We start from the raw sequence: 68,738 nt of genomic DNA, 5'->3' as shown, positions 1-68,738 counted from the left end.
GTGCGTGACCCCTAGTTTTTGTTGGGGTCCTACCACAGGCCTGGGGGTGGAATCAAGAAGGACACCCCACCCTTCACACATGGCACATGGGCATCTGTCCCCGTGCTTCATCCCCCTTCCTCTCCAAAGTCAGAGGCCAGCAGGAGGGCGTCTGGGAGAAGCTGGGTCAGGACGGAGCAGGAGAGGCAGGCAGAGGGGAGATGAAGGAAGGAGGCAGCATCTCCTCCCCAGGCTCCTGGTCCACCCTGCCTGCCACAGGGTGGTGGTCCCTCCTTCCCGAGGGTGTCTGGAGGAAGAGGCTGGGCCAGGGCAAGGGGGTGGGCGGCCCTGAGCTTCCTAGCTAATGAGAGGGGAATCAGCCAAAGGGGCCCCTGGACAGGGAGAGGGCAGCGGCTGAGTGGGGCAGGTGGTAGTCATGCCCAGCTGGCCCCAAGATGGCCCCCATTCCTCTGTCTGGGACCTGCGTCTCGCTCTGAGACCCCCTGGCAGCTGGAGGGTCTGGGGAAGCAGAGGGGTACCTTAATGGCCTTGGAAAGGATTCCAGGGTCACGATTAATCCTCAAGTGGCAGAGAGCCTTCCTTACCCACAACAATGTTTCAGGGAGGGGAACTGGAGTCTCCATTGCACAGATGAGGAAACTGAGGCTCAGAGAGGCTGACTGAACTGTCCAAGGTCACAGAGTCACCTTTGGCTGGCCTAGAATCAGTTCTCTGACTCCTGGTCCAGATGGATCTCCACAGTGGTGGGGTGGAGACAGTGTCAGTGACAAGGTAGAGCGGTTCACAGGTGACCTGCTCTCCTGTGCGGCCCGGGGTGCGGGGGGCAGGGGGGAGGGTGCCTCTGGGATGGAGGTGGGAAGCTGGGTCGGGTTGAGGAGGACTTCACCTTTCTTCAGGGTCCAGAACTCAGACCTTCTCCCTTCCCAGAGCCCCGTGCTTGCTTTGCTGCCTCTGCCCACGGCCATGATGGTGTGTGTTCCCTCCCTGGGACCTTCCCAGCTCCCAGCCTTCCTTGGGCAAAGCCCTCTGCTCTCCTCTCTGCCCCGGCTGCCTGCCTGGCAGGGGTCTCCAGACACCCCTCTCTATCCACCCTCCGCCCCTGTGAGACAAGAAAGATTGTTCCTTCGGCCGCTTGAAATGCAGGTGGTCTCCTTTTTGGCTCGGGCGTCTCTGCTGCTCTGGCCTCAGGCCCCCAGCTGGGTCAGCACAAGCCTGGGGTAAGGGAACCCTGAGACCCGGCTCCACCTCTCTCTCACCAGGCCCCACCCCTGCCGGCTGTCCTGTTCCAGAGCCGAGAGGCCCTTTGAGGACTCCTGGGGCAGGTCTGCCTTCCACGCCACCTGTCTGTCTGCGGAGGCCTTTGTCCTGGCCGTCAGACACCGCTGAGCAGCCACACGGCTGCACAAACAACCAAGACCCGTGCACAGCCAGACACAGATGCAAACACGCTCCGATTCACAGATACCCCGGGACCCAGACACAGGAACGCACCGCACACTCAGGCCAAGACACCCGCCTCTAACTCTGACCAGTACCGCAAGTGGAGAGACCTGCCATCCAGACGCTGGGTGCACACAGAGGGGGAGGGTGTTTTCAGGAAGAAGAGGCTCCTCCAAAGCCCTCATGGGGCTGATAACGGCCTCCATTACCTCCTCCAGGGCACGCACATGACGCACACCCAGGAAAGAGCACAAGGAAGCCCCACACCCTTAGAAGTGAACCTGGCAGATAGGCCCATGCACCCACCCACACCCAGGCTGCCCTGGGTGCACACACGCATGCATTACATCAGCTTCCTGTGCGGGGGACACGAACTCAGCACCACCCCGGCAGGGGGTGGCGGAGGCCCCTCTGGCCACCCCCAGCAAAGCCTCACCCTCACCTTCTTCCCTCTTTTTTGGTTCACATGAACCCAGGTTGGCTGACCCTGAGAATCCTGGGAGACTACCTGTGGTTCCCCCTCAGTGGACCTTCCTCTCCTGCCCACCTTCCCCCCAGACATATACCTGCCAGGTGGCCAGAGAAGCCTCTCCCTGGGCCACCCCTTTGCTGCCCCTGGAGGTGCTGTTCCTCAGGCCCCTCCCAAAACAGGACACCCCTCAAGCCCAGGCTCCAAGCAGCCCTGGGGTTCCCTTTCCTTTGCCACTTTTCCGGGAGACCTTGCCAAGTCCTGGTTTCTGCTTTGCCCTCCCAGCGAGGCTGGGGGCCAGCTGGTGTGAAGGGAGGGGAAACCTCGGAGTTCTCCTCTACCCACCTCCTCACTCGGCAGAACCTCTGCCTGCCTGGGCCCTGGCACCCTGGCTCTGCCTCTGAGAGCCTGGCATCGCTGGGAGGTGGCTGCTGAGAGGTGCTTCTGGGGGCTCAGATATCTTCTGCAGGGCAGACTGGTGCTAGGTGGAGGGCAGCGAGGGGCTCCGGGCTTTGCCGTTCTCACTTGGATGCTCACCCTGGGCTTGCCAGGGCGCTAGTTCTGAGTCTAGGTCTGGCCCTGCCTCTTGCTGGCTGTGTGGCCCGGGGAAGTCATCTCCCCTCTGGGCCCATCTCCAGCTCTGGGAGGCAGCTCGGCCTGGCTAGGGAGTGTGAGGTGTGAGGTGGCAGCTCTGTGCCAACGAGGAAAGGAAGTTTGGCTCTGCTGGGCAGTGTGGGGCAAGAGGGGGCCCCTGGCTAAGGACTTCTGGCAGATGGAAAACTCTGGGTCCACACTAGGCCAAGCAGCGGTTGCCAGTCCAGGGATTTCCTGGGGCGACCACCCTGGGGTCAACAGAGGGGGACCTGAGGGCAGGGGGGCTGCTGCTGTAGTTTACATCTGTGAGTATTTTTATGCCCCCATATGTGCTCTATTTTTAGGACTGCAGACTTGTACTTGCAGGCAGTGACTCAGAGAGGAAGGAAGAAGAAGCAGAGGGGTGCTGGTGGGGAGACACCCCAAAACGGGGAGGTTCCGCTGGGATACCAGCCTTCCCCACTGGAAGAAAGGAGTCAAATCTGTGGTGCCCCCACTGTGTGCTGGCACAATGGTAGGACCCTCCTTTGCACACTCAGGAAGCATTTATTGAGTGTGTAGTGTGTCCCAGGGACAGTAATAGACACCGGGGAAACAGACATGAGCTGGGTGTGGCATCCTTCGGTCCCTGCCACAGCCCAGTGTGGTGCTACTGTGGCCATGTCTCAGATGAGGAGGTAAGGCTCAAAGAAGTCAAATGACTTGCCCACTCCTCTAGTAAATGCCTCTGCCAGCATGGCGCCACCCTCCCTGGGGTCCCCTTTTGGAAGAAAACCTGAGTTAAAAATCTGACTTTGCCACTAACTAACTGCACAACTTGGAACCCATTACTCCATCTCTCTGAGCCTCTGTTTCTTTATCTGTAAAGTGGGGATCACCCACTCTATGTACCTGATGGGGTTGTTTTGAGGGTTAAGAAGATTAATGTAGGCAAATACCCAGGGCAGTTTCCAGCTTATTGTGGCCATTTGTTGGGGACTCAGAGGAGATGGGGTGGGAGTTGTCAGGAATCCAAGTCCAGTTTCTGCTGTGTGACTTTGGATAAGTCACTCACTCTCTCTGTGCCTCATTTCCTTCTCCATGGAACAGGGATGATAAGCCCTTGTTTGCCTGCCTACCTGGGAGTGTTTTTTTGTGCAGATCAGATATGATGGCTGGGAGCTGCTTTGAAAAACATAGAGCTGTACTCAGAGATATGAATGCACAGAAGAAAAAACAAACACCAGAAAAATATGAAGAAAAATCTTAAAAAAGAAACTTCAAATATTTTATTACAGCAAGAAAAAATAAGCCTTTTATTCAATGTTTTAGGGGCAGTGGGAATTGTTTCCATAACCTCACATTTCCAAGGCAGTTGGCATTACTCTTGTCACATGAGATGGGTAGTTTTTCCCCTTGGGGAGTCAGTGCCTGGCACATAGTAGGTGGTCGATAAATGGTCATGGTGGCTATGAGTGGAGTCACTACGAGTGGAAGGAGGAGTGAAGATATTTCTGGTGGCATGACCACTACAGCATGAAAAGGTGGCAATCAGGACACTGGTTTGGCTTCACTGGAAGGTGTGTGTAGGGGTGAGTTGGAGCCAGTTTATTAAGGACCTTGACTGCCAGGCTGAGGAATTTTCCCTGCAAGCCAATGGGAAAACCACTGGAGAGAGTGGCTGAGTCTTCTGTGGGCAGGCCTTGGGTAGGAATTAGCCTGGCCCAATTCTCTGCCCTGCTCCTGCTGTGTAAGTGTGGCTCCATTGCCCATTTCCCTGGGTCTCATTTTCCCCCTGTATGCAAAGGAGAGAGCTCCAGCATCTTCCATCCCAGGGACAGGAAAGAGGACCAAGGCACCAACCAGTCAGGAAAGAAGGGGGCTATCATCTGTGCCGGAAATCAGGAGACACATGTCCCCCCTCTGACCTCATCCCACTAGCTGTGTGATCTTGGGCAAGTCGCCAGCCCCTTTGAGCCTCCCTTTCCATCTGTGCAATGGGTGGGTGCAGTTTCTGCCTTTGCAATGTGGCTCCAGTGAGGTGGAGCTGGTGACCGTGCTGTATGACCCTCAGGTGTGTCGTATCTCTGGGGGAATCGTGCTGTTTCTTGTAACTACATGTTCCCCAGCCTCCCTTGAGAATCTGGGGCTGCTGCAATTTATAGGGGACAGTGGGTGAAAACAGACTCCTGAGCGGCCAGAGAGGCCGTGACCTTCTCAAGGCCACAGGAGCCACATGCCTGCCACAGCCAGGCTGTTGGGGGAGTGGACAGGTGAGGCGTGTGGGTCCAGCCCTCTGCTCTGCTCCTGAGTTCTCCACCCCAAGTCTGCAAGAGAAAGACACCCCCATCCCAGCTCAGAGGATAGCCCTTTCCAAGACCCCATTCCTCTGAGTTGGAACTTTTGGGGGTGGGTGGAGGGTGACCTTGGGAATTTCTCTCTGCTTGCAAGCTCAGGGCCAGAACTGTTGGGGCAGCCCTAATTCCTCCATTTCAAAAGTGGGACCCCTCATTGACCTGTGAGGGATTGCCAGGACGAGGCCCAGGCTGATGGCAGGCACGCCTCCCACCCTGGTGCCGCGTCCCGACCTTGAGGGTCCAGAGAGAGGCCATGGGGCTGAAGCTCTGGGTAGGTGGGCTCCAGCCTGGCCCCATTTACCACCTGCCTCCACCTGAGATGTGGGAGCTTTTCCAGGTGCATAGGCGTGCCCTTACGGTCCCTCTCCCAGGGCTTCAAGCCTCCGGAAACAGGACTGCACAGAGCCCCTGGGACAAAGCCCTCACCTGTCCCAGTCACCGGGCAGGGCCCCAGACCGCCCTAGCTGGAGAGGTGTGGCCCTCCGTGGTCCTCTGAGGGGCAGAGAAACCTGGACCTGTCCCCTGCCCTTGCTCCCAGCTGCACCATTGGGGTCTGCCCTGTGTTAGCCAGGGTGGGAGCTGGCTGGCTGGCTTAGCAATGCAGGAGCGTTCCTGGCAGGGGAGAAGCAGAATGGAGGCTGAGTGATGGGGTGCAGGTGGGGGGCATTAATTGAGTACTTACAGTATGCTGGGCCCTGTGCTAAGCACTTTTCATGGATCTGTCTTATTTAATCCTCAGAACAACTGTCATTAGGCCCACTGAGGCTCAGAGAGGGTAAGCAGTCCGCCCAAGGTCACCCAGCTGGTGTGTGGCTGGAGCTGAGATTTGAATTAAGGGCTGTCTGACTCCATTTTTAACCACTTTGGTGTACTGCATGCAGAATGAGATGGGGAGTAGGAGGGGGAGGGGAGGGGCCTAGTTCTGGGCAGGGGTGGGGCTGGGGCTCAAACCCTGGGGCTGCCGCACACCTGCAGGATCTGGCCCTGAACCTCCCAGCTCCCCCTCCCTCCCTTTTCCCTTCCCCATGACCCGTCCGTGGGGCTCTGCACCCCGGGCTGAGTTGGGGGAAGAGGAGAGAATGGGGAGATTTGTTTGCAGAGGTTCCCAGGGACGTGAAATCCCACAGACCCTGGATTCTCCTGGCCCCCTCTGGCTGCATGAACTCCCAGCTCATGAAATCCTCAGCATCAGAGCTGGAGAGGAGCCCATGGAGATCAGCTGGTCCAACCCCCTCATTTTATAGATAATAATTATGATGATTACACCCGATGGCAGCAATTCACAAAGGGCTTTCACATCTGGGTTGCCTCCGACGTGCGCCAGAACCCTCAGGGCTGGCAGGACTCGTTTTGCCGTTGTTATTCTCCTCACTTTGTGGCCGAGGAAACTGAGGTTCACAGAGGTGAAGGGATGGGCCTTGGGGCACAAGCTGGACTCCAAACCCAGATCTTGCTTCGCCTGAGCCCACTGCACCATCCCATGTCCCCTGAGACTTAGAGCCCACGTGGTGTGACTCCAGGACTGCATCCTGCCTTAGGGACAGTGTGGGGGGTGTCTCTGGGGGGGGGGCTGCTTCTGAGAGGTCTGTGTGGGCACGAGGCAGGTGTCAGGTGAAGCTCCGGGACTCCCAGTGATGCCTGCCTTCCTCCCCTGTCATGGGAATACACCACCCGCTCCCTGCCGAGAGTGTAGACTGAGGGGCAGAGCTGTTTCCTAGGGGCCTCTCCACCTGCCATGCCCATGGGGCCCAGGCTGCCCCCCAAATCAGACTGAGAAGGCACCTTGGAGAGCCTTCATTTTACAGAGAAGGAAACTGGGTGCCAGAGGGGAAAGGACCTGCCCACAGTCACACTGAGCCAGTGGCAGAGCTGGGCCTAGGACCTGGGTCTCCTGACTCAGTGTATGGCTGTGCTGGCACAAGTCCAGTAACAGTACTAAGGACAGCCCCCACTTATTGGGCCCCTCTCGTGTGCCAGGGCTGAGCACTTTACACTGAATCCTAAGAACAACCCTATAAGGTAAGTACTGTTATTCTCATTACCATCCCCTTTTACAGATGAAGAAACTGAGGCTTTGAGAGGTTATGAAAATGGCCCAAAGTCATAAACCAGGAAGTGACAGACAGAGGCGAGAATTCAAACACAGGTCCACCTGACTCCGAACCCATGCTGATGTCAACCCCTGTATGTATTATGATAGGAATAAAATTTCTTTTGTCCTTCTTTTTGCTCATAGCCAACCTAGGACATCATACATTCATTCACTGACATTTATGGAGTGCCTTCTGTGCTGAGGAGACCAGGGAGCTGATCTGGAGTCAGAGGCCAGGGGTTGAGGGTCAGAGATTAGACAGTGAGGTAGGGCATCTCCAAACACTCCTAGACTCTCTGGCCCCGCCAAGGATGGCTGCCCTCCCCCCTTCTGTCCCCAGCCTGGCCACAGACTGTGTGTTTGCAACCTCTCTCTCTGCCCTTCCTCTTGCCCACGGTGTCTGTTGTAGCCTGATTTACCCTTGTGAGAAACGTGGGCATGACTCAGCAGGGGCTTCTGGATTTTGTACACCACAAGGAAGACTGTGTGGACAATAGCAGTAGCAGCCGCCACCATGCAAGCTCTTCGTGGGCACAAGGCACCGTGCTAAGTCCTCTCTCTGTGTGCATCACCTTGTTCGATGCTCACCATCACCTTGTGAGCCAAGAGCTGGTATACCTCCATTTTCCAGACGTGGGAACTGAGGCTTAGAGCCCCACAGCTCAGGACTGGGCTGGAGCCCAGCTCTGCCCAGCTCTGAGGCCTGTGCCCTTACCCCTGACTCACACTGCCCTGCTCTGTGTCCAGGCTCTGTGCCCAGGCTGCGTGTTTGTGCATTTAGAAGCCTGGTTCCTGGAAGGCAGGCTTCAGCCAAGCAGCAAATATTTGTTGAGCACCTACTGTGTGCCTTGGGGAAGTGCTTTGTGAGACTAAAGCTTGTGAGGATGGGGAGATGGGGGTGTTTCTGTGAGGGATGTGGGTCCCCATGCAACCACCCCACCCAAGTCTTGAGGCAGAGGAGGCTCTCAGGCTTCCAGGGGTGTCAGGGCAGGGCAGCGTGTGCTGTTTGAAGGGCTTTCTTTTTGCAGGAGTGTCCCTGAGAGTGACTCAGAGCTGAGTTACCTTAGGGGGTCTTCCCTGGCCCTTGGGCAAGCCACTTAGTCTCTCAAAAGGCCTCTGTTTCCTGGTCTGTGAATGGGGATGATAATAGCACGTAGTTTACAGGGTGGTCATGAGCACTGAACCAACGAGAGTGCTTGGTACAGGGCCTCGGGGACTCGTAGCTGCTCTTACTGAGCTGGGGTGCGTGTATGATGGAGGATGAGGTCTTGAGGGGGCGGAAGGAGAGCTGGATCTGCTCTATTTGCAGGCCTCAGTTTCTCCATCCATCACGGCTGACACACAACTCTTGTGTAATCTGCCTCAGGGGGCTGTTGTGGAGATCAGAGAGGTCCCAGGGCACTTAGGTGCGCCTCCATGATCTGCACACCGAGGGATCGGTTCCCGGGGGAGAGGGGACGGCGGGAACACGGTGGGCGGTGGCACAGGTGCCACCATTGTGGCGCGCAGGTGTGTCATTGTGGGCCGGAGAGGCGCGGCAGTTCGCTCCGGGGATTAGGGAAAAGGCACGTTCGGGAGGCCGCCTTCGCTCAAGGTGGGGGAGTGAGGAGTGCGGGGGGCGGGGGTAACCAGAGCGCGGCCGGGAATGCAGGGCGCTTCCTAGGGGCGCCCTCGGGTCCCAGCCCTCCCCAGAAGAGACGCCCGGGGCGCTGTCCCTGGTCCTGGAGCCCTCCCGGCCCTAGCCCTGCAGTTCCCGTGGTGACCAGTTGAGGGCGCCCGGGACCGCGGCGGACTCCTCAGGCCCATTTCAGAACACATTTTTAAAGAGCGTTCTTTATTCTCATGTAATGGTATTCCCGGATAATAAGCCTACCCACACACACAATTTAAAAAACCAAACGACACACTGCCCTAAGAGAAGTAAAAGCCCTCACTTCCACAGATAAAGTCTGGCATGATCACCCCACAGGACCTAATGAAGTAACCAATGCTTGCCCCTGTTTGTATATTAAAAAAAATTTAGATTTAAGGATAGAAAAATCTTATCGTGGTACCTGACTTCTAGTTCAGAATGGCTCCAGTAGTTACATCTTTTGAAGACTCAGTTTGTATAAAGCCACACTAAAAAATACTCATATGTAAACCAGAGTTAAGTTGTAGGATGGGATAAACGGGCCTTTCCCCCACGTGAATATCTGGGGGGATATTTGATGCACAGCAGGTCTCCTTGGGTGGGATTCTCCCCCTGGCATAGCTTTCCTGGCCTCCACCCACTGAGTGACAGCGGTGACCCCCAGTAACTGCGGAGGACCAAAACCACCCACGCGTAATTCCCTAATGCCCTTCAGGGGGCAGAGCCATCCCCATTGAGAACCATTGCCAAGGTGGGGGACTTGGCTGGGTGAAGAGGGGTTCACAGCATCCCTGACTGGCTGAGTGGGAGCATGGCACCTTAAGGAACTGTCGGGGCATCCCATCCCCCATCTTACAGATGGACCAGTAGAGGCCCAAAGCAGGAAGAGATTGTGCTAGGAAACACAATGAGTGACCAGCTGAGCCGGGAGCCGCAACCCAGATCTCCTGCCCCCAGTACAGGGCTCAGTCCACCCAGCTGCCCTGGGTGGAGCTCTGGGTGTAACTAGTCTCCCTTCTAGTTCAACTTACCTGCTTCTGAAAATGGGCAGGGAGTGCCATGCCCTTAGCAGGGGGGCTGGCTGGATTCCAGCATATAATGTGTGAGAGGGTCTTGGCTTCCCCTCTCCTTGGGGATGTAGCAGTTGCACACCACTGGACCCCTACCTTTATTTCTTCCCAATAGTTGGCTGAGCGCTGTGTGTGTGTGTGATGTGTGTGTGCACGTGTGTCTATGTGTATATTTTGTGTGAACATAATGTGATCTGTGTGGGCCTGTGATTTCTGTGTATGAATCTGTTGTCATTGGTGTGTATTCACATGTGTGTACAAACCCAGCCACAGTCAGTAGGTGAGCACTCACAGATTTGGGACCTGTGGGTGTGAGTTTGATGTGACCTTTGCATGCGTGTGTGCATGTGGATTTGTAAGTGTGGGGCTGGTGTTCATGTGAGCATGTCTGCATGCATTTGACCTTGATATGATCGCTGTAGGCATTAGATGTCTCTGCGCACAGTACAAGGACAAGTGCACATGTGACCTGGTGAAGTTTCTGCGCAGGTGCGCACACAGGTCCACTACAGACGGTCTTATTCATCCTCTACCCCTAGTTCCTGAAGAGTGTCAGACACACAGTAGGTTTCTGAATAGGCAGAGGTCTCAGGAACTCGTTGGATGGGATGGCAGTCTCAGAGTCAGGATGGCTGGTTCATTAACTTCACTGGGCAGCCACTTGGGGAGAGGGTGTGAGCCAAGCCACACCCACTCCTCCCTCCTTCCCCAGGGCCTGGGGACCCTCCAGGAGGCTCCTTTTCCAGGAGCTCAGGGTTTGCGGCATCTTGGGATTGGGTGGGTGTGGCTTGGCTAGAAAGGCCATGAGCTAAGGACAGTGATGCTTCGAACCTATGAAATTCTCATTTTTCCATGATTCAGTCTCTAACCCAGCAAAGTAAAAGTGGGTGTTTTAACAGATGAGCAAGCTGAGGCCCAGAGAGGAAAACTGGTTAACACAGGAGGCTGCCTGGCCAGGCAGGAAGCCCGGGATTGCCCTGCCTCCTGCCCAGGATGCCCCCAGCAGATATCATGGTTGGGAATGACAGGGGGGAGGGAGAACAGGGGAGGTTGCTGGGGACCGTAGCAAGAATTGACCCCACCAGCCCCATCTGGAGCCCAGGCCTGAGATCTTCCCAGGAGCCTGCCCCTCCCTGTGCCCTTACATTTCCGTGCTGAGGGCTGGGAAGTGGGAGCTGGAGGCAGCTGGGTGGAACTCGCAGAGTTCAACCCAGGGTGAACTTGGAAAGGGAGCTCTGCAACCCTCCACCCCTGCACCCTTCCCTCCTCCTTCACACAGTCTGGCACCTGTTTGAACAACTCAGGTGCAAATCTAGGAGGCCCAGAAGGGAGACTTCCTCCTAGAGGGAGGGCCTGGACCCTGGAGGACAGCCTGGCTCTGGTTTCTAGGGGAGAGGCTGCAGGGAAAGGAAGAAGGGAGCTCTGTCCCATCCCAAAGACGGCAGTGGCTTCGCAGTGCCAGTCGGCAAGCACCGGTTCTGTGCTGCCTGGAGAGTACTGAGCTCCCTGTCACTGTGGCCAGTGGAGGCTGGACGTCTGGGGACTGTTAAACACGATACAGCGAGGAAATGTCAGAGCCTGGCCTGGCACCTCCGCCCTTGCTGCCCCACCTCTGTGTGTGTCTGTGTGTCTGTCTTGGAGGTTGTTTCATGTGCCCACACATAGAGCTGCCCCCTTCTTTCCAACAGCTGCATATACTGCATGGTGCACATGGACTTTGATCTATTTATCTGGACGGCTGTTAGTTTGTTTTGGAACTCTTACTAATAAATCTTTGCTAACTCAAAAAAAAAAAAATGGTGATTTCATGTAGTTCGGCCTAATACAAATGATGCTGCAGCAAGTGTTTTATTTAACAAACTCATGCGATTCAAATACTATTCTCAATGCTTTGTAAGTATTAAATTAGTTAATCCTTGGCAAAACCCTTTGAAGTAGGTACTTTTATATTCATCATCAACCCTATTTTGCAGATGAAGAAACTGAGGCACAGAAAGATTAAGTGACTTGCCTAAGGTCACACAGCCGACAAGTGGGAGAGCTGGGATTTGAACCCTGAGAGGGTTCACAAGAATGAGCATATAAGCACTTGCCTTCCTGTCTCTTGTCCTTGGCCATTCATCTTGAGACTCACCTGTGGTGACGTAGAGGGTAAATTCTCAGAAGTGGTTTTGCAGGTTCAGAAGGTGCATTTGAATTCTGCTATTGCTGGCGGGACCGGGAGCTGGCCTGGGAGTGTCCTGTGCGTCGCCGGCTGAGGGACTGTGACACCCACCCCCACCCCACCCCCAGCTCTTGCCAATGAGGCAGCTGCAGCTGGTCAGAGCCCAGGAGTCCGGAGCCCACACTGGGCTCTTTGTCTTCGGTGGGAACCCTGCAGCCCCCATGGCCCCTCTCAAGGGCCCACTGTCCCAGCACCAGCAGGGCCTCCCGGGGGCCAGGCCCGGCTGGGGAACTTGGCACATCAGAGGCCTCTTGGCCACCCTGCCAAGTGGATATGCAGAGCCCACTCAGGAATCATTCCCACTGAAAAGAGAGTGGTGAGGCCGAGGGAAACGTCCAGGTGTGTGCATCACCCTGGATGGGGCTGGAGTCCTGGGCCCCAGCCCTGACACTGTGCACACCCCTTATGACCCAGGCCCAGCTCCTGGTCCTTCCCTCCACCCCAGCTCTCTGGGCGCCCCTGTTGCTGCTGCCACTTAGGAAGGAAAGACTTCCTCCCTCTTTGGGCCAATCTCAGTGCTCCTAGGGTTTGCCCCTCGGGAGCCCTACCAGACTGCCCTGTGAGGAGTGGGCTTCCCACACTGCCCCGGAATCTGCCGCCCTGCCCGGAGCAGAAGGGGCCCAGCCCTGGCTCCAGAGCACCCTGCCAAGAGAGAGCCAGACCCTCCTCTGAGAACCAAACCAAGGGAGTGGTTCTAGGGCCGAGGAAATCATGCTGGCCCTGCCCAGGCTCTGAACTCTGCAAGGGGCTCTTGAGGGCTCCTCCACCCACCAGAATGTGTGGAGAGGAGAAGGGGTCCAGGCTGGGGCAGAGAGAGGGGCTGGCGGGGGGTGGAAATCCACCAAGATAGGAATATTTGCTGTGAGCCAAGGTCTCAGTTTCTTCACGTCTGAAATTAGGAGACTGCTGTGCCCCCCATCCCCCACCTGGGTGAGGCAAACTGTGGAGCCCGGTACCCAGACCAGCCACTTCCCAGGGGAAGATGGAGCTCACTGAGCCCTGGCTCAGGGCCCAGGCAGAACAGCTCCTGAGAGGCTTCTGAAGAATCCCTGCCACCCTATCGTTGTGCCCTTGGGTGTCCCTTCTCCCTCGTCCCCCCACTGCATCTGTTCCCTGAAGTCCCTTTAAACAGAAAACCCCATAGAAAACCTCAGGTTTCTATGAGGGCCTCCCTGGGTGCAGGGCGTGGGGGCAGAGTGGGTGTTCTGGGAGGGGTGGGTGAGTCCTGGGGACAGGGGCAGTGTCCCCTGTCTCCTGACACACCTTTACTTGGGGCAGGAGAGACAGCTTCCTGTGGGGTGGAGCACTGGGCTGTGAGCTCTGGGTGAGTTGGGTGCAGAGGAGGGGCTCAGGGTGTTTGTTGAGTGAATGTATGAACAGCTCTAGAACTTCGAGCCCCGTTTCCCTCCGAAGGGAAGGTTGCTGAGGAACCCAGGATGGATGATTTTCAAGAAGAGGGTGGGGCATCTCCATTCTCGCCCTCTTCCTCCTCACCTGGGCAAAGAAGGGCTCCTGGGAGTGGGGGATGAGAGTGGGCAATTCCTTCCTTCACTCTTTCAAGAGCAGAGCTTCTGACCCACAGTGCGGGACTCCCCTAGCTGGCACTTATTTAGCATTGACTGTGTCAGGCCTGGGCAGAGCGCTCCACACACATTAACTCACCACAAGGGCCCTGAGGGATTCGTCCTATTTTACAGATGAGAAATTCGAGGTGCAGTGCAGACCATTTTGACCCTGGATTCCAAATTCTGGACCCGGCTCGCTATGAGCTTCCCCTTCGTGATGACAGGGGGACAAATCCGCCGACAGAACCGGAAAGCTCTAGGGGGGGGATGGAAGAGGGTGTCGCCTCCAGAAGAGGGTCTGCAGCTCGGTACGCCCTGGTCTGGAGGTGGAGGGTTGGCCTCGTCCTAACCTCTCCCAGCCCCCCCGCCGCTACCGCCGAGGCCCCGCCCGGCCCTCCCGCCTCCCCGCCCCGAGGTCCCAGCTCGGAAAGTCCAGCGAATCCCCTGCTCCCGGCCCGAGGGCGGCGCGAACAAGCGGCCCTTTCTGAGCGCGGCTGCCCCCGACAGCTGGACCACAGCCCGCGGGGGCGCGGACAATCCCGGGGCTTGTGGCCGGGGGCGGGGCGGCTCGGGTTGCCAAGGTGACCCGCGCGCGGGGAGGCGGCTCCGGCTCGGCGCGGGCCGGGCGGGTGGCGCGGGCGGCGGCGGCACCATGAGCGGCCGGAAGCGCAGCTTCACCTTCGGGGCCTACGGAGGGTAGGTGCGCCGGGCGGGGGCGCTCGTGCGCGCGCGGGGGTGCGCGGGGAAGCGCGGGGGGTGGACGCGCGCGCCCGCGGGTGTCTGCCTTGGTTTCTGTAGTTGTGAATTTGTGCTTAGGTGTGAGGTGAGCGTTTGATGTCAGTACGTAACTCGTAGGGTTGGGAAGTCTGCGTGTGCGTGTGTGTGTGTGTGTGTGTTCCGATTGGGTGCCCATGTGCACGCGTGGGGACGCGAGTGGCCGCGGGCATTTCTGTGTTTGTGTCTAAGTGTGTGACAGTGTTTATGTGTATGACTGTGTGTGGACCGGCAGGTGGGCCTGTGTGTGTGCACTCCTGGGTGCACGTATAGGTCGTGGGGGTGGGAAAAGGCAGGTCAAGGGGAGGCCCTGCAGGGGCCCTGACTTGGTCCCTGAAGCTGCTGGGCCCCAGCAGTGAGGCTTTGGAGGAAGGGAACCTAGAAGCCATTAGCAGACCTCTGCCCACCTCCACCCCTGGGCACCTCGCTGCCTGGCTCTCAGGACCCCCCTCCTCCCAGGGCTGCTGGCTGCCTAGACCTGGAGACCTGTGGAGGCGGGGGGAGTCAGAGTGGTGTCTGGTCCATCTTGGGGTCACTGTTCCTCCTGACCCCAAGTGCCCACCCCAGAGGAGTGCAGAGGTGGGCTGGGAGGATCCTTGCCTTAGGCAGAGGTTTGGTAAATTGGAAGGAAGACTGGGTAGACAGACTGGCCAGAACCCCTTCCCTGGCTGGCCAAGTAGTTGCATAACCTTCACCAGGCCCTGCCTCCCTGTGGTCAGAGGGACACACGGGGCCACCTTTTGGGTGCAGAGCACTTGGGGCTCACACATGTAACGCTGCAGAATATGTGCTCTTTGAGCTGAGGGGATTGTGTCCAAGGTACGTCCCCTCTCTGGACACCCAACCTCCAAGGGGACCCCGCAGAGGGGCTGGGTGGGGTGGGAGACGAGTGCTGCCCTCCCTGCCTGGGGCCCTGCTAGCCATCAGGTGATGGGCCTGGGTTGAGCCCTAAGCCTCCCGGTCAGCTGACACCGAGAGGCAGCCGGGCAGTGGGGCTACATTCTGTTGTGTGACCTTGGGCGAGTCCTGGCCTCTCTGGCCCCACTTTCCCCATCTGCAGAGTCCGCATTAGCTGATCCCTGGGAGACCCCAGCCCTGCCTCCCCAGAAGATGTCTCCTTAGCTGGCGGAGTCCGGTTTGGGGCCCCTTTCCCATTCTCCTCTGGCCTCTGACCAGGAGGCAGGAGTTGTTTGTTGTCCCAACAGCTGCTGAGCCCCTCGGCCCCCAGCTGGGCTGGAGGGTGGAGCCCTCCCCTATCCCAAGGTGCCCTCAGAGGGCAATGGGGGGAGCCTCTGGGAGGGGGCACTGCCTATACACTCTCTCTAATGCCGGACCTGGAGGGAGTGGGGGAGACGAGGCCAGGGGGTGGCCCCTGAGCTCCGGGTGCTTGAGGTCTTCCTCTGGCTCTGCTCTGGGTTGGGGGTGGGTTAGGAGAGGAAGCCCCTCATGGGTCTCCTGCTCCCAGATTCCCAGGCGTTTGTCCCCTGCGTGGATGTGAGTGAGCTCCAGCTCCGGGATCGAGGCAGGCCACTGGGGAAGTAGAGGGGGGTGTTCTTCCCGCCCACCTTTACGAACACCCACACCCTTCAGTGCCGTCTGGAAACCCTCTCAGTTGGCTCCAGCCGCGCCCCTGCATCCTTGCTCTGATCCCAAACTGCCGTGGCCACTGTCCCACTCCGCCCGTTCCAGGACGTCCCATGCGGAACCCCACCCCTGCTGCCACCCCAGAGCCTGGTCCTGGGCCCCTGCTCACCTGTCCCCAATCCTGTCTCTCTTCCTTTCTTCTTCACCCCACAACTTCACATGTCCCTAAACTGACATTAGGGCCCCTGGAGCCTATGGGGGATGGTGACAGTGCATCAGTCACCTTAGAAGCAATACCTCCTCTAGGCCCCTCTGCAAGGGCGGGGGTGAGTTAGGATTGGCCTGATGTGCTGGGCGAGGCCTGGTAAGAAGGGTCTGCCCCCCTCACCTGCTGTCCCTCTTGCTGTGTTTCAGGGTGGACAAGTCCTTCACCCCTCACCGGAGTGCGTGGTGAGTACTGAGGGGCTCTCGGGAGGGGCTGGGCTGCTTGGCTGAACTTTAGAGACACTCCCAAACCATTACTGCCCCCTGTAATGCCAGACCAGACCCCACCAATCCTCCACCCATCCTCTGCAGGCCTTGGAGTGGGCAGACCCTCTTACCAGCTCTGTCCTATCACCACAGTTCTTTCTAGAGCTCTGCCTTGGAGTCAGGCAAATCAGGTTAAATCTCAGCTCTGCCATTGCCTGTGTGACCTTCAACAATTCACTCACCTCTCTGAACTTCAGTGCTCTCACCTGTGAAATGGGGATTAAAATGCTTATTTAACAGAGCAAAAGTTGTACCAAAAAAAAAAAGCAAAACAGGGCCTGGCATATTGTAGGCCCTCAGTGAAAGGGTTTCCTTCCTTTTCTCTGTTCTTTCCCATCTCATGGTGGCTCCTGGCCACTGACCCCCACACCCTCTACTTCCACTCCATACACAGCCTTCAGAACGCCCTCCTGCAGCCCATTTCCGGTGTCTGAGGCTGCCTCTCTCTGGAGGAGGAAGTGTCTGCAGCTTCCCCAACACTGTGCGCAGTGGGTGGAGGTGCAGCCTCACCTCGGGATTCACACCCCCCAGCCCGATGCCCCAGCAGGCGGGTGCCTCCCGGCTTCCCTGGCACCGGCATCACTTGGGTCCGGCTGGCTGCTCCTGCTGCCACTTTAACTCCAGCAGGAGAGCCCCCAGCTGCTCTGGCTTCTGCTTTCTGCCCCTGCTGAGGGCTTCCTGGGGTCCCCAGGCCCTGCAGTGCCCCCCAGCTTCTGGATGACTCCTATCTGACACCATTGCCTTACCTGCTGCCAAAGCTCCCTAGGAAGCCACACCTGGGGCGGGAGGCAAACGGGGTGCCCAGGCTGAGCTCCAGGGCCTGCCCTTTTATTTTCCTTTGACACTCTCTGTGCCACCTGGAGCCAGTTACTCTCCCTCTCTGGGTTTGGTCTCCTGCGCTGTGCCTCTACTACGTGCAAAGCCAGTTTGAGTCTCTACCATGTGCAAGGTCATATGCCAAGCCCAGAGCAGGGGTAGGGCGAGGAGAGATACAGATGGAGGTGAGAAAAATGCCTTTTCTTTCAAGGAGTTCAATAATAGTATCCCAACAACTGCCCTTTGTCAAGAACCTGCTGTGCACCGGGTACTGTTAGGTGCTTGAATTGCATCATCTCACATAATCTTTACCACATCTCTGAGTCAGGGACCATTAGCCTTAACTACAGATGAGAAGAATGGTGCATGGAGGGGGCAAGTGACTTGCCCAGGTTCACACAGCTAGTCAGTGGCAGAGCTGGGATTTGAATATCGATCTTCCAGGCTCTGTGCAGAACCCAGAGTCTCACTCACTCTGTCCCAGGGCCTCCAGGCCACAGGGCAGATCTGACAGATGCACCTGAGGGAAGACTTGAAGATGGAGGAGGAGTCAGAAAGATGGAGGAGTGACTCAGAAAGCCCACTCTAGGGAGCCTTGAATGAAGAGTCAAGAAACGAGGGTCTAGGACTAATAGTAACTAACCACTGTGTGACTTTGGGCAAGTCCCTTCCCCTCTCTGGGCCTCAGTTGACACACTTACAAAATAAGATTCTGGGATGACCAGGACTTGCCCATCACCCACAATGCCTTGCCCCACGCCCTCCTTGCTGGAGCTGCTGTCCTTGGTGCTAGCCCCTAGGCCCTCTCTTCCCCCATCCCCAAGCCAATTGCTTAGCCCCCAGCCTGTGCCTGGCATCTAGTTAGTGCCCTGTAAGTGGGTGGTCACTTTGACTGTCAGTTATGATTTTCTGGCGTTCAAGGCCTGTCTCCACCGCACCTTCCAGGCTGGGACTCACTTCTCCCACGCCCTGCATTTCCGATCAATGGGAATATGGTCGCCATGAGCACCACCTCCAGGCTTTTGCTCACGTTGTCGCCTCCCCTTGACCTGCCCTTCCCTCCCATTTCCACAATCCCTCGCCACACCTGCAGCCCGTCTTTATCACCATTTGTTGAGTGTTTCCTTTCCTGATCCCCACACCTCCTCTTTTTCTCCTTGAATGCTGTTTCTGCTGCTTATCATGCTTGTAGAGCACACAGTAGAGCTTACTCCTAGTGCAGTGGAAAGACCATGGCCTTTGGAGTCTGACAGACATTGATTTGAATCTGCCTCTGTCACATACTAGTGGTGTGACCTTGGGCAGGTCACTTCCCCTCTCTGAGCCCCATTTGGTGCTCAATAGTATTTAATGAATTGGATCTTTCAGCGAGTTGACCTCAGTTGAGTTGAATGTATCCACATAAGACTGTGGCGTGAGGCAGGGTCTGAGGTCCTTGAAAGCAGGGGTTGCTTGAGTTACTTTTGACTTAGGCCCACTTTCCAGCATGAGTCCCATAAGAACTGGGCTGTACTCTTTTCATCTCTCCATCCTCCACACAGTCTTGCCCAGCTACCCAAACCCAGTAAATGCTTAATGAATGTTTGTGGGAGTGAATTGAATGTGTCCAGAGAGTGGAAGAGGTGAAACCTTGTCAGGTAGACTGAGAGGAGGTGTGGTTTTCACCTCATATTTTTAAAAAGGATTAAGAGGTAGGGGCTTGGATCAAGGGAGCAGTGAGGCCTGGTAGAGGCCAGATGTGATCATGGCTGTATTCCCCTACCCCCTGCCCCTCATCAGCAGATTATCTACAGTGGAGGAACACAGAACAAGTGTGCAAATGCCGAGGAATGAGGCCCAGTGGGAGGATTAGGAGCCAGTGGGATAGTGGGTGACTCTGGTTCTGCAGCCCTAATGGACATTTAAGGTGGATTCAAATGGTGGGGGGAGGAGGGAGGTGGAACTGTGTCAGGGTGGGGGAATGGCTAGGTGGAGTTGTGCAGGGAAGGAGGGTTCTGGAAATACCCTGGGAAGAGGAGATTCAGCTTTGACCTTAAAGCTGGGACCCTGGGGGGAGGAGCAGGACCTGGCAAGGATTCAGTGCCAGTGAGTGCTGGGCATTTTTCTGTGGTGGTCTCATTAAGTCATGATGACAGTCCTGAAAGTTGGCATTAGTGTCCCCTTTTTAGAGGCCGAAACCAAGACTGAGAACGTTGAAGACTCTGGCCCAAAGTCGCACAGCTGGCGAAGGCTGGATTTGAATCCAGCTTTTCCTCCTGCCAGGGAAGGGTCCTTGGCCAGAGACAAGCCACAGGAATGAGAAAAATCCTGGTTATGGGGTGAGAGAGGAGGAGGAGGAGAGTGAGATAATCCCGGGATACCTCCAAAACAGAGGGCACTGCCCAACCCCCTGTGTCCCACCGGGAGGGCCTATCTGGTCACTGAGATATTTCCCCGTGACAGTAATGGTACCAGTTGCTCCCATATATGAAACATTTCCCAGGTCTCAGGCCCTGGGCTGAGAACTTCATTTAAATTATTTCATTCCATCGTCATACCAGCTTTACAAAGTAGAGACTATTACTATCCGTCTCCCATTTTACAGATGAGGAAACTGAGGCTCAGAGAGGGGACCTGGCTGGCCCAGGGGAACACAGTCAGTGAGTGGTGAACAAGACTGGCAGCAGGGTCAGCCTGAGCCTGTACCTTTAGCCCCAGCTCTCCTGGAGGCTGCCTGTGCCGAGTGGGGGTCTTGGGTGGGCAGCCCCTGTCCTCAGGTGACTCCTTTCTGTAATCACTGAGCCAGAGGCCCTGGGGGGCAGAGAGAGGCTGTGTGCTGCTGCAGGAAGCACGAGGCTGGCCTCATTAGTGGTTCTGAAATGCCAGGCGGGCACAGCCTGCTGGGCCTCCTCATCTATTATGCATCTGGTGGACAGGACCCCGGTGGGCAGCTGGCAGAGCACAGGACAGGGGAGCTAGCTACCACTTCTTGAGCCCACACCTGCCACCACACCTCTGAGCAGGGATCCCTCAAGGCGAATGCCAGGGCAGCTCCTGCCTCATCCCCCTGGCCCAGCCTGGGTGAGGGGGTTCCACGGGGGACAGGAGCATGGATGCTGGTCCCCAGCTCATTAGTCTGCCTGTCTCAGCAGCTACTTCTGAGAGAGGCTGGGACCTTGATTCAGCTGAGAGTCATTTGGGACTAGGGTGGGCAGAGGCAGGCTGATATAGAGTCTTAGGAGCACAGGCTCCGGGCTGCACAGCACCTCAGAGTGATGGTAGTCTTGGTCATTTATTCATCATTCATTCAGCCATAAGGAACTACTGAACACCTACTGTAAGCCAGACACAGTTCTAGGGACTGCAGATTCAGCAGAAAATGAGACAGGCCCAGTCCCTATCTTCAGAGAGATTGATTTGGCCAGTTCTTCACCTCTTTGAACCTCAATTTCCTCATGTGTAAAATAGGGAGTAGAGGAGACAGTCTATAAATAGATGCCCCCCAAAAAAACCAAAAATACAAACTATGATGGTTGTGCTGAATTTTAAAGCAAGAGTACATGCTAACAAGAGCTGATCCTTACTTGGAACTTAGCCGGCATGCTGGGCTGTGTTCCAAAGCCCTTTCCATATATTGATGGATTTAATCCTTACAACCCCATGAGGCAGGTACTGTCATTACTCCTGGTTTAGGACTGAGGAAACTGAGGCATAGAGAGGCCAAGTAACTTATTCAAGGTCTCTTGGCCAGGCTGAGATTTGAACACAAGCAGCTGGGCTCCAGTTTGTACATCACCCTGTACTGTGAAGCTGTGGGGTGATGGATGGAGTCATGGAAGGCTTTTCCGAGGAGGCGGCATTTGAACCAAAATCTGAAGAATGAGAAGAGCCACTTGAGAAAGCAGCAGATGCAAAGGCCCTGAGGCAGGAGTGAGTTTGGTGTGTCCTCAGAACAGGAAGGAGGCTGGTGTGGCTGAACAGATGTGGGAGAGTGAAGCCAGGGGTGGATTTAGAAAGGGGGAAGGGGCCAGACTGAGAGTCTCACAGGCAGAGTAGGAGTTTGGCTACAACATCAGTGACTGACATGCAGAACCGCTGAGTCTCAGACTCTTGGCTTTGTGAAATCTTAGAATCAGAGAATTTGGGCCTCCTAGAATCTTTGGAGATGGAAGAAATGTTTGAGGCACCCTCCTATGGCCTCCCACTACGCAAGGAACCCTCCCTTGGTTCACAACCCCTTTGAATATTGGAAGAAGACTTTGGGGGCCCTCTGAGGAAATCGTACCTTTATTTTCAGTAGCTTTATAGACCTCTTGAAGCTCATCGTCCCTGGTTGAGACCATCATGACCTCTTGGCAGCTCCTTGACTAGCCTTTGTTGCTCACTCCTAGTGATAGAAAGCTCATTACCCTTGAAGTATCCCATTCCATTCCTGAGCAACTCAGATGGATTTCAAAATTCTTCCTTACTTCAAACCAGCTGCCTGAGCCTAGATGCACCCTCTGGGTGTCCCATCCCTGACAGTGGCCCTTTAATGAGACAAGGATGGGGATTTTGTATTCCCAGGTCCACTCTTTCTTGTCTAAACAGTCACTCATCCTAGCCCACCCTCGTTTACATCCTCTATTTAGCTCAGCTTGTGCAGGCCTTGAAACCCCCTTAGTTGTCCCTCTCTGCCTTCCTATGGGGCCAGACAATGCCCACTCCTGGGGAAGGCCACTTCTTGGGCAGGGGGGATGCCTAGGAGAGACTCCAGGCCAGACAGACCCCCTCTTCCAGGACAGAGCCCTCTCTAACTTAAGGAGATAAGAGAACGTCTCCTTCAGATGGGTTTTGGTCCTGGGTCTGCCGCTATGTTTCTGTGTGACCTTGGGAAGTGAATCCCCATCTTTGGGCAGTTTCCCCACGCCCACCTTCGCCACAATCAAGAGGCAGAGATGGGAGGCTTCCTTGGCAGTCCAGTGGTTAAGACTTCGTGCTTCCACTTCAGGGAGCATGGGTTCGATCCCTGGTCAGGGCACTAAGATCCCGCATGCTGCGAGGTGTGGTCAAAAAAAAAAAAAAAGGCAGAGATGGTCCTGGAGGGCACTTGCAGCTCTAAGTTTCCCAGTCTGGTTGGCCCTGCTTGCCTCTACATTCCAGCAATGCTCAGGCTTAGGTCCCTTTGTTTGGGAGGTGCATAGAAAGACGGGAGTTCTGTTTTCAGGCAGATCTGAGTCCAAATACCAACTTCAACGTTTCTTACTTGCTGTGTGGCCTTGCTCAAGCTACTTTTGCCTCTCTGAACCTCAGATTGTTCATGACAATAAGAACCAGGCTGCTTACCCCACGGGAGACTTAGAATGAAATAAGTTCATTGTGTGCACTCAGTGGATGTTTTCCCTCTCTCTGAGCATTTGCATTTTGAGAGAAAAGACACATTAAACCAGAGAGACTCATTAAAATTTTAGTGCTAGAATTTTAGGCCTTGTGGAGGTGGCTTATTTGAGGAGAAGTGATTAAGGAGGGGACCTTTCTGATATCCCCAAATCCCATAAAGGCTTTCCTCTGCTCAGGGTCTCTCCCAAGACAGTCATTCCTTCATTTAGCAAATTAATTCAACAAATATTTAATGTGGGAATGCCCTCTAAGGGCCAACCAAGCCCCATGCTGGACACTGGGGACATGGCGATGGAGATGACAGACAAGGCCACTCCCCTCGTGGAGTTCAAGGGCAGGGGGGAGAATAAGGAAAGAGAGGGTTCTAAGGTGGGGTGATACGTGTTGATGGGGCAGATGTGGGGAGCTCTGAGAGCTCAGAGAAGGACTCCTCCCCCCTACATGGGAATCAGGGGAGGCTTCTTGGAGGAGGTGACCCAGAAGCTGAAACTCAAAAAACAAGTTGAAATGGGCCAGTTGGCAGCATGTCTGTGTGTGTGTGGTGTGGGAGGGAGGGCCAGTGCCAAGAGAGTGTTCCAAGAAGAGGAGGTGGCAGGTCAGCAATGTGGAGGAGAAGAGCGTTTGGTGGCACGTGCTGGGCACAGGATGGAACTGGACCTGGCAACAGAAAGTGGGAGAGGCAGCCACCAGCTCTTGTCCCTGCTAGCCCCACTGGGACTTCCTGTGGGTGCCCTAGAGGGTCTGAACCCCCAAGCCACGATGGGGCAGAGGCCTGCCAGGGCTGCCCGTCACCCACTGTAAGATGGGCACTCCCCACTGTAAGAACTGCCCTGCGCTGTGCTGTCAGTCTGGGGCTGTGTACAGTGGAGGATAACTTCTCTGGGTCTTGTAAATTAAAGACCATAAAAGCACCTACCCTGAAGATTGTTGTGGGGATTAAGTGAGATAATGTATGCCAAGGTCCAAAACCAAAGTGATGCCAGCAATCGTGGTCACTGCCGTGTCATCCTTACAAGCTGGTCCTTGCAGTGGGGGCAGAATCGCTCAGCGTGTGGACTCTGCCCTCTGGAAGTTCACTGCCTGCCGGGAGGCAAGACCTGCCCACACGTGAGCATGCTCCCAGCCATGGGCACTGACCTTGACACTGGAACTGAGAATGCTGGCTTTGCAGCCAGCCAGGTCTGCACTGAGTCCTGGCTGGGTGACCTTGGGCAGTGCCTCCCTGGCTGAGCCATGGTTTCTTCCTTTGTGCAGTGGGGTTATTAGTTGTCACCACCTCAGGGTGAGTGAGAGGAGAGGAGGAGGTGCTTTTAAAGGGCTAGCGCAGCCTAACAGTGCAGCTCTTTCAGACCACGGGAAGGCCCCGGTAACCTGCAGAAACTGCACTGTCTCTCTCTGAGGCTCATTTTCCTATCTATAAAATGGGAAGGTTAGCTAAAAAACACTGACGTGCTGGGGTTCTAGTGGAGTCTGATAGTCCCTAATCTTGACCTGGTCTGACTGTTTGCTGTGTGACCCTGGGCTAGAGACTTAATCTCTCTGAACCTCAGTTTCCACACCTGTAAACAGGGACAATATTCACCTCACAGGATCCTTTCAAGGATTCGTTAGCTATTCGCTTGTTTTTTTTTTTAAATAAATTTGTTTATTTTATTTATTTATTTTTGGCTGCATTGGGTCTTTGTTGCTGCCCGCGGGCTTTCTCTAGTTGCGGCAAGCGGGGGCTACTCTTCATTGCGGTGCGCAGGCTTCTCGTTGCGGTGGCTTCTCTTGTTGCGGAGCACGGGCTCTAGGAACGCAGGCTTCAGTAGTTGTGACATGCAGGCTCAGTAGTTGTGGCGCATGGGCTTAGTTGCTCCGTGGCATGTGGGATCTTTCCGGACCAGGGCTCGAACCCGTGTCCCCTGCATTGGCAGGTGGATTCTTAACCACTGCGCCACCAGGGAAGTCCCTTGTTAGCCATTTGTTCATTCAACAAATACTTATCAAGTCCCTGCCACGTGTCAGGTAACATCTAAGAATTGGGGATACAGCGGTGAACCTGAGGGACCTGGTGTGTGGCCTCATGCAGGTCACCTTCCAATGCAGGAGACAGATGCAAAATGAGCTAACAGGCGAATAAGGTGAATTCACATGGGTAGTGGGTAGTGAGAGACAGGGTGGTTGGGGAGGGGATACCCTTTGCTAAGGGTATCGGGGAGGGCCTCTCAAGGCCTGAATGGGAAGGAACTGACTGTGGGAAGGGTGATCCAAGCAGAGGGCAGAGTATATGTAAAGGCCTTGGGGCAGGAACAAGATTCCTTCCCTTCCCCAAATCTGGAACATTCCAGATCATCTCCTGGCAGCAGGTGGAAGGTGGCTGAGTAGGCAGGGGGGTTGGAGGCCCATCCTCTCTCAGAAGAGCTGCTGCTCACGAGGCAGGCCTGGGGGAGGGGAGTGGGCACCGTGGGCAGGCATGCAAGACCAGGCTTGGGTTGGGCCTCCGGTGAGAGGGGGTGTGTGGCAGAAGGCAGAGCCTCTGAGCCCACAGGGGTGGGGCCGACTGCAGGGCACAGGCAGGAGGCCAGCCTGGCGACCGCCTGGCTGACCCCCCTGCCCAGAAGTATTCTGGGGTCTGGTATAGAGACCCGGGGCCTATTTCAGGAGGGGTTTGGGGGAGGGGAGCAAAGGAACTTAGGCTGGCTTTCTCTCTCACTGCAGCCAACCTGGGCCTGAGTACCAGTCATAGAGTGCCCCGGCCTTTCCCAGATCTGGCCCACCCACGGGCCAGAGGTTCTTTGAGACGCCCCCTATACACACGCACATTTTCCCTATGCACACTCCTAGACTTGACTCTTGTCCAGGCAGCTTCGTCACGAGCATACAGCTATATACACATTCACTCATGTAGCACATCATAATCGGGCATCGACTGTGTGCCAGGCCCCCAAACAGATCGGGTCCGCAGCTGAGGAAGCTCCGTGATCTGATAATCACACTGGGACAAGTGCAAACCCAAGACAGGCTTCTGGGAAAGCTGGTCAGGGTAGGGGCAACCTGACCCAGTCTGGGGAGGGGGCTCCAGAAAGACCGGATAAGAGTGTAGCATGTAGGTGTGATGGGGGATGACGGGGGAGGGTGGAACAGGTGGAGGGTACGGTGTGTGCAAAGGCTGGGAGGTGGGACAGACGCTCAGGGCCTCGTGGGCCACGTGAGGCAGCCGAGTCTCCATCCTGCACGTGGCGGGAAGCCACGGGGGGCTTTTAGGCAGGTGGATGACGTGATAGACACAAACATGTTCGCCTACAAACCCACGCACGCCCCAGACACGAGCGCGTTCTCTCCCACCCACATTTCACGTTCCTGCCAGGCCTCCCACCTACATCCTCACCCACGGAGTTGCACACACCCTGTCGCACCAGCGGGCAGCACTGCAGAAAACCCTGTGCTGGCTCCCAGCAAAAGTGTCAGACATTCGCCCCAGCTGCTTGCTGATTTTGTGGAGCAGCGCCCTCTGATCCAGCCCTTTGCACACTCCACATTTGCACAGATGTGCACGTGCCCCCTCCCAACCACCCCCACAGTGTGCAGGGTCATAACACTCCCCTGCACATGGAAGGTGGCTCCTAGCTTGGGCAGTACTTTCATAGACGTTATCTCACTGAATTCTCCCAGCAGCCCTGCGTGGAGGAATTATCAACACCATTTTACAGCTGAGGAAACTGAGGCTCAGAGAGGTGAAGTGACTCTCCCCAGGCCACACAGCTAGAGCTTGACCAAGTCACGATTTGAACTCAAGTCCATCTGGCTTCTAGATCTGTCCATTGGTCCGGCCAGACTCAGGAGCACGCATCTGTGCTCCTCTCCTCTCCAGGCTCTCACTGAGAAGGTGGCAAGGAACTTAAAACGCCAGTTTCTTCCAGAAACACGTTGATCAACTTGGAAAGTTATTTAGAGCCCCAGTGCATGCCCATCCGCCTGGTGACCTTGAGGCCTTGGGGGGTGGTTCCAGGGGTGGGGCTGGGCACCTGCTAGTCTGCTAGCCTGGGGCAGCTCTGGGCTGGGACCTGACGCCAGGAGCAGAGACTTCATTTATTTGCATTTGCAAATGAGGCAGACAGCCTTGTCCCCGCACAGGCTGACCCTGGCTGGCCTGGCTCCCAGGACTTGACAGCTGAGGTCCCAGGGTATAGCCCCGAGCCCAGCAGCCTGGGTTGCTTCTCTCCTGCCTTCTCTCCTCCCTGCCCCTCAGAGCAGAGTGCCTTGTGTAGGAGAAAGAGCGTGGGCTTCAGAGTCAGCCAGAACGAGAGTTACAGCCCAGCTCTGTCACTCCTGCCTGGGGGACCTTGGCCGTGGTGTTTAACCTCCCTCTGTGTCAGCTTCTCCTTGGAATAAGAAGTGAAGAGTATCTCTTTCTGAAGATGATTGAGGAAGGTAAAGGAGTCAGGTACTCAGAAAGCTGACTCATAGGACTCAGTTCTTTTAATCTTTCTTTTTTTTTTCTAATGACAAAAATCATCAGTGCGCATTGTAAAAATCCAAACAATGCAGAGAAATATATCCTGTAGAAGGCAGAAGTTCCTAGGGGTCCTGTTTCCCAGAGATAACCCATGTGAACTTTTACATGTAATTTAAAATTTTTACAAGTGAGATTTTTTTGGTGCAACCTGTTTTTTTCACTTAACAGTATACCTCAAATTCCCTTTTCCGTCAGGACTAGAAACCTCCTTTGTCACCACTGCATGGTCTTCCGTGGTTTGCACATGCCTTGTGTATTTAACCAGCTTCCAGGTTTCAGCTATGGCAAACCCTGCTGCAGTGAATGTCCTCTGTTCATATATTTTTGTGCTTTTTTGTAAGTATTTCTGGGGGATAAATGCCTAGAAGTGGAGTTGCTGGGCCAAAGAGCGTGCACATTTTCATCCTTAATGGGAGTGGCAAGCAAACCGGCAGAGAAGTAGCAGCAATCCATGTGCCGCGGGAGACCCAGGAAAGTCCATCTCCTCGAAAGAATGGGAATTTATCCACTGCCTCTGCCCTTGACCACAGACCCAGGAGTCAAGAGGAATCGATTCCACATGTGGGAGGTGCCTGGCAGGTCATCTAGTGAAACCCCATGCTCCCATTATTCTTCCTGTTCCCATACTTTGGCATCTCCCCCTTCATCCCTTCCTGCCTTTGCTTGACGGGGAGCTCAGTACCTTACACGGCTCTATTCATCACATTATTTCTCATGTTGGACTCTGGTCTACCTTCTCACAACTTTCACCCAGGAGCCCTGCCTCAGTCCTCAGCAGCCTACAGAGGAAGGAAAAAAGGAAGAGAGAAGGGAAGGCCAGGAAATGCTCATGGTTAATATTTACATACTTTACATGTATGAACTCATTTAATCCTCGTGACAACGCTTGGAGGCAGACACAGTTGTTATCCCCAAATTATAGATGAGGAAACTGAGGCTCAGAGAGGTTAAGTAACTTGCCCAAGTCCCACAGCTGTTAAGTGGCAGAGCTAGGATATAAACTCAGGCAGTCTGGCTCCAGGGCCCACACCTCTGATGTTATGCTGTCTCTCCGGGCAGGAGCGTGTAATTTATTGAACAACACCTACTGTATACTCAGCTTCCGCTCACCAGTGGCCTGGAACCCGTGAGGGAGCAAACCCACGGGCTAGGAGGAAGAGGGCTGGGATTAACAAGGCCTCAGCACTGCAGGGTTTGGCATCTGAGCAGTGAGGCCACAGAGCACCAGGCACAGCTGGACAACAGTCCGGGCAGTGTCACTGGGCTTTGCTTTGAGGTGGGTGAGGCCTGGCTCTGATGCCAACACCCAGCACCATTGTCTGGCCCAGAGCGGGTGTCAGGACGTGTGTCCTGAATGAGTGACTAAGCACAGGAATGAAGGGCACACGGGGGAGTGGGTGGGTGATGGAGTGAGTGAGTGAAGGAATGCATGGAGTTCAGCAAGGGAGACCCCCTGGGCTGCAGAAGCTGGGAAAGGACAATAAGGTTAAGGAGGGAGGCGGGGGGGTTGGGGGGGCGTGGAGGGGGGTGGCTCTAAGACTGCGCAGCCGATGGGTGCTGGGAAGGCCCCTGTGCACGAGCTCCGGCCACCCTTTCCCTGGGTGCTAAGGGCGGCAGCCTGTGCCGGCCCATTGGTAAGTTGTCCTGTGCCCACGTGGGCAAGGGCTAGAGCCGCTGGGTTTGGGCTTCGAGTGTGATACCATGGGCGAGTCATCACCTCTGTCCCGGCTTCACTTTTCTTCTGTGTAGAATGGAGGTAATGAACATTACCTGCCTTCGGTTCCTTGTGAGGCTGTTGGGAGGGTCTAGAGCAAAGGAAGTCTATAAACTGTAAAGTGCCAGGTGGGATAAGCGGATGTTGTTATTAGGGAGCAGGAAGAGGCCCCGTGGCTCGGTCATCTCAGTGTCACTCCTCCCTCCTGCCCCCGGTGCAGGGAGGGGTCAGTCCCCAGGGAGGCGGAGGGTCAGGCTTAGGCTGCTGCAGGCCTTGGGCCACCTGGGCAGGGGAAGCACTGGCGGGCAGCTGGCGGATGGGAGGCCCGGCTCCCAGGTGCTGTGCCCCCGGGTGGGGGCCAGTCCCATGACCTCCTCTCGGAGCTGCCAACCTGCTGTTTGCTCAGGAGGCCGCTGCCTGGCGCAGCTCTGGGATCCGGTTGTCTCGGCGCTCAGCCAGCACAGGGTGAGGGTGCGGTGCCCCCGAGCCACCTTCCTGCTCCCCTCTGCCCTGCCTGGTGCCTAAGGTCCTCTCCTCCCGCCCCCAGAGGGGCCCTGCCAGCTCTGCCACTGGGCGGCTGCGAGACCCCGGCCCATCTTGCAACCTAGCTGAGCCTCTGCCTCCTTATCTCTGAAATGGTGTGAGGATAACAGCAGCCTCAATCAGAGCTGTTGTAAGGATTACAGGACATCACAGCTTGGCTCCCCCCACCACCCCCCTTGTTTCCTGTGCCCTCAACACTCCCTCTCGAGTCCTGGCTGAGGTCAAAGGTGCCTGGGGAAAGGAGAGCCAGGAGCAGCCGCGCCTGTGTCCCCCACGCCCCTGCTCTCGCCGCCCCTCCCCATGGGAGCCCAGGCCTAGCTTCAGAAACTTGCTCACCGGCTGCCCCTGGCCACCTTCCCTGGCACCTCGGCAAGGCCACGGGCAAGCAGTGCCAGATGGTTGAATTCCGGAGACAATGGGCTTCTGTGGCCCCCGAGGGGGCAGTTCCAGGGTGGCCTGTAGTCTCTGGTTTCAGGAGATTAGAGTCCCCTCAGACCTGATACCACGGCTGGGAGGCACGGGCAGCCTCCCAAGCCCCATCCAGAGGGCCCTCTCTAAGGGGACTAAAGGTTCACAGGAGTAACCCTCCGGTGCGGGACCCCTTCTCGCTTTGAGGTCTGTGCCCTTTCCCCATCCCCCCGCCCCAACGTGAATCACCAGTTTGGTAGAACCGGTTGGTCTCATGGAGACCAGGGAGATTCAAGGGACCCTGAGCTCTGGTGACCAGTGCTGGGCTGGCCTGGACCCCTTAGGCCTCAGTCCTGGGCTAGCCCCCCACAAATCCTTCTCAGCCTTATGTTCGTTGGTTGGCTGAGCGCCTCTTCTGCCCTCCCAACACCCCTCAGGACTGGTTTCCCAACGTGTGTGTGTGCTGTCCAGCACCTGCCCGGCTCCCCTGCTCCCCGTCACAGGACTCCTGCCTTGGTGGTCATGTGTCACCTGCTCTGGCCACCAGAGTTTCACCTGTTTCAATTGCATTTTAAAGCATGAATGGTTTACCGGGGAGAAAAGAAGGAAAAAGGAGCTCCCAGCAAAGGGCAAAGCCTGTGCAGAGGCTCAGCAGTGGGAAACTGCGCGTTTGGAAAGCTGCCTGCAGCCCAGCCAGGCTAGGGCAGGAAGCCGGGGGTGTGGGGATAAGGCTGGGAGACTCAGCAGGGGTCAGACCCACCGGGGGGCCTCCATTCAGGGCAGCTCTCTCTGAATGGCCAAAGGGCCAAGTCCTACTCACAGGATAGCTCAGCCACCCCTCTGGTGCCCTGAAAGGGTGGGTTCTCTGGGAGAGCAGCTAATAAAAATAAAAATAATGGCAAACACTTCTACTGGGCTTACTTGCTTACTCTAATCCGTGGCTTAGGAGGTGGGTACATTGTCTCTCATTTTGCAGATAAGAGAAAAAGACAGGACCCTCCTACCAACTCTGCAGCTGGTTAACAGGTGGGAAGCAACCCAGGGAGGCATCTGGTCACCTGTCCTCCGTCGTCCCTTTCTCCCCAATCACACCTGGGTCTGACCTGCAGTTTTGCAGAGTGTGGATACCCCCCTGAGAGGCCCCCCCCACCCCAGCGCAGCATCTGTGGCCCTGGACCGGTGGTGGCCTGGTTCTAGTTCCTAATCTGCTCCCGCCTTGCTGGGTAACTTCAAGTTGGTTGTTTAACCTCTCTGAACCTCAGTTTACCCTTCTGGGAATGGAGGATCCTAGCAACTGCCTTATCTCCCGCTCCAGTTCCGGTGAGACTTCCAGGAGTGAACAGATAAAGAGGGGTTTTGAAAAGTAGAAAAAGCTGCACTCACGACACTGCAATTATTACTGATACCTCAATATGGAGATAAGGGAGGGGGAGGAGGTGCAGTGACAGTTGCCAAGTTACCGGGAGCTGTCTGCAGCAGCTTCCGGCCTGGCCCATCCCACTCAGGAGCTGGGGCACTGGGTCCCTCCCCACACACCCCGCCGCACCCTTTCCCTGGGAGAGATGGGCACTCCGAGAGGGAGGGGAGCTAGGGCCAGATGGCTGGTGGCCACACACCTGCAGGGCCGGAAGGTGACCCTGGAATGTGGCTGGCCCAGACTCGAGGTGTGCTCTGGCTTTCTGTGTGACCTTGGGCAAGTCACCTCCTTTCTGGCTGCCACCTATTCCTGTGTCCAGGTGTCCTGTACCTACAGGCAGGTGTCCAGGCCAGACAGAGCAGCATTGGAGCTGGACCTAGAGAAGATGCTTGGCGGTGGCGGCAGGAACCCAGGGCTGTGATGGGGAGGCCGCTGGGGGCTGGGTGACAGGACTGAGGGCCTGGGTTGAGAGCGGCTTTGATGCGTGTAGTAGAAGAACCCTGGGCTAGAGTGAAACCCTGGCACTGCCCTTTCCCTGGAGTGACCTTGGGCTTGTCACTTAACGTCTCTGAGCCTCAGTTTTCTTATCTGGAAAAAGGCTGATAATAATCCAGCCTCACAAAACTGCCATGGTGATTGAATGAGACAATGCCTGTGTAAACTGTAGAGTGCTGTGCAGATATGACTGCAGTCCTGGCCAGGGGAAAGGAAAAGTGGGGAGAGTTCCCCATGTCCCAGCTGCTGCGTGTGCAGGAAGAAGGCAAAGCATTTTAAGCTGAGCCAGGCCATAGGGTCAGGAAGGTTTCCAGAGAAGTGGGGAGGGGGCAGAGACTTGGGAGGCCCCCGTGTGAACGGAATGATGGAGATCAGGAGGAGACAAGGGTGGGATAGGAGAGAAAGGGGAGGGGCAGAGAGATTCAAGTTCATGAGAGGGAGGAAAATAACCAAATAGGGGGAGGTCTGCGGAGACCAGAGGCAGAGGAGAGTGCATGGTGGGCTAGAAAGGTGGGGAAGAGGTGTGTGAGAGGTGAGGAAGGCTAAGAGGAGGAGGAGGCATCAGGAGGGTAGGGGGTAGGGAGAGAGGCAAGAACCTGAGTTTATTCATTTCTTCAGAAGCCCTGATTGAGCAACTACTGTTTTCTAAGAGATAATAGAGTGAAGCATTAGGACAGCGTCTAGATCCGATGGTTGGAGGTTCAAATCCTCTGTATTTCACTTACTATCAGCGTGACCTTGGACACGTTGCTTAACCTCTGTATCTTAGTTCCCTCCTCTGAAGCAGGATTAAATGAGGTAATACAAGTGAAGCCGTTCGCGCAGGGTCTGCACACGGTACATCCTGCATCAGGGTTGGCTGCCGTTTCTGGAGTGACAAACCTGGGTTCAAATGCCTGCTCTGCCTCATTAACTGTGCGACCTTGGGCAAGTTAATATACCTTTCTGAGCCTGTTTCCTCATGTGTAAAGCAGGTAGATTTTGAGCACCTACCTCACTGGGGAGCTGTGAGGATTAAGAAAACTCACGGAAGGCGCAGGGAGGCTGTGGCTTTTGTTATTATTGTCCTTCTATCCCTGCAGAGCTGGGATGGATTGGGGCAGGCAGGACCCAGGGCCTCTGATTTCTGCTCTGTTCTCATCCTGGAGCCCCTCGCTTCCCCTGCCCCTTAGGGCCTCAGCAATGACCTTTGAGGTGGAGGAGTTGCCTGTGAGGGGCAGACTCTGGACAGCCAGGAACCGGAGAGCTGAGGGCCTTGGGCAGCGCTCCAACAGAAGCAAGAGCCCCCTTGTCTTGAGAGACCTACCGAGTCCTGTGCCAACGTGAGCAGTCCTGAGTGAGGGGACACCTGGACACAGGGAAACGGAGGTGGGTTCTGGAAGGGGAGCGTGTTAGGGAGCTGCTGCCAGGCTGACCTGCAGTGGCCACAGTCTGAGCCTTGGGGTATGAGAAGGGACAGACAGAAGGACAGCACCCGAATAGCTCAATCATGGGCAAAAACCTCCACTCGGCGGCCAGGGCCACCAAGACAGTGATCTCTACCATCAAGGGGACACAGCTTCACCTGGGCTTCAACTCCAGGACTTCCTGGCCCTTGGACAATCTCTGCTCTCCATGCTGACCTGGCACCACCCTGCTTTGTCAAGGGCATGGGCTTTAAATTCTGACTCTGTCACCCACTTGCTAGGTGAAGTGGCTTCATCTCTCTGAGCTTTAGTTTCTCCATCTGTAAAAAAGGGGATAAATAATGCCAGCCTCCCAGCACAGTAGTGAAGGTGTAATATGCCCGACACAGTTCCAGGCACATAGTCGGTCTCAAGGGTCCCCATGGCAGCCTCAGTGGAATTTGCCCGGACCATTTCTTTTTTTTTTTTTTTTTGACTCGTGAATTTGTTTTTATTTTTATTGGGCTATAGGGGATGGGTTGGGAAATATCTCTGTAAGTTATGCCCCACTAGGGAAATGTCCGTTCTGATTTTCCTGGGGCAGCTTTCGGAGCTTTTTCTTTTTCTTGGAGCCGCTGCTCTTGCTGGCAGCAGCCTCTTCAGGTCCACTGCTGAGTGGCTCCTCCTTGGAAGAGAATTTCCTCTTTTTCTTGGGGACCCTCTTGTTTCCTGACTCTTCAGGGTCACTATCTGGTTCCTCTTTGGGGAAAGATTTCTTCCTCTTGGGAAGACTTCACTGCCAGCTGTCTCTTCAAGATCACTACTAACCAGCTCCTCCTTGGAAAAAGACGTCTTTTTTTTCGGTTTGGAGGAGACAGATGGGTCTTCCATTCCATCCTCCTGAGGAGCCTCCTGGGGCTTTTGCTTTTGCTTCTTTTTGGGTCTTTCACTTGTCTCCTCACGTTCCTCCGGGGTACTACTGCTGTTTTCTGAAGACGCCAGGGCAATCGCAGCCAGCCTTTTCTTTTCCTCCTTCAAGCGTTTCTTCTCCTGTTTCTTCAGCTTCCTAGTAATCTCAGCAGCCGCTTCCTGTGCCTGAACCATTGCCTCCTTCATGACATCCAGATTCTTTCGTGGAATCTCTCCAGTCTCATAGAAGGACAGTGCCCGGACCATTTCTATGGGCCTCTCGCCACTCCCCCTTCCCCAGTCTCTCCCCATGTCACTGTACCTTGTAATCTACAGAAACCTGTGTTTAGGCCATTTTCTTGCTCACAAACCTTTAATGCCTTCCTACTGCCAACATTCATTCATTCAGTCACTCATCCATTTAACAAATACTTAATGAGACCCTAACGTGGGGAGCCAGAGTTTACCATGAATGCATGAATACCAGAGAATTCATTGAGTGAATAGCTTCTAGCTGCCAGGCTCTATGATGAATTTTTTCTGGAAACTGAGGCTGAGAGGGGTGTGTCACTGATTCAAGGTCACACAGCAGGTAAGTGCCTGGGAATATCTCCCCTACAACGATGCCACAGGCCTAAAATGTCACTGCCACCATGTCTATCCTCTGGGTCAAGCACTACCCAGTTCAGGACCCCCTTTAAAGATGCTAGCCCCCCTGGGAGGTGGAGAGGCATCTGGTGCCTGCGGCAGGGCTATGGACAGTTCCTCTGAGCTGTTTCTCCCTGAGTAGCTGGGCCCAGGGGAGCCAGCAAGGGGGCTCGGAGCTTCCTCAGCATCTCCTTCCTGGGCCAGGTTCCCACAGGCCCTTCCCCTCTTGGGGTGTGGCAGTCCCAGCTCCGCCTGACTCAAGCGGGCCGTGGGCTGAATGACTCACCCTCTCAGGACCAGCCTTAGTCGAGGGACTGGGGCGGGGGTGCAGCCACGTCGGGGTGGCCCTAGGTGGTGGGTGGAAGCCAGGACTGCTTGCCCAGTCCTGGGCCACCTGGGTCCCAGGAACCACTGGGCACTTCCTCTCCCTGACCCCAGAATTAGCCTCCTCAGCAGGCTTTCTAGGGTAATAGGAGCTGACTTCACCCTCACCAGACCTGCTTCCTTTTCTCAGGGAGGGCCATGGATGTGGGCAAAGAGACTGGGCTTGGTGTCAGTCAAGCGCCACTCAGATGCTGCTCTGCCGCTGACCAGCTGTGTGAACTCGGCATGCCTCTGCATCCTCATCTGTAAAGTGGGAATGCCAGTGTGGTGATGAGTCTGTGCCCTCAGGCCTGGAAAGAGGGGCTTGGCACGGGACCTGGCACATAGTCGACCCAATGAGTGTCCGTTATTGTTATTGTCATTAATAATAGCAGTGGCCCAGGTGGCCTCTCAGCCTTAAGGCTACTCTGTCCCTAAAGGCTCAGGGAGAGGTGCATAGAGGCTGGGCTACCTTGCTTAGTCCAGACGTCAGGGCTCAGCCCTTTACAGCAACCCTCACTGCCCCCTGCCTCAGTCTGCCCATCTTCAGAATGGGCTGTGGACATCCTCTTGGCTGGATTATGGGTTAGGGAGGCCTAATGGAGAGCTGGAAGTGAGACCCTGTCTACAGCTCTGATCCCTGGGGAAGGAGAGCCTGTTTGGCAGCCCTGCTCAGGAAGCCCCTCCTCTCCTGCCTCCTGGGGAACCCAGGCCCCCTCCTCCATGAAATCTGTCCCCCTTAATGTCCCCCAACTCTGAGAGTGACTCTCCCTCCCAAAGTTCACAAATCTCCCAACTTGGGGCCCTCCCTGACCTCAGACTCTTTTTCTCTTCCAGGAGGAGTGATGGGCAGAACCAGCGCTTCCCTCAGGCACTAGACCTGCCACGAGTGGACTTAGTTCCCTCCCAGACTGCTTCACTCCACCCTAAGGTAAGTGCCCGCCTCCCCACAGCCCCAGGTCTGGAGACCCCCCCAGGGCCAAGAGATACCTAGGAATGACTGCTGTGCAGAGGTAAAATGTTTGGGTAGATGCTCCTTGGGGTTTAGCCCCCCCAAAGGGATACCACTCCTCACCCCTGGGTGGGCCCGGTACAGTCTCAGAAGTTGAACCAGGGTCTGTAGCACTGTTGGGGGCAAAACAACTGGGAATAAACTGGCCAAACAGCTATTCTTCCTTATATTCGTTATCAACATCACCATCAGTTTCCTCATCTGTACATCAGGTATAATGATAATACCCCACTTCACAGGGCTACTGTGAGAGGTAGCCCTGTGAAGTGGGGTAAAGTGTGAAAAGTGATGATAAAACACTCTGTGCACAATATCTGGCACAGAATAAAAGCCCTATAAATGAGGCTATTCTTGTTATCATCAAAATCAAATGTTTGCCCAGCACCTGACCTGTGTCAACTTTGTGCTGGGCACTGAGGTGCCGAAATCAATCTGACACAGACCCTGCCCTCAAGGAGCCATAGTCCAGTTAGGAGATAAATAACTAAACAACTTATACGGGGTGTCAAATACCAGTAATAGCCACTAGCATTTATTGAGATTTACTGTGTGCCAGGTGGGTACGTAATGCTTTACATGCAGTATCTCATTTCATTCTTAAACTCTAACTACTATGTACTTATATTAGTACTCTTATTAGTCCCATTTTGCAGATGAGAAATCGAGGCTCAGAGAGGTTAGGTTTTGGTCTAGGACCAAAACTCATGTTATCTGACCAGAGTGCCTAGTCTGGTGGCATCTCTAACGCAGAGGGTAATAAGCTCTCACTTTTGTAGTACACTTTTCAGTTTCTAAAGCACGTCCACAGATATCATGCCTCTTGGTCCTTCCATCAAACCTTGGTGGTAGGCATTCTCCAGATGAGGATCTAGATGCTCAGAGAGGGGAAGTGGTTTTCCCAAGGTCACACAGCCAGGAAATAGCAGAGGCAGGATCTGCCAAGCTCCTTTCCCAGTGCTCTGACCTGGAACAAGGGCCATATACCTCTTCTAGACCAGGAGGGCACATGTCCAAGGAATGGTGTACTTTTGGATCACCACCTCCAAGGGGATCCAAGTGCAGCGGGTCCTAGGGACCATATCAAGGGGTTCTTGAGATCCTCTCCTGTTGTCTGTGCCTGGGTGACAGCCCAAGACTGGGCCACGTGGATCCTGGGACTTGGCAGGTAGGGAGCGACTTCATGGCAGCTGGGCTCAGAAGTGAGTCTCCCAGTCCCTCTCCCCCTAAGCATCCAGTAGGAGGCCTGGGTTCACTTCCCCTTCCTGGGCCTCAGTGTTCCTGTTGGAAAAATGAGGGTTAGAAGAGCCCATCTCCCTGAGTCCTGCCTGCTCGGCCAGCCTGGGGCTGGCCTTCTCAGATTAGCTCTGAGCTACCTCCCCTCTGCCCAGTTTGGCTAGAAGCCTCCATTTGTGCCAATACAGCCCAGCCGGCTGCGGGCTCCAAACTGCCCCATCCCAACAGCCCACCCCCACCCCAGAATCAAGACACAGTCTGTACATCATACTCCTTTGACAGGAAAGGAAACCAGGGCCCAGAGAGACTGGGTCCCCAGCAAACCAGTGGTGGGGCTGAGGGGTCCCAGGTCTGTGACACATTCTCCACCCCTCCCCCAGCTCTGCACACATTTATAATGTTGATGGTGGAGCCAGTGTGAGGGGCAGTTGACCTCCCTGTGCCAGTGGGCAAATCCCTGCCCCTCTATGGGCCTCAGTTTCTGATCTGTAAAATAGAGGTGGCAGTTTTTTTTCTACCCACCTTGCCAGCTTGCAATTGGGGGATGACTGTGAAAGTAATTTTGGAAAGTTCAAATTAGGAAGCTGAACTATTATTAGCATCATTATGTTCCCAGGGCAGGACAGAACACCCAGAAAGGACATCCCCCTCTCACTGGGAAGCCACATTTGTGTAGACACTGAGCTATCCAAGACCCTCCTACCCTGTCCTGCTGTGGGATTTTTTCTGCTTGAGGATTTAGAAATCTGCACACATGTACATACACAGCCTACCCACACCTACATACATGGGTACATTCACGTCTGCAGATGTGTTCAGAGACTTGCACATGTACACATGCATGTATATACAGATACACGTGTACAAACACACAAATATGCACACCCAGGATGTCCCCATCTGATCTCAGAGTCACACACATCTACACAGCTGCATGCACACATGTGCACGCCCTCCACTCCTGGCACACAGATGTCTCCGGTGATGCGAGCAGCTCTTGCCTCCTCCCAGTGTGGGAATGAATGTTTCTCTGGCTGCATTTCGATGGGTGCCCGGAAGCGCTCAGGCCTGGAAGTGCCTGTGTGAATCAATATTTGCTGCTGTTAATTATTAAAAACAAAGCTACACTGTGTCTGGAATACACATCTCCAGAGTTCCCACCGGCTTCCTGGGCTCCAGCCTGACCCAGGGCCAGGTCTGGGGGAAAGGAAGGTGCGGTGCCTTCCTTCCAGGAGGCCTTGGCCCTGGAGATGGAGAGTGGTGGGTAGCTGCCAGCAGCTCCTTCAGGAAGCTGAAGAGAGGTTGGGTACTGAGCTGGTGGGCAGCCCTGCCCCGCAGGGTCTGAAGCAGCTGGTGTTGGCCACAGCTCAGGAAGCAATTGCTGCTTTCCCAATATCTGTCTGGGGAGGGGATGCTGAGGCCCTGCCCCACACTGTACAGTGGCAGACACAATGCAGGGTCAGCTGGAAGGGCTTGAAGAGGCCTTATATTTTACAGATGGGGAACCTGAGGCCTACAGAGGTGGCAGGGACTCACTCAGGTCTACTCAGCAAGTTGAAGCAAGGCCAGAGCTAGAACCTACATATGCTGAAGTCTTCTCCATGTGTGGGTCCTTGGCAGGCCCTGTTCCCTCCCTCTCCCAGAATCAGGGGCAGTTAGGGACAGGTATGGGCATGGGGCCTGGGGAAGGGAGGGTACAGGTCAGCCACTGGCAGGAATTAGAGGGGGGTGGAGGTGGGAGGGGAGAGAGCTTCCCTGGATTCCCAGTTCTGCCTTTTCCGAGCTGTGTGATCTTCAGCATGATATTTTATCTCTTGGAATCAGTTTTCTCTTCTGTAAAATGGGGATGACACTCGTACCTCTTGAGTTGTAGGGCGAGGATAAGACTTGCAAAGGGTCCAACATTAAGTAGATGCTCAAGAAAAGCCCTCTGTCTCCAAGGTAACCCCCCCACCCCCGCCACTTCCTCCCCGACTTCAAAGCCCAGCCCAAGAAGCCCATCCCTGAGGCCCTAAGGCGTGGTACCCAGAGTTTGGGAAGGTAGAGGAGGCAGGCTAGGGGTGCACTGGAGAGCCTCGGGGCTCAAGGGCCCGCGCCGAAAGCTCCTAGCGCGCTAGCAAGAGCGCGCAGGCGCAGTGTCCGGGAACCGCACCGGGGGCGGGGCCTCCTGTGTCCCCGCCCCGGATCCCCGAAGCCCCGCCCCGGTCCCGCGCCGCCCGTACCTGGCGCCCCGCCCCCTCAGGGCCCGGGAGCCCGGCGAGCCCAGCGCAGGCAGCGCGCCGCGGGAGCCCGAAGCCGGGAGCGCGGAGCTCAGCGCTGCGGGGCCCGGGCCGGGGCTCGCGCGGGCCGGAGCCGGCTGGGTCAGCTAAAGCGCTGCCGGGGTGGGGGCCGGGGCCAGGGCCGGGCCGAGCTCGGGATGGCGCAGCCGCGGCCCCTGGAGACCCCGGGCCGTCCTCGGAGGGGATCGCTGCCCTCTGGGGCCGCCTGGCAGGTGAGGACCAGGGCGAAGGCGGCCTGGCCGAGGGGGTCCGCGGGAGACGGATCAGCCCAACTTCTTCGGAGCCCGGCAGGCTCTGCCCCAGTCAGGGCGGGTGTGCGAGGCTCCGTCATGGAGGGTGTGTTAGCTTCTGGGCTGACACACGGCCACCGAGGCCACAGGGCACACCCCTGCCCTGGGGTCCCAGGCCTTGAGCTCTTTCTGCAGCTGCCTACGGAACAGAGTGCCCGTGGTGGCACTGTGGCTCTGGGCTACAGGGGCACTCTGTGTGTGTGTGGATGTGTGTGTGCGTGTGTGTGGATGTGTGTGTGTGGGCGCTAGCCTTGGGACCACTTCATCCATCCCCTCCCCCCTTTAGGAAGGGTCTGAATGTCACAGTGTAACTTTGCTTGGCGCCCTGGGGCACTTCACTCACAGCCTTCCATGTGTCAGAGCGTCTGATGCACTAATGAGGCTGTATCTGTGGGCATCACTTGTTGCTGTGTGTGCGCTCTGGGTGACAGTACCATGTGTCAGTGTTTATGTGGCTGTGACTCCCAGTGCGTTGTTCCTGGCCATGTAAGGCCATGTTACCCTGAGTGGGGTATTCTGGGGGACATCAGTGCACCTGTATCACTCGTGCTGGGACTGTGCTGGGCTGAGGTTATGTGGCTCACCCAGGCACAGATGCTGATGTTGCTGTTGTGCAAGGTGTTGGCTGACAGGCGTGTTTGTCTACCTGGACTGCAGATGTGTGTCTGTGGTCTCTGCTCTAATTGCCTGTGGAATTGTCTCTTCCAAGCTCAGAAGTGTTGGGTGTGGCCACAGGGGCCATGGGTCACCATCTCCTGTGGACTCCTGTCGTGCATTTTACAGGGTGGGTTTTGCCTCTGTGGGCAGGCCTCACAGTGTGCACATGGGGTGTCTGTGTCTTGTGATCTTTAACAGACAGCTGTGTGTGTGTGTGTGTGTGTGTGTGTGTGTGGTTCAGACCAATGCCCGTCATCCTTGGCGATTAACCACTTCCACAGTTGCTGCATGCTTTTTCTTTTTCTCAAAACTCATTTAATGTTATGGGATCAAGTCTGTCATGTCTGTTATACAGGGAGTGTGACTGATGGGGAAGGGTGAACTTGCGCATGGCAGTGGGGCTGTGTGGCTCAGTTTCCATGAACATACCTGCCTGTGTCTGCGAGGGCATGTTATTGTGTCTCTCGGCACGCGGATGTGAGAGTAGTTTTGTGGCGTTCGTGTAGCTTCGTGTGCAATTACTGGTGCAGTTGCACAGATCTGCATGGGGTGGGTTTGCATTTGTGTGTGCGGCTCTTATGGGACATAGACCTGTATGTGTGTGAGGGAGTGTGCTGTTGTGTAACGTAGGACACTGACACGTGTATTTGTATGTTAGCGTGTAGCTGTAAGAATTGATGTGCACAGACCCGGTGGGTTTGTGCGTGTGGGTTTCTGTGTGTTTGCTTTCTTTGGTACAGTGAGACTGTGTTTAAATATTGGTGTGCAGGCCTGTGTGTGTTTGAGCAAGAGAGAGAGAAAGAGAGAGAGAGGGAGTGTGTGTTTCCTGGTGCACAACCCCATAGCACATGTGTGTGTGAGCTCAGGCAGTGCCCCCACTGGACAGCAGGAGCCGACTGAATTGAGGCCTTGGAGGTGCTGGGGGAGGGGCGCTCTCCTAGAGACTCTGGGGGCTTCCCAGGCCCAGCCCCCAGCTCCGCCAGCCGGCAAGGATGCTGCCTTCCAGGAAGGCTCGTAGGGAGCTGGCGCTGGAGAGGCTGAAGCTGCCAAGCACAGCTGGCAGATGCCCGGATTAACCCTGTGTGTGCCCTGGCTAGCCTCAGGAGAGGCTGGCTGGAGTGTGAGGAGGGAGGAAGGGGAATGTGTGGACTCAGACACAGGTATTGGGCCAATGGGACATCCCAGCATTCTCTCCCCCAACAGACGCTCAGCCCACACTGCTTGGGGGGGAGGATGGGGCCCTCCTTCCAGAGGTGAGTGGAACCACAGACCCTCCTGAGGATCCCAGCTGGGCTCGTCTCTGGAGTTGGGACCTGGGGCTCTTCTGAGGGGTCCATGGGCCGATCCGGGCACTGCCAGTCTTGCAGTGACATGGGGGAGGTGTGTCTCTCCCCAAAGGTCAAGACCTTCTTTGTCTGAGGCAGCAACCTCCTCCTTTGGGGAAGGGGACCGAGTGGGGTGGGCTGCCTGGGGAGGGTGCTGGACTCTGGGCGGACTTCACCGGGCAGTTGGTCAAACTCTGCCAGTCAGTGGCACAGAGCCCCATCCTATGATGTCCCTTCCACTCCCTCTTGCTGCTTGGACAGGTCACGGTGTTTGGTCAGAGTTGGGGGACCAGGAGGGCTGGGGCAGGTGGAGACTCCTCGGGGACTTGTAGGATGAGCTGGGCTACCCCAGTGCTGACCTGCTCTCTCCATCTCTGTTGCAGAACACAGATCTGTTTGAGATGATTGAAAAGATGCAGGTGAGGTGGGCTCTGGAGCCCGTTCTGGGGAGCCATAGAGGGGGCTGGACTGGGGGTGGGGGGCCCTTGCTGTATCTGCAGCCCTACATCTCTCTGAGGACGGGCCGGGAGCTCTCGCACACCGTGCCAGGAGGAGATGTTGGCAGTGCGTTGTCCAGAGCCCTTTGTCTGGGATCGGAAGAGAGGATGGGGACTGATAGTGCCCAACTGCCTGAGTGACCCAGGGCGCAGGCCCCGCTTGCGTCTCTCCAGCTCCCATCCCTGTGTAGGTTGTTGGGGTCAGTGCCTCAACCCACCCCACATACACATACCATCCCCCATCTCCGAAGAGGCATCACAGGCTCTGCAGGACCCTGTGTGGAATGGGGGCAGGGACAGATGCCAGGGCACAGGGCAACCGGAGGCTGGGCTGCAGGTCCGGGGAGGTGTTACGGAACCGGGCAGCCCCTGCCCCCTCTGCCTGACCCCTGCCCATCCTCCACTCCCCAGCCCTGGTCTTCCAGGCCCTCGTCCGTGTTTTTCGCTTGGGTGTGTGTTGGGAGGTGGCCGGGGGACTTGAACAAACCTCAGGAGCTTTCCTGATGTCGGTTCACCCTCCAAAGCCCGTCTCCTGCCATCTTCCTGTTTCTCTGCCTCTCTCAGTCTTTCCGTCTCCACCTCTCCCCCTCCTTCTCTCTCTCCCCCTCTCTCTCCCCCTCTCCCTCTTCCTTTCTCTCTCCCTCTCCCTCTTGCTCTCCACAACACGTATCTGTGTAGATGCAGCGGCCTCCCTCCCCAGCTCACACACAAGCGTGCACACTGGCCCTGCCCCCACTCCCAGCAGTGACCAGAGCCCCGAGCCCTCCCTGCTGCTGCCAGCCTCCCGCAGCCCCCGTTCCCTCCAGGAGGGCCAGCCCTGCAGAGGCCTGAGTAACCCGGCGGCCAGCGCCCTGCCCTGGGAGCACCTCCACAGCACCATCTACCTGGAAGGGGTGCTGCTTCCAGCCACATGGGAAGGGTGTGACGGGATGTGCTGCCTTCTCTTTGCAGGGAAGCAGGATGGATGAACAGCGATGCTCCTTCCCACCACCCCTCAAAGTAGGTCTGAACCTGGAACCACTCCACCCTTCTGGGGGCCTTTGGCTTCCTGAGCAGTGCTCTCCAAAGGGCTTGGGGATGGGAGGGGACGGGAAGGGGGAGGCAGACTCCCTCTCTAGGGGTGGGGGAAGCGCTGCCCCAGCCGAGCAGCCAGCCCAGGAGGATCGGCGCCCCCCTTTCGTGAAGTAGTCTTACTGCGGGCTGGTGCTGGGGCCAAGGGGGAAGCAGGGTGTGCCCAGCCCCTGCCCTCTAGGAGGCTAAGGTGTGGAGAACCCCTCCCTTGCTATAGGCCTTCATTCCAGCTCCTCCTCACCCCATCTGCACCACTGTAAACTCACCCCGCCTCTCCAGGCTTCCCCATCTCAAAATCGAAGCCCCATCCCTCGCGATAGCCTGCTGTAAAAGGTTTTACTTGAAGCCACTTATGATCGGCAGTTGCAGGAAGACTCATACCCAGGACCCAGGAGGCTTACGCTCCCTCTCGCCATGTAGCTCCTGCCTGGGATGGCTGAGGGGGAGGGGGAGAGACGGAGAGATGGGGCGGGGTAGCCTCGTTGCCCCCCAACCTTCATGAAGAGACTAACAGGAGGCTTGGGACCAAAGCAGGTGTGAGGAGGCTCGTTAGACTCGGAATTTTCTTGGGGTGGGAGCTGCATAGCCCCTCCAGGTAGGCATACGGTACTATGGTTGGTGATTTGGGACCCCAATAATCCAAGAATATCAGTGGCTGGGCTTAGGGGAGTGGACCCAGGGCTACAAGGATGAGGGTTAAAGTGGGGTTCATGGGCACAAGGCTGATGCTTTGTCTAGAACAGGGCTTCTCAAAGTGTGGTCCTCAGGCCAGCAGCGTCGGCATCACCTGGGAGCTTGTTGGCATATAAATTCTTGGGCTCCACCCAGACACACAGCATAAGAAACTCTGGGGGTGGGGCAAAGCAATCTGTTTAATGAGCCCTCCAGGCCATTCTGATGCACTGAGAACCACTGGTCCAGAGGTTTCTTCTGGGGACGCAGTGAGCCTCCTTTTCCCCAGGCAGGAGACCCAGAAGAGGCTGCCAGCACTCAGTGAGCTAAGCCTGCCTCAGTCCCTGCCTCGTGGAGTCAGCCCACATGGGATGGGGAGATGAGGACGCGGCCCCATCCACAACCCCAGCCCGGGGGTGCTGGCTGAACAACAGGTGTTCTGGGGAGGCTGGAAGTAAAGGGTAAGGACCCCACCCCAGCTGGGCCTCTGCCCTGCTTGTGTTTTGCAGACGGAGGAGGACTACATTCCTTACCCGAGCGTCCACGAGGTAACCGACTGGATCCCACTGAGCCCATCTCCATCCCGAGCCCAGGAGGCACTCCCTCAGGGAGTCTGGACACCCGGGCCCTCCTCCTTGTCAAGAGCCTGACCACAGGCCTTGCTCTGGGTGTTGGAGACTCAGTTTACAAGCCCAAGACTTCAGAGCCCATGTGAACCCTTAGGCCTCTGAGCCAAATATGCCAGCCTCTCGGCCAACGTCATGCTCTCAGCTTTACCTGTCCCCACACTCCCATCCTTTGAGACTGGGACATGAGGCTCTGTGCATCTGGGTCTGTGCCTGCAGTGGGAGGAAAAGGGCTGGAGCAAGTGCCTTGAAGGAGGTGGATATGAGCCCTGGGACCCACATAGGCTCTGGGCTGTACCCTAGTACTCCTTAGCCATGGCAGAAGTGGCTCCAGGTCTGAATCAGGGGGTATCTTGGGGCCCCCAGTGGCGTGCAGTGTGGGTGGCTCTCAGCTGAGTCCTCCTTCAGGTCCTGGGGCGAGAAGGGCCCTTCCCCCTCATCCTGCTGCCCCAGTTTGGGGGCTACTGGATTGAAGGCACCAATCACGAAATCACCAGCATCCCGGAGACAGAGCCGCTGCAGTCGCCCACGGCCAAGGTGAAGCTGGAATGCAACCCCACCGCCCGCATCTACCGCAGGCACTTTCTTGGCAAGGTGTGTGGCCTGCTGGTGTTGGGGGGCTGGGCTGGGTGGGGAGTGGGTCACAGCCCAGCCCTGGGGGAGGCTGGGCCTGGGAGGGAGCGGAACCGTGGGCTGGGCTGGCTGGCTGTCGCAGAGTCCAGGGAGCATGCGTAGTGGATTCACTCATTCAGTCAACAAACATTTATTGCAAAAGGCAGTGTTATGGCATAGTGGTTAACAGAGACTCTACCAGGGTTTGAATCCTGGCTCTGTCACTACATGGGACATCAGGCAAGTCACTTACCCTCTCTGTGCTGCTGTTTCTTTCTTTCTTTCTTTCTTTTAAGATGGGGAGACTGGTTTTTTGTTTTTAATAAATTTATTTATTTTTGGCTGCATTGGGTCTTCGTTGCTGCATGCGGGCTCACCGCTGCTCTTCGTTGCGGTGCACGGGCTTCTCATTGCGGTGACTTCTCTTGTTGTGGAGCACGGACTCTAGGTGCGCGGGCTTCAGTAGTTGTGGCACGTGGGCTCAGTAGTTGTGGCTCGCGGGCTCTAGAGCGCAGGCTCAGTAGTTGTGGCGCACGGGCTTAGTTGCTCTGTGGCATGTGGAATCTTCCCAGACCAGGGCTCGAACCCGTGTCCCCTGCATTGGCAGGCGGATTCTTAACCACTGCACCACCAGGGAAGCCCCTGCCTCTGGTTCTTCATCTGTAAAAACGGAGATGGTGATGATACCCACCTCGTGCCTTTAATGCGACGGTGTTTGTGAGGCATTTAGAATGGTGTCCGGCACAAAGTAAGGGCTCAGTCAGGGTGAACAAATAATGAGCACCAGCTGTGTACCTGGTCCTGTTCTGGGCACCAGGTATAGAGCAGCAAACAAAACAGACCCAGGCCCTGCCCTCAGGCAGCTTGAGGTGGGGAAGACAGTAATTCCGTGGTGTGACCTGGATTGGTGCAACCCCTGCCCCACCACCTGTCCCAGAGCTGGGACCCTGCCCAGTAATGACCTGTCCTAGTGTCACCCGATGACGACGGCGTTCCAGGCAGGAGCTATTGGGCGAGGCTGTGGGAGCTGGAGGGGAGGTCACACGCTGGGACCTCGTACGTGCCATGTTCCATGCTGAGTGCTGTCTCTGTGTCAGTTTACAAACGAGGTGGCGGAATGTAGCGTGGGCTCTGGAGTCTCGTGGCCGGGGTGCGCCTATTGACTCTTCTGTTTATTGATGGTGTGACCTTGGGCAAGTTAGTTAACCTTCCTGAGCCTGTTTCCTCGTCTGTAAAAATGAGGATGATAAAAGCATCGAGAACCATGTTTGGCACATAGTAAGTACTCAGTAAACGTTAGCTGTTATTATTACATCTTCATAATTACTCCGTGAGATCAGGATCATCCTAATTTTTACAGAAAAGGAAACTGAGGCTCAGAGAGATAAAGCGACTTGGTTAAGTTCACACAGTTACTGAGCTAGGAACTGGACATAGCTCTGGCTGACCTTCCATTAAGACACACTAAGGGAGGGGTCACGTTTCTAGCGTGTGTGCGTGTACTCGTGGGTGCTGGGAGGAGGGGTGACTCCTTGGGGTGTTGGGAAGCTGTGCGAGCTCAGTCTGTGCCCAGGGCATTAGCCTGATGCTGGTGGGTATTGGTGCTAAGGTGGGGGGGACAGGGTGACTGAGACTAAACCAGCAGGCTCAGATTCAGGAGCCATCGCTTGGGGACAAAATCAGAACAGGGCAGGGAATTCCACCTGTGGGTGGAGAGAGACCTGCATCCCCGGAACCCACTGTCCAGAGGCTCTTAATTGGATCTGGCAGGTGGTGGGGCCTGGGTGACTATGTGGGCCTAGCATATGGTTGGTGCACAGAAAAGTTTGCTGAAGGAGTGGTGAGTGATAGAATGAAGGTGGTGCCTTGGGCACTGGGGGATTGGAAGAGGTACAGGTTGGGGGGTCTTAGAGGAGGCATGATGACCAGGGTCAGGCTGGCAGCACAGAGAGGAGGGGCCCCAGGGGCTGGCAGAGAGGCCAGGCCATTCCTGGCTCCAGGTGAGGTGCTGGGGAAGCAGTGGGCCCTGTTCTGGCAGAGGGAGGAAGTTAGGGTGACTTTGGCATTGACCCACTGGGACCCTGAGCCCACTCTCCTTGGGCTTCTCTGGGCCCAGCCAGGGGGGTCTGGGGAAACTCCCCACCCCGAGGACTTTGGTGCAGACCTCCTTGCCAAGAGCCTGCCACTCCCTCTGTGCAGATAGTGCCAAGCCTTTGGGGGTTTCCATCACTCTGCCCCAGGTCCCCGCAGACTGCCCCTGAGCTGTGGATTTGTGGGGCATGTCCCCTGGCCCCTACATCTTTTTCCTCCCATCCTTTGAGCACAGCTGTTTGTATTTAAACAGGGCTTCCTTCCACGATGACTCCTGGGGTGGGTGTGGCTGAGGAGCCAGCCTCATTCCCAGGGCCGGGCTGGCAGGGGAACCCAGGGCCAGCTGGGGTGAAATCTTCTGGCACTTCCGGCTCTTGGCTTTGGGGCTTCCCCACCCGGAGGTGCCAGACTGCCAGCTCCTCTCTGGGGGTGCCATCCCTGCTGCAGTTCCCCTGGGCCCTCGGGAGCATTTCTTCCCCACCCTGCGTCTTCCCCAGGTGAGGCAGGAGGGCAGGAACCGGCTCAGTCAGCCGGCCAGTGTGTTCATGAGATGTTTCATTTCCTGATTCTCATGGGCCCTGGCTTCAGGGACCACAGAGCAATCAGTTGACCGATCAGTCAGTTGACATATTTTTATTGAGCACCTACTGTGTGCCCAGCTCTGAGAGGGGCGGGGGCTGGGAGACAGCCATGCAGGTACAGATGTGGTCCTGACTTTGCTGAAGACCCAGAGAGCCAAGGTTACTACAGACGTTCAGAGAACACCTACTCTGCGCCAGGCACTATCTCTTTCAGTGCCTGCCACCCTCCCACAAGGTAGTGGGCCTCACTCCCATTTGATAGACTAGGAGACTGAGGCACAGAATGGTAAGGTGACCTTCTCAGGTTACCCAGCTGGCAAGTGGCAGAGCTGGGATTTGAATGCAGGTCTCTCTGAGGCAGATAGTGCTGTTAGCCCGGACACCTGCTGCTCGGTGAAGGACCCCCATCCGGGGGTGAGCTGGCTTTCTGGTCTGGTTTCTGGAAGCCTCAGGCTCAGCCTCACCCTCTCCCCTGGCCCCCGCCTTCCACCACAGGAGCATTTTAATTACTACTCACTGGACACTGCCCTGGGCCACCTTGTCTTCTCACTCAAGTATGATGTCATCGGGGACCAGGAACACCTGCGTCTGCTGCTCAGGTGAGGGTGGGGTGAGGGGACCTGTGACAGCAGGGAGGGCTGTGGTCTCAGAATCTGAGAGCCCATCTCATTTTACCCACTCTTCTAATTGAGACCCAGAGAGGGCCAGGGATTTGCCTGAGGTTGCACAGCAAGTTAGTGCCCAAGCCAGGCCTGACCACCTCATCACCTCTGGACCTCCCTGGGGTCTGCCCTCTCTGGTCTTACTTGGTGTGGAGGGGCTCCCATCTCCATTTTGCACTGCCTCGCCCCTCAGCATGGGTCTTCTCCTCCCAGGACCAAGTGCCGGACATACCATGACGTCATCCCCATCTCCTGCCTCACTGAGTTCCCCAACGTGGTCCAGATGGCAAAGGTGAGGCCTCTGATCCTTCATGCTGAGCCCCCCGTGGACACCCCAGGTGGGCACAGAGCTGGGCTGCAGCCTCACCTTTGCACACCCTCATCTTTAGCCCCAGATCCTGGCCTGCCTGCTGTGGCCTGTCTCCAGGGTCCTGCCGCTCACGTGTTCCCGTGATGCCCACGTGCTGGCTGTGTGCTTTGGGCACTCTTTAGAGCACCTTTTGGAGACAGGGGCTCCAGTTCTCTGTACCCCATTCTGAGTGACAGTGAGCCTGCTTCAGGCTTGGTTGTCCCCTCTTTGTCCTCCACTGTCCTCCCCCCAGACCTTAGCCAGGGAGGCCCAGAGGCCCCACCCTCAGGCCCTCCCTTATCTGCTCCCACAGCTGGTGTGTGAAGATGTGAATGTGGATCGATTCTATCCTGTGCTCTACCCCAAGGTATGGCTGGATCTGGGCCCTGCTCACTGGGAGTGGGTGGGTAACTAGGGGACCAAGCATTTATTGGGCACCTGCTGTGTGCAGGGCATTTTTCCTAAGTTCTCTCATTTAAACCTCACAATAACCCTGCAAAGTCCACAGTTTGTGGAAGAGGAACCAGAGGCCCAGAAAGGGTTGGTGCCTTACCCAAGGATGCACAGCAGATAGGGAAGCCTGCATTTGAACCTAGTGCTGTCCTCCTTGGAGGCGAGCCTTCCTTACCTCTGGAAACTCTCAGTGCCATTTGGGGACCCTCCTAAGGGTAATCTGTGCTCCTGAGCCAAGGCTCCACTGGTCTTGCCTTCTGACCCCACAGGGGACCTGGGGAGAGAGAATAACACAGGCATCTCCATAGGTGCCGCCCCACAGACGGCAGCTGCACTTGCAGCTCTGGTGCTGGGTGCTGGGTTTGAGACACTGTGACAATGTGGGATAAAGGGGAGGGACTTCTGTCTTCAGTGAGCCAGGGGGTTTCTGGAAAGCGGTGGGCCCTGAAAGACATGTACAACCTGTGGCTCTGACTGAATTCCAGAGTGAGGTGAGTTCGCTGAAGGGCAGGTGGTCCAGGAAAGGTCGCCTGAAGGAAGGGGCCTCAGAAATCAGGTCCTGCTTCTCAGTTACCGAAAGCCCAAGGTGAGGAGGGGAACTTGCTCAAGGCCCACAGCACACTGGTGGGACTCGGCCTGTTCTAGAATGATGAGGTGGCTTTACAGAAGAGCCGGGGAACAAGTTGGGTGTTAGAGCGGAGTAGGGGCGGGAGCTTATGGGCAGAACTCAGGAGCAATGCGCTTAGCCTTTGGAATCCAACAGACCTGAGTTCAAGTCCCAGCTCTGCCATTTGCCAGCTGTTGACCTTAGCAAGTCAGTTCCTTAAGGTCTCGGAATGTCGGCGTCTTCATCCGTGAGATGCAGTCCGCGGGAGTGCCTCCCTCACGGGCTTGTTCTGAGGAGGAAATGAGTGGATGCATGTGGAGTGCCTGGCACAGCGCTTGGCACATAGAGCAATAAACGGCAACTTGAAAAAGCAGCGTGTTTCACCCATCGTCCTGTCCCCGCAGGCCTCCCGCCTCATCGTCACCTTCGACGAGCATGTCATCAGCAATAACTTCAAGTTCGGAGTCATTTATCAGAAGCTTGGGCAGGTGTGCTCACCTCCTCCTCCCTGCCCCCCACACATCTGGCCATGTACCTGGGACCTCAGACCTTTGCCAGGGAGAGCACCTGCCCAGGGACTCAGTTTCCCAGGAGCTCAGGGGCTGCCAGAGGTCCCCCTTCCAGCCTTCCTGGGTGTGAGTGGGGGTAGGAGGCCCAGCTCGATGACCTCTGCCCTCTGTGCATCCCTAGACCTCCGAGGAAGAACTCTTCAGCACCAACGAGGAGAGCCCCGCCTTCGTGGAGTTCCTCGAATTCCTTGGCCAGAAGGTCAAACTGCAGGACTTTAAGGGGTGAGCATTGGGGTGGGACAAGCAGAGGATAATCCGACCCATGCCCTTGGGCAGGGAGGGAGCCCCCGTCCTGGCCCCCTGGAGGCCTGGCTGGGGCTGGAGACTGAGCCGTGGCCTGGGGGGCCTGGGGCAGGTTCCGAGGAGGCCTGGACGTGACCCACGGGCAGACGGGGACCGAGTCTGTGTACTGCAACTTCCGCAACAAGGAGATCATGTTTCACGTGTCCACCAAGCTGCCCTACACAGAAGGGGACGCCCAGCAGGTAGCCTGGGCACCCACCCACTTGCTTCCCACCTGTCTTCCTGTCCCCCACTTACCTACCCATTCAGTGTCCACCACACCAGACTCAGTGGGCCCTGGGATAGAGAGATGGAAATGATCTAGTCCCCCAACTTGTGGCCTCTAGTTGGGGCAGGGTGACAAGCTACTACAATGTTGTGAAAGCCTCAGTTTCCACATCTGTGAAATGGGGATAATAATGGCACCTACCTTATAGGTGAGCATAAACGAGGGTATGCACCCAGAGTGGCTAGAACAGTATCTGGTACATAGCAGGAGCTCAGTAAATGCGAGTATTTTTACAGGAAATGAAGGCTATTGTCATGTCACATGGGGGCACTTAGACTGGGCAGAGGTGGGAGTCAGGCAAAGCTTTCAAGATAAAGTGACTTTTAGGCTGCAAAGGAGCTAGGAGAGGGAGGAGGAGCATTCCGGGGGAAAGAATAGCTTCCATCTTCTGCAAAGGCCTGGTGATGAGGAAGTGCAAGGCATGTTCCTGGAGCTGAACTTGGAAATTTGTCACCTTGTCCTAAGCTTCCTGCAGGGCTGTCCTCCTTATTTCCTCATGCCCCCACTCCAGGGGTACAGGGGGATATAGGGGTCATGTGAGAAAAATGGAAATGTTTATTCCTTATTTTTAATGTCTTTTAATTTTATTTTAATAAGATTCTCTGTTCATTTTAACAACAAAGATATATTGAATGGAACTTATTTGTTCAAGAGGGGCCCATGTTTGGGGTATTTAGACAGGAGGAGGGTGAGAGGTAGGGCCTGGGGACCAAGAGCCCCGGGTTCAAGTCCCCTAACTCACTGTAGGGCCTTGCAAGTCACTTCTGTCTTGGCCTCAGTTTTCTCATCTGTCACAGGATTCCAAGAGAACGAAAATAATTTTAAGACAAGTTTCTCACCACATTTTTTGGGGGGAAGCAACTCCTTAGACATGCCCTCTGCCTACCCCAAGCCCCCTGCACCTCTGCGGGCACCCTCCCCACACTCCGCGGGCCCCCGGCCAGGTGGTGAAGGCTGTGGCCCTGTGCTCAGTTGCAGCGGAAGCGGCACATCGGGAATGACATCGTGGCTGTGGTCTTCCAGGACGAGAACACGCCCTTTGTGCCGGACATGATTGCATCCAATTTTCTGCATGCCTATGTGGTGGTGCAGGCCGAGAGTGGGGGCCCCGATGGCCCCCTGTACAAGGTGGGTGATCTCGGAGCTTCCCAAGGGCATCAGCCACCATCCCAGCCCCACCCTCACTCACTGTGAGGCTTCTCTGAGCCTCAGTTTTCCCAAATGTAAATAGGGGGACTGTCCGGAGGGCTCTGAGCCCCCCTCTTGCTCTGATGATGGAGGAGTCCCATCCTGCCCTCTCTGCTCCCTGAAATCCCTCCCCTCAGAGAGGCTGGTTACCCTCCTCCGCCCTTTAGCCTCCTCCTTCTTCTCCATCCTCATGACTCCTGAGACCCTCCACCCCTTCCCACCTCTCAAGTTCAGGACCAAGGATGGAGGAGCCGAAATCCTGGGGTTCACCCACCCAATCGGCAGTCACTGAACCTCCCCCACCAAGGGGCAGCCCTGTGCCCAGCACAGGGCAGGATAGGGCGGCGAGTCAGTGGTTTCTGGCTGGTGTGGGGACTCCATGGGGACAGCTGCCCTCCCTTCCAGGTCTCCGTCACTGCGAGAGACGACGTGCCCTTCTTCGGGCCACCCCTCCCGGACCCTGCTGTGTTCAGGAAGGTGAGGGGCAGCCCCCAGCCCCCTGTCATGGGCAGAGCAGGACTAAATGGGTGGGGGCTGAGAGGGTGCACATTCTGCTGTACGAGGTCCTGAAGCCCCACTGTGTGCCAGGGCAGCCGGCCTCCCCTAACTGAGCAGCTGGGGCCTGGCTTTTCTGTTCATCTTGATAAAAACTGTGACTTTATTTTACAACGTCACAGAACAGACTATATCATTGTTTTACATTTTGTATAGCAGACTCTGTGGCCTTTCCTCATTTCTGTTGTCTTTTTGACAATTTCAACCTTCTTCTAAAATGTTTGGGGAGAGGGGCACACACCTCTCTCACCTCTCAGGAGCCCTCACTTTGAGCCTTGGCTTCAGCCCCCCCCAATCCCCCAGACTGACGCAGTGGGAGACCCCAACCCAGCTCTCCCGAGGGGTGGGCAGCCATGAAGGGCTCACAGGTGCCTGGGCTGGGGGGCTGAGCCCAAGGAGATGCCCTTCTGGGAGTGAAGAGGGCAGCCCCCAGGCCCCAGCAGAGCGTGGCTCAGGAGCCCCAGCCCCTTGTCTCTGTGTTCGCCTGACCCCCCTTTCTCTTCTCCTCCACGATGGGGGCTCCCAGGGGCCTGAGTTCCAGGAATTTTTGCTGACAAAACTGATCAATGCTGAATATGCTTGCTACAAGGCAGAGAAGTTTGCCAAACTGGAGGTGAGTATGCGTTCTTGGGGTTGAATCCCCCCACCCCCTAGAATTTCAGTCCCTGGGGAGAGAAAAGCTATGTTTCAGACCTTGGCTTTAGGGAAGGCTGCCTGGGGGAGGACAGATTTACAGATGAGCAGCGCCAGGGTCAAGGCAGAGGAAGTAAGGGTTCATAAGGAATGCTCAGGAGGGTCTTGGAGGTAGGCGGGCTGGCACAGAGGACGCAGTGGAGGAGGGGCGTGGGGACATGAAGTCAGATCTTTGAGGGGCCACGTCGAGCCCTGGGGGCTGCCTGTGCTGTGGAGGGGCCTGAGGGAAGCCGTCTAGGCTTCTGGAGCCCACGCCCACTTCCCACTCAGAGAAGGTGGCCGCGATTGCAAATGTGGGAAGAAGGGCTGATCCCTGGGGTCTCTCCTAACGGCCCCGCCCTGGCCCTCAGGAGCGGACACGGGCCGCCCTCCTGGAGACGCTCTATGAGGAACTGCACATCCACAGCCAGTCCATGATGGGCCTGGGTGGCGACGAGGACAAGATGGAGAACGGCGGCGGGGGCGGCGGCTTCTTCGAGTCCTTCAAGGTGAAGAGCAGGGGTCTACCTGGGTGCGGAGGGGGACGGATGTGGTTGGCTTGGAATCTGGGCACGCGGTTGGGCTAGAGTCGGGGGATGCCGTTAGCGACAAGGTGTGGGGGTGTGGCTAGAGGCGAGCTCACATTGGAGGTGGAGTCGGGTGGGGGCGTGGCTCAGGGTGGAGTCAGGGGTGGAGTTAATAGGCGTGAGCTCGGGCTAGGTGGGCACGCAGCTGGGGTAGAGTCTGGGTGATGGTGAGCCTCTGGGTGGACCTGGGCTTTAGGGTGGGCTTAGACTTGGGGGGGCTGTATGGTCTTGGCCTGGGGTAGAGCTTCGGTTGGGAGTTGTAAGGTGGGCTCTGGCTGGGGGAGGAGTTGATGGTCGGAGGCGGGGCCTAAGCTTGGGGGTGGAGTCTGCCTGGGAGCTGTGCTGAAGGTTGGAGCCCTCTGGTGCCAAGGGTGGTGGCTCCCAGGTCAGCAGGCAGAGAAGAGAGGAGGAAGCCTCTGTCCTGACCGAGAGAAAGAAACAGAGGTCAGGGAAGGGACGTGAACGAGAGGCCATAGGAGAGGGACCTGGTCTGCATGACCTTAGGCCGTGTGACCCACCCTGGCTATCTCTGGTTTAGCCTAGTATTGAGAGCACAGACACCTTGGGTTCAAATCCCAGCTCTGCCACTTACCAGCTTGAGCATTCTCTGAGCCTCAGGTTTTTTATCTGTTGTTTAGGGTAATGGCAACTTACCTCATACAACTGTTGAGAATTATTTGTGAAGCAGTTAGATCAGTGTAATCTAAGTTAAGAAGCAAAATGCAAAGCCCTGCCCATCTACCTCAGCAACTACCATCCAAAGTGAGAGGCAGAGGAGGAGAGAGTTCCTCTTCCCCCCACAGGGCCTGGACTCCCCCAGGGCTGCAGGTCCCCAGCGGTGGCCTCTTTGCCACTGTGTCCTCCACCCACAGGAGGAGGACTGCCCATCCTCCAGGTGCCCAGCAGGCTGGTGGGGCCTCATCTTTACCCCAGGGCAGGCCACAAAGCTGGAGGTGTGGGTTTGCATAAGAGGATTAGCCCAGCTGCCCAGGCCTGCCTTGGGCTGAGGCGAACAGAACGTCTTTGAGAAAGAGGCTTGAAGAGAGCCCTGCCTCTGCTCACTGGAGACAGGGAGTGGGTGGGAGGAACATGGACCTGGGGTGTCTTCTCTGAGGGGGGGCTCCAGTGACCCCACATCTGGTGAGTGCTGGATGGTGGACCGGGCTTAAGTTACAGACTTTCTTAGAGGCAGCGGAGCCCACGGTCAAGGGTTTGGGTTTGGCATCTGGATTCCAGACCCACCTCTGCTTCAGTTTCATCACGTGTAAAATGGGCTTGGTGGCAGTGCCTGCTTCCTGGGCGGATTGAGTGAGAGCAAATGTAAAATACTCGGCCCTGAAGTGAGCATTCAGTGCAGATTGACTGAAAAAAGCAAGGGAGGGAGGGAGGGAAGAAAAGCAAGGAGGAAAGCAAGCCCTAAGAGACGCTAAAAGGAGGGAATTGGGGTTTCTGGAGGTCTCTCTGTGCACGCTTTTGCTCATGACCCAGCGTCTTCCGCGGTCTTTACAACAACTGCACAACAGGTCATGAGGCTCAGAGGCTCAGAGGTGTGGAGTGGCTTGCCCAAGGTGACCCAGCAAGTTGGTGGCAGAGTCAAGGCCCACACTACCCTTGGCACATGTGGACCTGACTCTTGTGTGGTCTCATGGGAAGGGACTTCCTGGGGTCACTGAGAGTGGCGTTGGTGGCTCCTGGGTTTCCCCGAGGGGGTGAGGCCTTATGAAACCCCTGCCTCCACCTTCGCAGCGGGTCATCCGGAGCCGCAGCCAGTCCATGGATGCCATGGGGCTGAGCAACAAGAAGCCCAACACCGTGTCCACCAGCCACAGCGGGAGCTTTGCACCCAACAACCCGGACCTGGCCAAAGCGGCTGGAATAGTGAGTGCCCTCCCCCAGGGGCCCCACCTCCCCCCGCTGCCCTGCTGTCCGAGGGCTCATCCTGGGCTCTAGGCTAGGTCTAGCCACTGCTCTCCATGGGGTCAGGTGCCCAGGCTGTGACACTGGGATGCTGAGAGCCTGCAGCCCCCTCCCCAGCTCCTCGGCCCGCCCCACCTCCTGGCCCCTTATTCAGCTGTGTCTGTTCTGGGGCAGCTTCTGTGTCACATTCCTTATGAAGCACCTACTGTCTGTCATATGCTGGGGATTGGGCTGCTGTATGGACACCTCCTGTCAAGCCTTGAGTTTCTGGGAGCACCTATTGTGTGTCAGGCTGTGGGCACGCACTGTGTGTCAGGACCTGGATTTCTGTGTGAGCATCTGCTGTATGCCTGGCTCTGAGATGCTGGTGGGTACCGCTGTGTGTCTAGACTTGGGCTGCTGTGTGAGCACTTACTGTGTATTAGGACCCAGGTTGCTGTGTGGACATGTACCTTGTGAGCATCTACTGTGGGCCCGGCCCTGAGATTCTGTGAGCACCTGTTGTATGTCAGATCCTGGGCTACTGCGTGGACCTAACTCTGTAAGTGTCTGCTGTGTGCCCAACCCTGAGCTGCTGTATGAGAATCCACCATGTGTCAGGAAATGGACTGCTGTGATAAGCCCTGGGTATCAGTGAATACCTTCTCTGTGTCAGGAGATGAGCTGTGTGAGCACCCGTTACGTGCCAGGGCCTCTGTGGTTGTGCCCACATACTGTGTGTCAGGACCTGGGCTTCTGTGCGAGCCTCTCCTGAGTGAGCACCTACTGTGTGATTACTTACTGTCTGCCAGGCTCTGTGGGGTTCTGCTGCTAATACTCAGGGGGTGTGCTGGGCACAAAGGATGAATAAGGCCTTCAGTTGTGGGCCAGTCTGCTTTCCGCTGCCCAGTGGTCACCCCCCAGCACTGCACCTACCGCTCTGCTGCCCCTTCCCCATCCATCTTTCCTTCCTTCCTTCCATCCACCCGTCCTTCCATCCATCCATCTGTCCATCCATCCATCCATCCACCCACCCACCCATCATTTACTGACTGATTGCTGCATGCCAAGCAAGCCCTGTGCTCAGTGCTGTGAGGCTGTGTCATGTGGCAGGAGGGACCCCCTCCACCCCACCCCTGCCCCATGGGCTGACCTGGCCAGGGAAGCAGGGCGAGTCCTCTGTGTTCCAGCAGTCACCAAGCCCACTGTCACTGGAGGAGCAGGCCCACTCTCCTCCAACCCCAATTCACTAGCCACTCCCTTCCTTCCCCGCCAGAGTGGCCCAGCCTCCTGTGGGTGGCTGTAGAGGGGCCCCAGGGACAGGGCCAGACCAGCAGCACCCACCGTGGCAGTAACCAGACCCATTTCTGTTTTTGTTTTTGCACAACTGTCCCCTCTCTTCATGTTGCTTCCTTTTCCTTCCGCTCTCTCCTCTTTCCTTGTTTTCCCTTCCCTTTTTCTCTTCCCCTCCTCCACCCCCTGCCTCCCTCCACCTTCTTGCACGTGTGTATTCTGTCCTCTTGCACCTGTCTTTTTACTCCCTCTCGTCCTCTTTCGAACTGTTTTCGCCCTTGATTTTCCCTTTGTGCCTGCCCCTCCCTCTCCGTCTCTGTCCGTCTTGCTCCCCGGGTCCATTTCTGTGTCTGTCTCTCCGTGTTTCACTCTGCACCCCTTCTCATGTGACTGTTTGTCAATCTCTCTCCCCTGTTCTCTCTGTGTCTCCTCCCACCTCTTCTCTCCTTCCCTTCCCCGGCCTTGTCTCTCTCAATCCCCTGCCCCACTCTCTTCTTTGTCCCTGTCTGTGTCTGTCTGTCTTTCCCTCCTTTCCCTGTCTCATTTCTCTGTGCCTCCCCCGCCCGCCATCTCTGTCTCTCTGACTCTCTCTATGTCTGTCTCTCTCTCTCTCTCTCTGCTCCCACCCTCTGCTGCTTGCCAGTCATTGCTTATTCCTGGGAAAAGTGCGAGTAGATTCGGACGCCGGGGCAGTGCCATAGGCATAGGAACCGTGGAAGAGGTTGTCGTCCGCGGGGCCGCCGGCTCTGGAGGCTGCCTGCACGCGCTGTTCTCTGCTCGCTCTCAGGATGGAGGCCATATTGGGGACGTTGCCCCCCTCCCCCCGGGACAGGCCCGAGGGCTGGCAGGATGGAGTGCCAGAAGCTCTGATGGCACTCAGCACCTGCTTTGGGGCCTGGCACCTGTGCCAGTGCCAGTGCCCCCCCCCGCCCACCAGGGGCTCTGGCCCTGCCCTGGCCCCTGGGACTCTGGCCCAGTCCCTGCCTTTAGGATCTGGTACCTAAAGACCCTCTGTCCAGCTGCACGTCCCCCAATATCGCCGGTTCTGCATGGAGTGCCATCGCCCTCCTCTGCCCTAACTCCCTGTCCCGACCATGAATTGGCCTGGGGGTTTCTGCCCATCTGTGCCTCCATGGGGCCCACCTTCCCGCCTCCCCAGAGAAATGGGGGACATGCTTCTGGTGCCTAGGGCATCCCACCATAGTGTATGTGTAAACTGGGCCGGAGGGCGTCTTTCAACTGCTGGGCCAGAACCTCCCCCAGCCAGTTTGGAGATTCCGAGGTGTAGCAGGGGGCAGGGGCTTGGGTTGCCTCACCCACTCTCTCCCCACTGCCCGTAGGCTGCAGGTCCCATGAAGTCCTGGGGGCAAAGAGGCAGCAGTCATTCTGAGGACTTGGCCTCCTCCAGTCCCAGCCCAGAGTGGCTGTCCAGCTCCCTCAGGCTTCTGCTCTTCTCCTGGACTAAGATGCTGGGTCCAGACCTGCTGTGTGACCTCAGGGGGGCCTTTGCCCTCTCTGGACCTGTTTCCTTATCTGTAAATTAGGACGGTTCTCTCTGGAGATGGACAGTTCTCTCATTTTTCTTGCTCATTGTCTCTGCTTCAGGGCCTGGGCAGCAGGGCCCCAGGGTGGCATGTGGGGGGCACGGGGGCTCCTGGAGCAGGTGGGTACTGAGTTGGGACCTCTCCCCGCAGTCACTGATTGTCCCTGGAAAGAGCCCCACCAGGAAGAAGTCGGGCCCGTTCGGCTCACGCCGCAGCAGTGCCATCGGCATTGAGAACATACAGGAGGTGCAGGAGAAAAGGTGGGTGCAGCAGAGGGGGTGGGATGGCGTCCTGCGTCTCCTCTGGCTCCCCCCGACCCCCATTCAGTGGCAAAGCTCAGCAGGCAAGATGGAGCTCCCACCCTTCTCCCCCTCTGTCCCCACCAGTGACAGCTACATGGTCAAGTCCCTGCTCTGCGTCAGGCACCAGGGCCAGCTTGTCACCTAACATGAAGCGCTATCATCCAGTCCCAGCTCTGCCGGCTCCCAGGGGGTCACACCTTGCACATCAAGGAGCCATAGGTCAAGGGGTCAGGGGCCTGCCCAGGTCACACAGCTGGTGAGGGGCAGAGCTGGGATTTGAGGCCTGGTCCGTGGAGGTCTGTAAGTGCATCTGTGTGGGCGGGGTGTGGACAGCACACCGTATTACCAGCAGGGAGCCTCCGGGAAGCAGAGGATAGTTCCTGGGTGTGAGTCCTGTCTCCACCACACTGGGGCTGTGTGACCTTGGGAAAGTCACTGTACCTCTCTGAGCCTCACTGTCCCAATCTGAAAAATGGGGATAAGAGCACAACCAACGGCATGGGGCTGCTGCGGGAGTGTGTGCAGTGCATGTGAAGCAGGGAGCAGGTACACTGAGGCCTCAGGAGTGGAGCTGGCACTGTCCTCAAAGGCAAGAGAGCCCAGAATCCCGTGAATCCAGGGTTCGAGTCTTGGCTTCGCCATGTCCTAGCTGCGCGTCCCTGAGCAGGTTCCTTCCCATCTCTGGACTCTAGTTTCCTTATCCATAACAGGGTCTTAAGTAGGTGCTCCTGCAGCACCTGCCCCCTCCTTGGCCAGGCCAACCCAGGAGCTGCAGGGACTGCTCTGGGGCTGGCCCCTGAGGATGTAGGGTGTGGGTACGAGGCAGGAGGCACCCATGACCTCCTCTCACCACCTGGGCCTCCTTCTACGCTTGATGCCAGGCCTGGTGCTGAATCCCCCCACTGCCCCCATGTGCCCCGCAGGGAGAGCCCCCCGGCTGGCCAGAAGACCCCAGACAGCGGGCACGTCTCACAGGAGCCCAAGTCGGAGAACTCATCCACTCAGAGCTCCCCAGAGATGCCCACGACCAAAAACAGGTTGGGGCTCGGGGGCATGCTGAGCCGGGGGGCTTGGGTGTGGTGGGCCCATTCATTCTACCCCCTGTCTGGGCCCAGGCCTGCCGGGAGTGTTGACACAGCCCTACTACGGCGTCAGGGGGCCTGATTACTCTCCTCGGTCCTCCTTTGACACACACCCACTGAGCGCTTTGTGCATGCCAAGCTCTGCAAGACAGCAGTGAGCTGGACATACACGGCCCCTGCCTTGTGGAGCTGACAGTCCAGCGTAACATAACCTAATAAGCTACTTGCAGATAGTGATGATAGAAAAATAAAGCAGAGGATATGATGAAGAATGGGTGGGGGTGGGGCGTTAGGTGGGTGCTCAGGGAAGACATCTACCAAGGGGTTTTAAATTGGGAGCTGAGTGAGGAGTCAGCCCTGTTAGGTCTGACTTACAGTGGCATGGCAGAGGGAAGAGGGTTTCAGGTAAGAAACACGGCGAGTGCAAAGGCCCTGAGGCATGCTTGGTGCAGTTGGAGCTGAATGAGTGAGGCTGGGCCCAGGCAGACACCGGTAGTGGAGGGGATGAGGTTGGAGAGGCGGGTGGGGGCTAGGTCACGGCTTTGAAGGCCATGTGAGAACTTTGAGACTGGCAAGGAGGCTTTGGAAGATTTTAGTTAAGAGGGGTAGTGGTGTTTTAACAAGCTGATTGTGGTCACCATGTGAAGGCTCTGAGGGTGGGGGCAGGAGCAGAAGCAGGGAGGCCAGCCAGGAGGCTGTCCCTCCGTTCAGTGCTTATTGGCTGAGCCCCTTCTGTGTTGGCTGCCGGGGGTGAGGGGGCTGTTGAGAGGACCCGGCCTGGGCTGAAGAGTCAGGCAGGTGAACAGAGAAGCAGGAAAGGGCGACAGGGACAGGGAGAGACAAAGCTGAGCAGAGACGGTCATTCCCACAGCAAGGAAGAATCAGGGAGGGCCTCCTTGAGTAGGCGACCCCTGGCTGGTTTTTGAAAGGTGAATTTACTTTCTGGGATTTGAGGGAAGGAGTGAGACTCCAGGCAGGAGACACAAAGGCCCTGAGCATGGGACAAAATTGTGAGAGAGTTAAAAGAGAGTAGACTGTGGAGTTGGAAGGCCTGGGTCCTACCGGTTCTCCCACCTATGGCTGCGTGACCTCAGGCTGTGTGCCCATCCTGTCTGTGCCTCGGTGTCTGCTGCTCTGTAAGATGGGTCTAATAATGATAGCAATGAGATAACTAGGGTAAGAGCACTTAGAACAGTGCCTGGCACAGAGCAAACCTGCACTAGATGGCAGTATTGTTGTTAATAGTTATGATTGAACATCCAGCCAAGGAAATTGGACTTTATCTGGGGCATTGGGGATCCAGGAGAAGAGGGTATCGAGTAGGGGAGGGGCATGATAGGATCCACGTGTTAGGAAGGACAGTGGCATTGGGGAGGCTCAGAGGCCCAGGGAGCTATAAGGGGCCAAAAAGGCACCTGGCTGGCTGCAGGCTGGGCCGCCCTGGGCCAGGAGGGCAGGGGCATGGGGTCTTGGCCCAGGAGGTGCCCAGTGTGGATGCTGGCTGACAGGACGCTATCTGTGGCAGAGCGGAGACAGCAGCTCAGAGAGCAGAAGTGCTGAAGGACTTCTCCCGCTCCTCGTCCAGTGCCAGCAGCTTCGCCAGCGTCGTGGAGGAAGCAGAGGGTGTGGACGGGGACGATACAGGCCTGGTGAGAGGCCCAGGGAGGGGAGGTGCCCCACAACGGCCTGAAGGGGGTGCTCTTTGGTCCCTGGAGATGCTCTGGGTGGAAGCATGAGGCTGGGTGTGGTTGAGTTGTGATCAAGGGACTCAGCCCAAAGGAGTAATGCAGACTGACCTTCCCTTACTCTAAAGCCTTCCATGGCTCCCCAGTACCCCCCACAGCCCAATCTCTGAGACCATTGAAGATCTAGCCCCTCCCTCCCCAGCCTCGTCTCTTACCGCTTCAGTCATTCTGCCCTCCTTTGCAGTCCCCCAAACCAACCAGGCTTACTCTACTTCTGGGCCTTTGCACATGCCATTTCCTCTGTCTGGAGCACTACCTGCTTCCTCCTTCCCACTTTGTCTGACTGACTCATATTCATCCTTCTAAACTCAGCCTCATATCACCTCCTCCTGAAAGCCTGCCTTCCTGGTCCCAGGGTGGGTTAGGAGCCCCCTTTACACTCTCATAGACCCTGGGCTCTGTCCTTGGAACCTGTCTGTCATGCTTCACTCAACAGTCCTTCGGCGAGCGCTGTTCCTTGCCACACCCCGTGCCAGGTGCTGCATGGGCAGAGGGGACAGTGCAGACCAAGGCCCTGCCCTGTGGGGCTTGTACTAGTCTGGAATTGTACTAGTCTCTTCACAGCCTGTCTCTCCTCTCAACTTCAAGCTCTCGGAGGGCTGAGACCTCTCCTGATTTCTCTCGGTGGCTTGGCCCACGAGAACATCAATAAATGTTTGCTGAATGAATGAATGGGAGCGCACGTGTGCGTGTGCATGCGCGCGCCTCGGTCTGTGTCTGTTCCCACTCTGTCCTCCTTTGGTCCCCCCTGGGGCAGACATTGCTGGGCCCTCATCCTCTTAGCAGGGGGGCAAGGGTGGGGGGTTGTGGATTGCAGCGGTGAGGGGGCGGTGAGGAGGGGAGAGGGGAGCCAAGCCAGTGCCATGGCCAAGGGCTAACCTCCCTCTTTCTCTCCTCCCCCATCCCCAGGAGAGTGTCTCGTCCTCGGGGACGCCCCACAAGCGGGACTCCTTCATCTATAGCACGTGGCTGGAGGACAGTGTCAGCACCACAAGTGGGGGCAGCTCCCCAGGTACTGGCCAGGGCCAGCTTCCCCCGCCACAAGCAGGGCCAGTCTCGTGGTGGGCAGGGGACAGGGCTGGGCACAGAGGGTCAAAAGCAGTTCTAAGGCCCCAGGTGGTGGGTGTGTGATGGGACTGCCCCTGACATGGGGACAGTGGGCTGGTCATCCAGCCTAAGGCGGTTGGTGGCTTGGAGGGCTGGTGGTTTCCAGAAAGGCCTTGGAGGATGATGGGGGAGGGGGTTAAAGAAGGGAGTTAAGGGTGGGAGTCCCAGAGGGAGGGGCTCGGTGGGGTTGGGGAGCATTGGTGCCGACCGCCCATCCATGCCCCCGTCTCCCTGGTGCCTCCCCGCGGCCAGTGAGGTGGCTCCCTCCTGCCTCCCTCCCCAGGCCCCTCTCGGTCACCCCACCCAGACGCCGGCAAGTCGGGGGACCCTGCATGTCCCGAGATCAAGATCCAGCTGGAAGCATCTGAACAGCACATGCCCCAGCTGGTACGCACAGCAACCAGGGCCCTGGCCACGGTGGGGACAGGTGGCCTGGAGCCTGGCCCTGTGGGGAGCCCTACCTGGGAGGGGATTGGCTGTTGGAGAGAGGCATCAAAGCAACCAGGGGTCCCCAGGGATGGGGGCTGGACCAAGGGGCCCCCTTAATCCTGGAGGGGTTGGGCTCGTCCAGCCTGGGCACAGCCAGTGACTTCTGCTTGCATGTGTCTCCCATGTCATCTGTCCTGTCACCTGCATTGCCGCCATTCTCTGTGTGCAGGGCTGTTAGCCAGGATGCCCCTCTGAAGGTGACACTGAGCAGGTCAGTACCAGCCCTCAGCTTCTGTTTGGTGGGGAGAGGGTGGGGGTGGGCCGACTTCTCTCTCTTCCTCTGTCGCCTCTCTTGGGTGAGAGCTATGTATCTAGGTTTGAGTCCTCTGCCACTCAGTTGCTAGGTGACCGTGGGCCTCAGTTTCCTTATCTGTACAATGGGGCTAATAAATGCTGCCTCACCTCTGCCCATGAGTTTCTGGGAGGATTTGATTGGAGCCTGAAAGGGACTTGGGAATTGTTGGGAGGGAGGGGTCTAGGGGGTTCCCAGTGGGATGGAAAGACCCAGCGCCTGGAACTCCAAGGGTGGGCCCCTTCTGCATCTGTCCCCCTGCTTCATGGTGCCTCCATCTCCCTTTACCCTGCAGATGAGGCCGCAGAAGCACAAGGTGAAGATGCTGTGTCAAATCCAGGCAGACGGGACCTCTGCCCCCGAGGCCAGCACCAGCCTGTGGGCTGCCCCTGGCCTCCCCAGCCCTCCTCCTGGCCCACTGTCTGGGCTGTCTCTGCAGGGTGGAGCCATCCAGACCTGGGAGTGGGGAAGCTGCTGGCACCATCCCCACCCCCTGGGCTGGGGGGCTGGCTGGGGCAGGGAGTGGTCACTTGAAACAGGACTCCAGGCCTGGCTCATCTGTCACCCCTGGGTGCTCCTCTGGACTCAGGGGGAGTGAGCTGGAAGGGGGGATTGAGACATCTCAGTGCACACAGAGCCTACTATGGAGGCCGTGGGGTGTGACGTGTGGTAGAATGAGCACTGGGCTGGGAGTCCTAAGTCCTAGCTTTTGATTTGGGTTCTGCTCTGTGACTATGGGCAAATCACTCTCCCTCTCTGGGCAAATCACCCTCCCTCTCTGGGTGCCTCTGCTATAAATGGACAAGATTATTTCAGAGGTCACTGAAGGCTGTGAGTCCATGCATCTGCCCCAGAATGGAGGATTGTCGTCCCAGGGACCTCCCATCACCCTACCCTGCTTCTTGGGGTTCCTGGGGCCCCGGTGGGCCAAGGGGCAGGGAGCTGGCTGTGCCCATTGCCCCTCCTGGACCCTCAGTCTCTACCACAGATCTGCCGATGCCCTGTCCACTGCCTCCACGACAGACGAGTGACCCGCTTGTGGGGGAAGTGGGAGCTACCTGGCTCCTCAGCCAGCACCCGGCTTAACCCCTGCCTTCCCATGCTCCTGGGCACGCCGGGCCGAGGGGTCTCAGCTGGCCTAGAGTTACGGGCCGCACCTTTGCGCCACCCTCACCCACCATGGAGGGGGAAGCCAGGCACAGCCCACATCCTTGTGTGTGTCTGTCCACACTTTTTAGGCGCCACGCCAAAGGCCAGCCTTCCGGCCCCAACACCCATTTTGGAAGCCCCCCGTGGCCGTGTGTATGTCAGTAACAGTTGTACAAAATAAATTCTATTTATCGCTATTGTACCCCGAGTTGGATGTGGCTTCGTGTGACCCCACCCCCCCACCTGGATCAACCCGACAGATCTCAGTGGCACCGTGGTGGCGGGGGAGAGCCTATTCACCCCCGAATCAGAGCAGCTGGGTCTGCGAGCACCTCCAGGGCCAAGCCGCAGGCTCCATGACCACCAGCTGTGGCTTCCCCGCCGTGGCCCTGCCCTTTCTTCCACCTTGCTCCCCTCTCCACAGGGAGGAGAACGTGGCTTTGAAGGTCCAATCAGGCAGACCTAGATTGGAGTCCTGCCACCATCTCTTAACTCTCTGAGTGGCACTGAGAAACTTACAAGCTTCTCTGAGCCTCAGTTTCCACTTCTGTAAAACAGAAGCGATAGTACCTCTCCCAAGGGTTCGTCATGAGGATTCACTGAGCTGGAGCATACGGAACACCTAGCACAGCGTCTGGCACCCCGTGGGTGCTCAAGGATCGGCTTTCTTCTCCTTTCCTATGCCCAGTGAAGCTCAAGGGTTTCCCCTATGTGGCCACCTGGGGGCGCCAAGGGATTGCTTACCCAGAATGATGGGGGTGGGGAGATGGCGATGAATCTGTCCAGCTGCTGGAAGGAGCTCACAGTGCAGAGCGGTTACAATAAAGGGTGACGAATGCCCTGGCGGGGGTGGGGGGCGGGGACGAGCATGGGGTACAGCCTGGCTAAGGGAAGAATGGGGAAGACTCTGGAACAGTGGTGCCTGAGCATCGTGGAAAGGCTTAGGATAGTGTCCCTGGGGGAGCGAGCTGCAGGTGCAAAGGTAGGAGGCGAGAGTGCTGCTTGCAGTTGGGAAGGGAGCCAGCAGTTCTGAATGATGGGAAGGTGATGATGGAGGGGCAGGGAGATGGGGCAGAGATGAGGCCAGAGGTCACATGGCCTTGGGTGCCAGACCAAGGGGCTAAGGCTTTATGCTGAGGGCAGTGGGGAGCCATGGAGGATGCGAAATAGCAGTAGAAAGAGAAGTGGGGGCTGCTGGTGGGGACTGGCTGGGCGATGTCAGCCCAAGGAGGGGAGGACCCAGGAGGCCATTGCTGGGTGCAGAGGGTAACCGGGACAGTGGGCAGGTCTGGAAGATGCTGGGAGACTTGCGCATCTGGACGAAGGGCCTGATGTGATGTGGGGCTGAGGGAGGACCTGAGGAGCCTTGGGGCGGGGCGGGGGGGTGTCCTGGCCTGAGTATTGGGTGAATGGGAGGGTCTCCTCTGAGGTAGGAGCACAGGAGGAAGAGCAGGTTGGGGGATTTGGGGTATGGGGGGGCAGGCACAGAATTGGATTCCAGTGGGATTAACCATGCCTTGGCCTCGCCCCCTCCCCACCACAGCTCCCATGCCCTCCCCAGGACGATGCTGGGTGCACCCCAGGGCCTTTCCCGACAGGGCCCTGCTGTGACTCTCAGATGTCTGGGGCCACCCAGGGGTGGTGACTCACATCCACTCCCCAACCCCGCCCACCTGGGTTTGGCCTTGGGCAACCCTGGGCTCAGTGGGTCCCCTGGTAACCCCCCTCCCCTCCTCTGCCTCACCCCTGTTCTCTAACCCCTCCCAGGCCCTGGCTCTTCCCCACTCTCTGCCTCGGTCTCTTACCCTGTCTCCTCCCATCCCACCACCAAGGACCAGTAGCCCCACTTCAGCACCAAGATCAAGAGCTTAGCTCTGAGCCTGTTCACCTCCTAGCTCTGTGACTTTGGGCACATGACTTTGGCTCTCTGGGCTTCAGGGTCTTCATCTGTATGATGGGAATGCTAATAGTCCTGCCCTTGGTACCCTGATGTGAGGATTCAATGAGGTGATACCTCAGAAAGTTCTTGGTGCTGCCCTAGCACACAGTGGGCTCAAATAATAGCGTGTGCTGTGTGTGGGGACATGCAGTTAGCCATTAACGAGGACCATCTCCGTAACCCGCATCAGAGGCTGTGGAGTCGCTCTCTGAATGGGAGCTGGAGCGGCTGATGCGGAGCCCGGCACAGGTGTCTGGATACGAGGCGCTGGGAATGTATCAGTTGCTTCCCTGAGCCTCAGCTTCCTGGGCTTTACTGGGGTTCACGATCCTTGTATAAAAGAAGTGGGGCACCCCTGCTTGTATCCCTTTATGATGTGCCCCACCCCACAGCTCTGGCCCGCAGCTGAGCTGGAGCGGAAGCAGGGGGCCGGCCTGATGAGCAGAACCTGCCTTTGCCCCTCGGCCTGCCCGGGTTGTGGCAGAGCCCCCGTCAGCGGGAAGGGGCGGCCTCCGGGCTGGGTTTCAGCCCGGGTCCCCGCCCCACCCCTCCAGGCTCCAAGGTGGGGCTGGGGGAGGCCGAGGACGAATCTGGCCTCTGGGATCAAAGTGTCCAGTGCTGTTTCTCTTGTGCCCACGCCAGCTCTGTGCTCGTCCTGGGTTCTGAGGTGGGGAGGGCGAGCCAGGACACTGACCCGAGGCTGAAATTAGGGCTTGGGCGGGGGGCGCCGGGCTCCGGAAAGCACAGGACTCTGCTTAGAAATAACTCTGGTGGTGGAAACGGCAGCCAAAAGTTTCTCTGGACGCAGGAGGCAAGAGGCCTCCATGGAGGGACTTGGGTGCCGGGCTGGCCCGACAGCCGCGTCTCCCCTGCCGCAGAGCTGGGACCTGTCTCTCCAGGTCTCAGTTTCCTCACCCATAAAATGGAGGCAAAGCCCTACCTGATGCTGTCAGGCCAAGAAGCTGTCATGGCCTCTAAGGGATGTGGCATAGACCCCATGCCCAACAGGAGGGGTCCTCCCCGTCCCCCAGCAGCTGGGGCATCCCTGGACATCCATGGCTAACTCTAGGGCAACGTTGCCAAAGAGCCGGCCACAGGCCCAGGCCCGCCCAGTGCCAGGGGACTGGGACCTGGACATTCTCTGCTGCTCAGGCCACAGGGGGTACTTAACCAGGGACCCTGGAATGTGGAGGTCCCTCCCTCCTTCCCTGTACCCGCCCTGCCAAGGGGACAGTCAGGGACGGAGCCTCCTGAAATAACCAGATCTGGTTAGCAAGGCTAATTTTAAAAGCCACTGTGGCTGCCCCATAGGCCCTTCTGGGAAGCCATGAATGTCCCTGTGTTTGCCCCTGGGAGGCAGGGTGAGGGGAGAGCAGAGGGGCTGGGAGGACTCCCACCCCTGACCGCCAGTGCCGGAGACCCCAAGCTGCCTCCCAAGGCCTGCCCATCCAGGGCCCAGAGCCCTGGCCCAGTACAGGGGCTCAGGGGCCCAGCCTCTGCCCTCATCCGCTCAGAATGAACCCTGGTGGGCTCTCAGGATGCTCCACCCTCTGTACTGGTCTCCCTGAAGCCGTTCTGGGCAGGGAGCCTTAAGCTCTCCATCTGTCTCTGTCTTGGCTATCTCCCACAGTCTCCATCTGCTTACTCTTTATGTCCCTTTATCTCTGTGTCTCTGCCTCTCTCTGTCTCTGACACTCGAGGTCCCTCTCTGCAGCTGTGACTCTATCCCCCTCTCTCTGGGTCCACCATGCAGGAGGCCCCCGCAGCCTTCTGACAGTCTGTAGGCTGGACTGTGCAAGCCAGGTAAGGGGTGAGGGTCCACCTGGGAGCTGGGGCTGCAGGTGGGTCCTGCTGGGGGAGGACAGTAGTCCTGGA

At 56.9% G+C, this 68,738-nt stretch overlaps 1 protein-coding gene and 1 pseudogene across 13 annotated transcripts; one reads left to right on the top strand and one right to left on the bottom strand.

Annotated features, from left to right (window-relative positions):
- Window positions 1-13,842: 13,842 nt before the first annotated feature.
- Window positions 13,843-65,126, top strand: RAP1GAP (RAP1 GTPase activating protein). Of its 13 annotated transcripts, none has more exons than XR_009501093.1 (26): window positions 13,844-14,119; window positions 16,196-16,231; window positions 35,704-35,797; window positions 42,046-42,081; window positions 43,111-43,158; window positions 44,412-44,450; window positions 44,937-45,122; window positions 48,308-48,411; window positions 48,688-48,766; window positions 49,137-49,190; window positions 50,288-50,371; window positions 50,574-50,674; window positions 50,808-50,937; window positions 51,996-52,151; window positions 52,617-52,688; window positions 53,293-53,379; window positions 53,810-53,947; window positions 55,772-55,903; window positions 57,858-57,935; window positions 58,909-59,018; window positions 59,984-60,097; window positions 61,668-61,791; window positions 62,797-62,899; window positions 63,247-63,381; window positions 63,653-63,694; window positions 64,071-64,117. XR_009501093.1 is itself a non-coding variant. In XM_059915499.1 (26 exons), the coding sequence occupies exons 1-25, from the start codon at window positions 14,076-14,078 to the stop codon at window positions 63,659-63,661; spliced, it is 2,262 nt and encodes a 753-aa protein (XP_059771482.1). In that variant the 5' UTR covers window positions 13,846-14,075; the 3' UTR covers window positions 63,662-63,694; window positions 64,071-64,128. The 13 variants fall into 13 exon arrangements, 5 of the variants coding, with proteins under 5 accessions (XP_059771529.1, XP_059771505.1, XP_059771482.1 ...); XM_059915499.1 differs by having other exon boundaries at window positions 13,846-14,119; window positions 63,278-63,381; window positions 64,071-64,128; XR_009501108.1 differs by lacking the exon at window positions 13,844-14,119 and adding an exon at window positions 14,229-14,246.
- Window positions 33,506-34,062, bottom strand: LOC132377402 (nucleolar protein 56-like; annotated as a pseudogene).
- Window positions 65,127-68,738: the final 3,612 nt, after the last annotated feature.

Source organism: Balaenoptera ricei, chromosome 1 (genome assembly GCF_028023285.1).
Source record: "Balaenoptera ricei isolate mBalRic1 chromosome 1, mBalRic1.hap2, whole genome shotgun sequence".
NCBI lineage: Eukaryota > Metazoa > Chordata > Mammalia > Artiodactyla > Balaenopteridae > Balaenoptera > Balaenoptera ricei.
This window is presented reverse-complemented; position numbering and strand designations above follow the sequence as displayed.

What these genes read in the sequence shown, in the direction of transcription:
- RAP1GAP (XM_059915546.1), top strand. Translation starts at nt 14,076, where the DNA reads ATGAGCGGCCGGAAGCGCAGCTTCACCTTCGGGGCCTACGGAGG. An exon ending in CTGCTTCACTCCACCCTAAG is followed by an intron (nt 35,798 to 42,045) that starts GTAAGTGCCCGC and finishes TCTCTGTTGCAG; the next exon opens with AACACAGATCTGTTTGAGAT. An exon ending in GCTTCTTCGAGTCCTTCAAG is followed by an intron (nt 53,948 to 55,771) that starts GTGAAGAGCAGG and finishes CCACCTTCGCAG; the next exon opens with CGGGTCATCCGGAGCCGCAG.